This window comes from Colletotrichum phormii, assembly GCF_030913505.1.
Source record: "Colletotrichum phormii strain CBS 102054 chromosome Unknown BDP81scaffold_3, whole genome shotgun sequence".
NCBI classification, from domain to species: Eukaryota; Fungi; Ascomycota; class Sordariomycetes; order Glomerellales; family Glomerellaceae; genus Colletotrichum; species Colletotrichum phormii.
The window spans coordinates 1,726,552-1,792,097 of NW_026851445.1; the positions used below are offsets into that span (position 1 = coordinate 1,726,552).

General features: G+C 51.8%; 18 protein-coding genes across 18 annotated transcripts; 7 read left to right on the plus strand and 11 right to left on the minus strand.

Moving 5' to 3' along the window:
• Positions 1–7,616: 7,616 nt before the first annotated feature.
• Positions 7,617–9,518, plus strand: BDP81DRAFT_446213 (GDP/GTP exchange factor Sec2p; the record flags this gene model as incomplete). The annotated part of the gene is made up of 1 exon (XM_060592040.1): positions 7,617–9,518. One exon carries the CDS (start codon positions 7,617–7,619, stop codon positions 9,516–9,518), a length of 1,902 nt encoding a protein of 633 aa, XP_060449888.1.
• Positions 9,519–10,391: 873 nt separating this feature from the next.
• On the minus strand, positions 10,392–10,943 carry BDP81DRAFT_310013 (uncharacterized protein; the record flags this gene model as incomplete). The annotated part of the gene is made up of 1 exon (XM_060583592.1): positions 10,392–10,943. A coding segment is annotated over one exon (552 nt), but the record flags the coding sequence as incomplete, so codon positions are not given.
• Positions 10,944–11,080: 137 nt separating this feature from the next.
• BDP81DRAFT_311040 (Dolichyl-phosphate-mannose-protein mannosyltransferase-domain-containing protein) lies at positions 11,081–13,387 on the minus strand (the record flags this gene model as incomplete). The annotated part of the gene is made up of 3 exons (XM_060583690.1): positions 11,081–12,891; positions 12,949–13,238; positions 13,305–13,387. 3 exons carry the CDS (start codon positions 13,385–13,387, stop codon positions 11,081–11,083), a joined length of 2,184 nt encoding a protein of 727 aa, XP_060449890.1.
• A 3,002-nt stretch (positions 13,388–16,389) lies between these two features.
• Positions 16,390–18,037, plus strand: BDP81DRAFT_310040 (Pre-mRNA splicing factor PRP21 like protein-domain-containing protein; the record flags this gene model as incomplete). Its single annotated transcript, XM_060583596.1, has 2 exons — positions 16,390–17,668; positions 17,727–18,037. The coding sequence occupies 2 exons, from the start codon at positions 16,390–16,392 to the stop codon at positions 18,035–18,037; spliced, it is 1,590 nt and encodes a 529-aa protein (XP_060449891.1).
• BDP81DRAFT_130760 (uncharacterized protein) lies at positions 17,854–18,752 on the minus strand. Its single transcript, XM_060581738.1, has one exon. The coding sequence runs from the start codon at positions 18,586–18,588 to the stop codon at positions 18,010–18,012; it is 579 nt and encodes a 192-aa protein (XP_060449892.1). The 5' UTR covers positions 18,589–18,752; the 3' UTR covers positions 17,854–18,009.
• An 812-nt stretch (positions 18,753–19,564) lies between these two features.
• Positions 19,565–20,285, plus strand: BDP81DRAFT_309813 (PX domain-containing protein; the record flags this gene model as incomplete). Its single annotated transcript, XM_060583575.1, has 3 exons — positions 19,565–19,642; positions 19,812–20,133; positions 20,257–20,285. The coding sequence occupies 3 exons, from the start codon at positions 19,565–19,567 to the stop codon at positions 20,283–20,285; spliced, it is 429 nt and encodes a 142-aa protein (XP_060449893.1).
• A 1,260-nt stretch (positions 20,286–21,545) lies between these two features.
• On the minus strand, positions 21,546–23,697 carry BDP81DRAFT_418520 (mitochondrial carrier domain-containing protein). Its single transcript, XM_060589702.1, has 3 exons — positions 23,194–23,697; positions 22,278–23,028; positions 21,546–22,187 (listed from the first exon to the last, which is right to left on the minus strand). The coding sequence occupies exons 1-3, from the start codon at positions 23,391–23,393 to the stop codon at positions 21,957–21,959; spliced, it is 1,182 nt and encodes a 393-aa protein (XP_060449894.1). The 5' UTR covers positions 23,394–23,697; the 3' UTR covers positions 21,546–21,956.
• A 317-nt stretch (positions 23,698–24,014) lies between these two features.
• Positions 24,015–27,028, minus strand: BDP81DRAFT_130795 (uncharacterized protein). The gene is made up of 3 exons (XM_060581739.1): positions 26,432–27,028; positions 25,848–25,961; positions 24,015–25,780 (listed from the first exon to the last, which is right to left on the minus strand). Exons 1-3 carry the CDS (start codon positions 26,544–26,546, stop codon positions 24,312–24,314), a joined length of 1,698 nt encoding a protein of 565 aa, XP_060449895.1. The 5' UTR covers positions 26,547–27,028; the 3' UTR covers positions 24,015–24,311.
• A 5,342-nt stretch (positions 27,029–32,370) lies between these two features.
• Positions 32,371–32,881, minus strand: BDP81DRAFT_130839 (uncharacterized protein). The gene has a single exon (XM_060581740.1). The coding sequence runs from the start codon at positions 32,821–32,823 to the stop codon at positions 32,551–32,553; it is 273 nt and encodes a 90-aa protein (XP_060449896.1). The 5' UTR covers positions 32,824–32,881; the 3' UTR covers positions 32,371–32,550.
• Positions 32,882–33,521: 640 nt separating this feature from the next.
• BDP81DRAFT_310187 (uncharacterized protein) lies at positions 33,522–34,168 on the plus strand (the record flags this gene model as incomplete). The annotated part of the gene is made up of 3 exons (XM_060583618.1): positions 33,522–33,741; positions 33,861–33,932; positions 34,038–34,168. The coding sequence occupies 3 exons, from the start codon at positions 33,522–33,524 to the stop codon at positions 34,166–34,168; spliced, it is 423 nt and encodes a 140-aa protein (XP_060449897.1).
• Positions 34,169–34,769: 601 nt separating this feature from the next.
• On the minus strand, positions 34,770–36,894 carry BDP81DRAFT_130889 (uncharacterized protein). The gene is made up of 6 exons (XM_060581741.1): positions 36,877–36,894; positions 36,722–36,823; positions 36,491–36,670; positions 36,295–36,439; positions 36,092–36,244; positions 34,770–36,043 (listed from the first exon to the last, which is right to left on the minus strand). Exons 3-6 carry the CDS (start codon positions 36,614–36,616, stop codon positions 34,974–34,976), a joined length of 1,494 nt encoding a protein of 497 aa, XP_060449898.1. The 5' UTR covers positions 36,617–36,670; positions 36,722–36,823; positions 36,877–36,894; the 3' UTR covers positions 34,770–34,973.
• Positions 36,895–37,565: 671 nt separating this feature from the next.
• On the minus strand, positions 37,566–37,856 carry BDP81DRAFT_310591 (uncharacterized protein; the record flags this gene model as incomplete). The annotated part of the gene is made up of 2 exons (XM_060583650.1): positions 37,566–37,702; positions 37,754–37,856. 2 exons carry the CDS (start codon positions 37,854–37,856, stop codon positions 37,566–37,568), a joined length of 240 nt encoding a protein of 79 aa, XP_060449899.1.
• A 1,593-nt stretch (positions 37,857–39,449) lies between these two features.
• On the plus strand, positions 39,450–41,824 carry BDP81DRAFT_418533 (UBX domain-containing protein). Its single transcript, XM_060589703.1, has 2 exons — positions 39,450–40,063; positions 40,124–41,824. Exons 1-2 carry the CDS (start codon positions 39,926–39,928, stop codon positions 41,546–41,548), a joined length of 1,563 nt encoding a protein of 520 aa, XP_060449900.1. The 5' UTR covers positions 39,450–39,925; the 3' UTR covers positions 41,549–41,824.
• On the minus strand, positions 41,808–42,202 carry BDP81DRAFT_418534 (uncharacterized protein). The gene has a single exon (XM_060589704.1). The coding sequence runs from the start codon at positions 42,150–42,152 to the stop codon at positions 41,814–41,816; it is 339 nt and encodes a 112-aa protein (XP_060449901.1). The 5' UTR covers positions 42,153–42,202; the 3' UTR covers positions 41,808–41,813.
• A 1,813-nt stretch (positions 42,203–44,015) lies between these two features.
• Positions 44,016–45,821, plus strand: BDP81DRAFT_310596 (GAT domain-containing protein; the record flags this gene model as incomplete). Its single annotated transcript, XM_060583652.1, has 5 exons — positions 44,016–44,082; positions 44,171–44,253; positions 44,309–44,344; positions 44,407–44,781; positions 44,841–45,821. The coding sequence occupies 5 exons, from the start codon at positions 44,016–44,018 to the stop codon at positions 45,819–45,821; spliced, it is 1,542 nt and encodes a 513-aa protein (XP_060449902.1).
• Positions 45,822–46,833: 1,012 nt separating this feature from the next.
• Positions 46,834–49,131, minus strand: BDP81DRAFT_403398 (uncharacterized protein; the record flags this gene model as incomplete). The annotated part of the gene is made up of 3 exons (XM_060588876.1): positions 48,832–49,131; positions 47,280–47,809; positions 46,834–47,145 (listed from the first exon to the last, which is right to left on the minus strand). The coding sequence occupies exons 1-3, from the start codon at positions 48,968–48,970 to the stop codon at positions 46,834–46,836; spliced, it is 981 nt and encodes a 326-aa protein (XP_060449903.1). The 5' UTR covers positions 48,971–49,131.
• A 4,604-nt stretch (positions 49,132–53,735) lies between these two features.
• On the plus strand, positions 53,736–57,830 carry BDP81DRAFT_131052 (uncharacterized protein). Its single transcript, XM_060581742.1, has 4 exons — positions 53,736–54,944; positions 55,018–55,852; positions 55,902–56,916; positions 57,412–57,830. Exons 1-4 carry the CDS (start codon positions 53,954–53,956, stop codon positions 57,787–57,789), a joined length of 3,219 nt encoding a protein of 1,072 aa, XP_060449904.1. The 5' UTR covers positions 53,736–53,953; the 3' UTR covers positions 57,790–57,830.
• Positions 57,831–64,529: 6,699 nt separating this feature from the next.
• On the minus strand, positions 64,530–65,360 carry BDP81DRAFT_131076 (uncharacterized protein). The gene has a single exon (XM_060581743.1). The coding sequence runs from the start codon at positions 65,189–65,191 to the stop codon at positions 64,742–64,744; it is 450 nt and encodes a 149-aa protein (XP_060449905.1). The 5' UTR covers positions 65,192–65,360; the 3' UTR covers positions 64,530–64,741.
• Positions 65,361–65,546: the final 186 nt, after the last annotated feature.

Consider the following 65,546-nt stretch of genomic DNA (forward strand, 5'->3'; position numbering starts at 1 on the left):
CCACCCTGCAAAGCAACCAACAAAAACTCTCCGACACGTTTCCCACGTTATTATTCTTTCCCCATCCGTACAAAGTGAGTTTTGCAACATTCAGCATAGAGGGGTAGAGGGCAAAACAAGTTGATTTAGTGTTATGAATGTTTTACCGGGTGTGCTAGAATCCCCCTTGGACCCTCTTGGACCTCGGCAACTAGTTAAACCTAGTACTATTCTTTAGAAGAGACGAGCAAAACAGGCAAACAATGAACAACTGACGGAAACTGACATTCGGCTCCGACTTGGTCGCAAGGCGATTGCGAGAACTGCCTCATCCGCAAGTATGAGCTTCACAAACGTGCCAAGCCACCTAGATACCGAGAAACGAAAGGGAAAAGAAAGCCTCGCAAGAAGCCCTTTCGTGGCGCAGCTCAGGGGTGTCCATCGTAAGCACCTTAACCTTCTCTCTCTTCCAAGTTCAAGGTATTACTACTTGTTTGAGAAGAGAGAGAGAGAGTGGGGTGGAGACAACAGGCCGAGAGGGAACTGGATAGTTGAGACGAACTCTGTTGAGGTCTGCTGTGCATGGGTGCCCTTACCTTCCTTACTTGGCTAGGTGTGGCTTGGGTCTTCTAAGTCGAGGAAACAAATGTTTATCGTGAGCTATTTGGTTCTGGGACACTACTCAACGAAGCGGCAACAGCGGCTCGAAAAGTTTGCTGCATTCCATGATATTCATTTACCGAGATGTGATGGATGAGCTGGTGCGTGATAACTTGCCAAGTAAGGAGGAAAGGGAAATGCGAGACGGGAAAAAGTCATAAGCCGCGGCAGAATTCGACGCGGCTGTCCGTATACAAATCCATTCACCTGTGAAAGGCCACGAATGATCCTACTTCAAGCGCCAAGACAGGCCGCAGAGATTGACTGTATCTAGGACGGGTTGCGAATTGAGTGATGTTTGGTGCCGGCCACAACTTTCCTCACAAAGGCGCCAGCCGCTATCAGACCAAACATTGACAAACCAGGGTAGCGTTGGTAAATCCATACGTCTGCTTACTATAGATGCTCGGCGACCTGCAGAAGCTCCATGGGGGGAGCACCCTATTATTCTCGTCTCTTGAGAGGAAGTTGCTCGTTCTGCTGTGTAAGTGGTACAGGCTCCAGAGCTTGGTCCCAGTCGGGGAGGAATATGTCCTTGGCCGCGCGGGATAAGTCGCCTATATCAAAGGATATAGGAAAACACTCAACGAAGGAAGCCTGCAAGTGAAACAGCCATGCGATGCAGGAGCAAGGCCACGGGAAGGGCGCTGGTTGGCAGCGCAATCCGGATAGGTGCAGAACGAGACGCGAAGAGTCGCGGGAGCTATATATGGTCGCCTGATTTACCCCCCCCCCCCCCCCCCCCCCTTCTCTCGGCGTAAAGTCTGTTTTACGTTTCAAGAAAGAAGATCGGAAATGCGGATGGACGTCGGCGTCCGGTGCTTGACATGGGACGACGTTATGCGTGTGCTGTTTGTCGTCGCGGCCGGAGCACGACTCGTCCCGGCACTCAGCTTCGGGGGTGGGAGGGGGGGTCTCATGTGCGGGGAGGCGGCGAGCGTCTTCTGCAATTCTCGGCCCAAGCTGGTGCGTGCATGTTTACACTACAACTGCGGCCCGATGACGTTTCTCCCATCTGCATTCTTTGTCATTTGATGCACAGTGCCCGCCAAGCCCTGAGGCTATGTTGCAGCGTCGACTGCAGCTCAATCAAAGGCGAAACACATTCTCTACGGGTTTCCGATGGTGCGGATCTATGCACGAGAGACACTGTCAGGAAAGAAAAAGTCGAGACATGCAAAACCCGAGGCAGCTTCCGAAAGTAAAAAAGAAATGTGAATCTCAAAAGTACTAGATGCCGAGCTGAGAGGTTCAGGGAGGCGAGTGCTTATGGGATCAGGTTCAGGGGTTCAGCTTTCAGCGTCGTACTTTCTTGATGTGAGGCTCATCAGACGAGAGCATATGGCTTGCGACGTAGCAAGACAGATCCGACACGTCAGCATCGAGAAGCTCATGGGTAAAGAATAAGCAATGCTACCAGAAGAACATGAAATAAGCTGGGACGGGGGGGCTGCCAGCCCAACTAGGCGTCCGTGTGAAACACACATTCGGGATCCGGGGGAGATGGGACGAAGAGAGGATGGACCTGAACGGACGGACAGACAGGGGTTGGAAAGCACTGATGCTATTGTGTCCAGAACGAGGCGTCGGCCGTTTGGTTCGCGGGGGTTGGGTCGTGAGGTAAATTTGGAAGCAGGCGGGCTGAAGAAGCAAACGACGGCGCGAGGAGGCGCCGCTGGGCGTTCTGAGACCCGGGAGAGCCCACGGACACGGAGGCGTGGGGTGGCCAGGCAGGCTCCGGACGCCAACCGTCAACCGCCATCAGCCAAGCTGGGCTGAATCGGGAGGAGGCGAGTGAGGGCGATTGTTGAGATAGCGGGCGGCGCGACAGTCTTGGCCAAGCCCAGACCGGGATGTTGTTTGTCCTAGGTCACAAAGGGCAGTAGACGATAGTCTGCGAGGCTGGAGAGAATGTAACGCATGGCGGAGATGAAATCGATAGACAAGGCCAACGATGACTAAACGCGGTAGGTCGGTCAAGCCAGGCGGAGAGACACGAGGGCCCAAGCCTTTGGAACGCAACGACGTCCAACTGCCGGTTGTAACTTGTTGGGGCTGTCGGCAAAGCTCAAAGAAACTATGTCTTTGTAGAGCCGCAAACAGTCATATTGGCTTGGCCCAGGTCAACTGCCATGGACTTTCCAACGAGGAGGCAAGCTGGTCTGGAAGCAGGCACAGCAGGGTGGTAATTAGGCGATCAGGCGCGTCAGTGCGGACGAAAATGCAATGCGCCGGGTTTGGAAGAGTGACGGACGGCGGCAATCAAGTTTGCGGAGCGATTGAGATTTCGGCGTGCAGCTGACAATTGAACATTGCCAGGGTCCTGGGGCCGGTCCCCCCCGGTCTGCATAGTCCAGAACATGGCCTTGCCGCCGCAGTGGTGCTGGTAAAGGGTATCCGTACTCCGTACCGGAAGCTTGGATGGATTATGGAACGCCATTTCGTCTGTTGAAGGTAGCAGTCGGATTGGATTGTGCAGAGTTGGATAATGACCAGGCCATTCGGTAGGTGCCGCCGCACAAGCATGAAGATGGGCGCAGGCATTGTGAAGCTGAAGCACACCGCAGTCTTTTCTGCATGCTTCAGACTTGAGAGTTTGGGGGTTGAAGTGGACACGGGGTGACAGGGTGAGGTGGCACCGTGGCAATTGGAACTTGGGCGCAAGGGATTTGAGATGCCAGCCCGGAGCCCGGGCTTGGTGCTGCTGGGGCTCTCATGCCGATGCCGATGCAAATGCAAGTGCAGATATGCGAAAGCGGATGCAATTCGAGCCCCTGATGCGGTCAAGAACCGGGGCGTGGCTGTTGTTGACTCGCCGTTGATTCGAAAGTACGGAGTACGAAGCAGGAAGATCAAATCGATAAAGGGGAACCGTACTTCGTACAGAACTAAGAATAGGACTGGCTGATGACGGGATGTGCAATGGTCTTTGCTGATCGTTCGTGACCTGAAACTAGCTGGGCCAATGTTGCAGCAATTCTTAGGCGACAGAATATGCGAGAGTAGAAAATGTATACGGAATATGGGGAAGATGTTGATCGTGCGATACTCGTATCTATTGCATAGACCATAGTCTTTATCCGTATCCTCGGAGGCTCAACGAAAGATCTAAGGTATCACGTATCAAGAATGCTTACCTAGTGTAGTTAGGGGGAGCCGATGCAAGGGAATAGTGCCATAATGCGACTAATAAGCTTCGAAGAGTGTTGAGACCGGAGTGCCGTAAGGGATGGAGATACGGATAAGATGATATTCGTAAAAATGTGAGTTGAGACTTGAGAGCAGCAGACACGATGTTGGCCAGGGTGACCCGTGTCGTGTTCCAGCAAGGCGTGCGCGTCAGGTTCGGGGTCCGTTTGAACGGGCTGTGCCTAGTGCGGCGTACCGAAGTAATAAAGCGAGGGTTCGGTTCGGTGGAGCCAACGTTTGCATGTGCAGGCGAGCAGCAGGTAAATGCGAAAGGGTACGGAGTAGGGAATTGAGGTCTGGGGGGTGAGGGAGAAGGCGGGAGGATCAGGTTCACCTTTTCTTGGCTCTCGCGATTCTGGAAACTCTGGGTCTCTGCGGTCCGCGGAAACGAAATGGGGAGGAACGTGGGAACCTTACCTTGGTGCCTTGGTACGTATACTTACCTAAGGTACGGAGTATTAGAGGAGAGGATTCTGACGGGACTGACTAAGGCATACCAGATGGACAATCCATGCATAAACACACCCGGAAAGAGCGCCCGTGTAAGCGACAGGCGTTCATAACTTTGACCACTTGAAGATACCTGCCCAGATGAGACCAGCCCGGCGTCCGTGCTCTTGTTCTTTCTTGTCTTTGCCCTTCCCGTCACTGTCATCATTCATGATCCTCTGCAGCCACTCGGCACAGCGGGAAGAGGAAGGAGAGGGGAAGTACCTTACCCTAGGTATGTACGGACGAGGTAGGGTAGGTAATTCGGGAAGAGAGAAACCACGTGCTAAGTACATTTATCGAACCAGCAATTGAAGTCTGAAGGTAAGTAGGCAGCGAGAGAGGGAGCGAAGCGGAATGCGCAGAGGAATTTGGCCGAATTGAAGTAATCCCGAGGCGAATTAAATTGGATTACTTGCGGGAGAAACTTGAGACGTTTTCATCTCATTACCATAACTAACTGCCACCGACTCGCTGATTGGTAGATTTTCTTTCTGTTTTCTCAAATAAGGAATTGTTTTTCTGAGCAATTGGTTAGGAGGAAAAAAACAAAAAAAAGCCAGTCTCGCACTCGCACACAACGCCATTTGAAATCTTCTTCTTTCGATTCATGCGCGCGCGCGAGCCGTAAATCGCTCCTTGACCGTCGCATGCCGTGCCGTCCCTAGATCCAATAGTGTAGTCAGTGACGAGTGTGTGATCCAGCTTCGACTCGCATCGCATCGGTCGGAGTTGGGCGTGTGGTGCGGGCCTGTCGGCAGCAGCGCCGATAGAAATCAGGGACTAGAGGTGTAATGACGGAGCTGAGTTTTTTGATTGAGTTGTGGCTGTGACGGGATTGAGAGCTTGGCCCGTGGGAGAAAGCGCGCAAAGGGGGCGAAAGCGAATCACTAGGTATCCGTACCTAACTACCTACCTTCCTAGGTATGAAAAGGTGGTCGTCATCTCAAGCGGCCAAGGTCATGCCCACTTTGGCAACTGACAACCCCCCCCCCCGGTTCAAGACGTGCCAAAAAGATGCGAGATTCGTGAGCGTGGTGTCCAAGGCTAACGGCCAAAAAAGCAAGGTCCACATTGACAGTTGAAAGTTGAACTTGGCACCTTGGGTAGGTATCCGTAGTCCATACCTACCTGTCGTGGGAGCTGTTGTGACTTGTGAGTCGTGAGTGTGACCAGGTGCTCCCGACCAAACCGATGGCCCCAGTTCCCCACTGCGAGATCATTTGTAGCTTTCTGTCTTGCCTTAGCGTATTCTGTACCGAAAGACCGACCGACCGACCGACGGCCCCGGGGTTGAACACGCGATGGGATGGACTGGAATGGGATGGGACGGGAGACATGTGCAGCTGTACGAACTGTGTGTTGGTATTCCATCGTGTCCATCATGTCAATCATGTCAATCGCTTCTGTCTTATTGTCGTCACGTCGTCACACTCGGCTAGCTCACCTGCCACCAGGCCGCTACCTCATGGCCGACTTCCTAACCCCTGCTCGTGCACAACTTGCTTATGCCTAGTGTGGTGTATCAATGACTGAGGCGTGTGAGGGGGCATCTGTAGCTGAGTAAGATCGATACAATCATTTATCTGTACGGATAAGGTACATGAAGGTGCTTGAGACAAGATGCAGTTTGGGCTGCACGACAACGCAAACACTCCAAGCCTTGAGCACGCTTCTTCTTGGAAATATGACAAAACAAACATGACGGCAACTGAGAAAAGCCGCTGTATAAAGACAGATGAGGTGAGGTGAGGTGAGGAAGTGAGTGAGGAGTGAGGAGTGAGCTGCAGGTACTTTACTCCGTAACCTGGAAGGAACCCTTTCGGGCCCGTCCCAGTCCCAGCGATTGCACCGCCCCCACCCCTGCTCTGGCGGCTTCCATGCCCAGACCCACACCCTCCTTGCTATTCGATGCGTCCACAACCACGATCCCACGCCTGTCCAGTCCGGTCCCGCCCCGCCCGGTCCAGTCCCAAGGAGCCACTGGGAAGGCGCTGGAGGTTCTTTCTCTCCTCCCGTCCTGCCTGCTGTCTCTACACTACGTGACTACCTGGCAGGAGAAGGTAGAGTGCGGCCTCTGGCAGGACCGACTGACTGACGCTGGCTGTCGACATCTGGTCCCTGTCGCGCTCACAAAGTCACCACGCTCGAACCCGTCCAATACCATCCATGCCATCCGCCCAGTTCCAGTCCTGGTCCCTGTCACTGGTCATGGTTCTCTCGGGTCCCCAGTCTTTCGCTGCTCATCCTATTCTCTCGCTGGCTGCTGCTCTTTTCACTTTGCCGCCGCCGCCTCTTTGCTCTGCCACCTGCACTTGCACCTACTTGCACCTGCGTGCTACCTTACCACCTTCCCGCCCGCCTGCTTATTCGGCTCCTGCCAACCACGCCGAAAACACTCAAAGCCCAAGGCTGCTCCGCTGCTCGGCTTCGACCTGTCATCTCGTCTCTTCTCCTCTTCCTTCCTTCCTATTTCTAACTACCTATTCAAACAACCCCCTCACGTCTCCTTCTACCACGGCCTACAGTGACCCGCCTAATCCGCCAGTCTCTCACGATCACGAACTGCCTGACGACTACGCCTAATCCCGACCGATCCTCCAATAAATACTCTCACACACACCAACTTTGCACACTACCAGGGAAAGAGAAACCGAATCTCAACCTTCATAGCTCGCACCGCCATGGTCTCTTGCGATTTCTAAAGGCCCCAACGCCCCATTCCGGCCCTTACAGTTCGGCCCCCAGTTTGATTGCTAGCAACAATCAATCGGCATTTGCTCCCGTGCATTCCGCCTGCCAGTCGCCTGCTGCTTGTCATACCTCACGCCTCGCGCCTGCTGTTAGACCCATCTCATCTAAGGTGGTGCCAGCTCTTGCCAACGCATTGTCTCACCATCCAACAACCCCAATTACCCAAGTCCATACTTGGTAGCTTCTGTCTCTCGTCCTAAGCGGGCTGACAGATTCAGAGGGAATGGATTCGTATGTCTCTCATCCTTCAATAACCAGCCCGTGCCTCTCGTGATCTTTCTCTTGTCTCTGCCTGTTCAGCTCGAGAAAGTCACGATCAGCACCGGCTTGCACTTTGCACTCATCGCCGTCAAATGGCTGTAACTAACCTTGTGTGGCACAGCTTTATCGCCGTCGCTGGCTGGGCACAGCATACCAGTCCTCAACCCGGTGGAAGACCATTTGGCCATTTTCGATCTCTCTCTTCAATAGCTCGATCTCCGTCACCAAGTCCCCGAGCCACGAAAACGTCGAGTAAAGCACCTTCCGTTGTTGACATGCCCATCATGTCTTCCTCCGTAGCATCTTCGCCGTCACTACGACCCACGACAACAGTGACACCTCCAGATGACGACGGCGAACTGAGCACCTTACCTGACCCACGCAGCCGGGCTATGAGTCCCGCAAGCGAAGCCGATAATGCTCAACACCCCGAGCTGAATGACGAAGTCGCAACCCTGAGCGCCAAATTAATTAACGCCATCAACCACCAGACAACCCTCGACGACACATTATCCGCCACAAGACAAGAGTTGGAAAGAGCACGCGAGAAAATCAAGCATTTAGAAGAACAGAATGAATCCCAGAGAGAGATGCTCGCAGGCGATATTTGGATTCGTCGCAAGACCGCCGAGGAAGAAAAGAAGACAATTATGCTCCGTGTTACACAGGAGAAGAAACTCCGCGAGGATGCTGAGAAGGAGCAGAAGAGGATCGAAACAGAGCTGGAGAGCTTGTCCACCGCTTTGTTCGAGGAGGCCAACAACATGGTTATTACCGCGAAAGAGGAGGCGAGATTGGAGCAGGAGGTTATCCAAAGAAAGAACGACAATCTGAGATCCCAGCTTGGCGATATGGAGGCCTTGCTGACCTCACAACAACAGCAACTAGCCGATCTCAAGCACGTCATGGAGCAGATGATGCTCGAAAGAGACGATGCTACGACCGGCACAGCTCCTTCGTCTCCCGGCTTTAGTAAACCCGACACCACGAAGGACGATGAACGCTCAGAAGGCCTAGTCGCTTCACCTCTCATGGATCCCACTTCGCCAACGTACCCTACTAGCTTGACACATCTCATCCAGCCAGTTCTCAGGACTGATCTTGGAGCTTACGAGGATTTCCTTAACCTTACAAAGCTGTCCAGGAATCGCGCTGGTAGCCGTGTTTCATCTGGCTCATTCAACGGTCTAAGTGGGCTGGGTCTTGGTATGGGCGGCAGCACCTCAAGCGCTCACCCTTCCAATGCCTCGACTGCTTCCCTATCCATGACGGGGACTCCAGCGACGTCATCGCCGCAGACGCCGAATACCCCGGCCTCCGTGTCAAGCACGGCCTCAGCAAACTTGGGCCCACCCCCGCCGGCTCTAAAGGAAACCAAGTTTTTCAAGCGTGTCCTGGCAGAAGATGTCGAGCCGACACTCCGACTGGACATTGCCCCGGGCCTGTCCTGGCTTGCGCGTCGCAGCGTTTTGAATGCCATGAGCGATGGCTCAATCGTGGTGGAGCCAATTCCTGCCAATGCGCCCTTTGCGTCAATTGTCAAGCCGCAGTTCTACCCCTGTTCCTTGTGTGGCGACGCACGGAAGGATGAAGAGCACCTTCGAACATATCGCTTCCGAACCAGCGAGTCCGAATCAGCCCAGAGATACCCCCTCTGCAAATATTGCCTAGGTCGTGTGAGATCCACCTGCGATTTCCTCAACTTCTTGCGCATCGTCAAAGACGGCCACTGGCGAGCGGAGGACGAAGATGCGGAGAAGGCTGCCTGGGAGGAAAGCGTCCGCCTGCGGGAACAGATGTTCTGGTCCCGAATCGGTGGTGGCGTCATCCCGGCCAGTCATCATCATTCACTACCCTTGGAGAAGAGCCCTCGAACTAGCCATGAGAGCGAGTCTAGAGACACAGAGCCAGAGGTAGCAGTGACACCTTCGGAGAATATCGATGATGCTACTCCCTTTGCCACTCCTCTCGAGGAGACAGCTAGCCAGCTGGACGCTGAGGAGTCACTAGCAAGACCAGAGACGCCTTGCCCGAGTAATCGAAACTCAACACGGTCGTCTTCGCCAGAGAAAAGCTCCATTGCAGAGAAGGACGGAGAGAAGCGACTGTCAATCAACATTCCCATCAAAGAGGAGCAACAAATTATTGTTGCGACAACCGAGGAAAAGGTCGAAGCTACAGCATAATCATGGGCGACTTGTCATTAGCGATCAACCTTCGATTTCCGATACACACCACATACACTTAATCTTCGATACTGTATTAATTACGCTCCCCACCGTAGCAAGAATGCCGGGGCTCATAATGAAGATCAAACGGGAGGACAACACGGGGAAGTCAGGGAAGGGGCAGAGCAAATTCACGGAAACGTGACTAGGATGGACAGAGGGGCACAAACAACCCTTTTCTCTTTTTTTTTTGGTCGTTATTCTGGGCATTTTTGGAAGGGGGCATTGGCGTTTTGGAGAGCAAAAAACTGTGTCCCATTTCAAAAGGGGGGACAAGCAAACAGTTGCCATCATAGGAGCAGGAGGGGGAGGCTGAATCAAGCAAGGCACAGTTGCTAGACGAACAACAGGAACAAACAGGATAGGGGATCACAGAGACAAAAGGTTACTGCATCGTAATGCCTTCTTATTAATGCCAAAGATGACGATGCCTCGAGCATTGGATGAACCCTCAATACCTGTCCATTTTGCGCCAACTGAAATTATGAAACCTTGTCCTCCTATGTTCAAGCCTATGACGACTACTGCTGATCATGACGGAGAATGGGTTCACAAATCACAAATTACACAGGAACAGTGTTTTAGTGTACATGTCATTTCTTTTTTGAATCTTACAACAAATGAAAAGTTTTGGGCCTTGTTGGCCCCCATCCCGGCCTGCTCATTCCACCCCCCCCCTTAGTCATGGCTTGGTATACAATGGGCGAATTCGACGCGGAGAGAAAATGGTGAGATCAAAGATGATTTGATCAACTTTCCCCCATCGGGTTGCACATACTCCAGGGCATGCCATTACAATCCAGCCCAGATTTTCATCCCCTATTCGACATTTTAGAGCTCTTCCTGAGCAGTAGCCTCCTTGCCGCCATCGCTTGCGGGCTTGGCCTTCTTCTGCTCGGCCTCTCTCTGGCCCTCGACGCTCTCGGCGACCTTAGGGGCGGCGGCTGAGTCGTCGGCCTTGGACTTGGTCTCTTGATCGACGCCCTGAACATCAGGATGAGGAGGGGCGACGTTCTGCTCTTGAGGCCAGCCACCCTCAGGCATCTGAACCTCGTTTCCACTGGCGTCGACGACGCGTGTCCGCGTCTCGTATTTCGTCTTGAACTCAACCTTGCCCTCCAAGGCCTTCACCTGCTCCTCGTCGAGGAGGTTGCCGTCCTGGTCCCGGTACTCAACCTTCTCTTCGCGGGACAGAACCTTCTGGCCTGCGGCTCCCGAGACGGCCGGCTCCGCCTGCTCCTTCTGGGCCTCGCCATTGGGGATCTGACCGACTTGCCCGCCTGCAGGAGCGGCAGGAACCTCAGACTTGATAGGTGTCGGAGTGGCTCCAACAGCGGCGGAAGTACGAGTGAGGAGCTCAGTGTATTGAGAGTACTGTAACGCCAGAGAGTAATGTCAGCCTCGTTCCATCAAATTCACAAGCCCTGCCGAAGGTGATTTGCCGAATCTCGTTTCAATTGGCTATCAACCAGTTCTCAACACCGATTCCGCCTGACCCAAGATAACCCTCACCACAGGCATTACAGTCCTCTATCTGGCACCCCTCTACTCGGAATAAAAGCAGTAGTATTACTTACGTCATCGAAGAAGTTGTTGCAGTCGAAATCCCATGTGCCGACGACCTTGAGCCGGCTGCACTCTGCCTTGGTCCAGGCGTTACCATAGGCCAAAGGAGAGAAGAGAATGAAGGCGACGATCGTGAGCGCTAAGAAGGCAACGGCGCTGACGCGGTTGATGGCAGGGTTCTTGCGGATACCAGCGAGCGAGACCCGAGCAGTAGCGAAGTCGAAAATCGAGCAGAACGCCATGACTGCGAAGTAGAGAGCGGGGAAGTAGTGGTGCAGGAACAGCTGACGGTCCATCAGGTAGAAGGGGAAGTAGTGGAACGCCCAACCCAGAACCGCAGTGCCGATTTCGTAGTCGAATCGCTTGAACGTGGTGTTGGAGTAATCGTTGCAGCTGCGCTGCCAACGGAGAGTTGCAATGCCCTTGAAGAGAACGTAAACAACGACAGCAAGAGTAGAGCTCCACCACACGATGGGGTTGCCCATGAGGTAAATCTGGCGGTGATCCTTGCCCCAGAAGTTGATGCCGCGCTTGAGGAAGGGCCACGAGTCAGGACGAGAATCCCAGGCGTGAGATTCGACCAAGCCAGCATTGGTCTTCCACATGACCTTTTGAAGCTCCCAGAACTTGCCAAAGAAGCCGGGGTGACGGTAGTTGACCTTCTCGACGTTGTCGCCGATCAGTTGAGGGTGCTCATTGTACTCGATATACCACAAACTATTGGGAAGGGTACCTCCCTTCGCGCAAGTGACCTCCTGTTGCTCAGAGGCCCACTCAGGGAGCTTCACCTTGTGCGAAAAGAGGACACAGCCAGTCATGATGTGGACCAATCTGAACTTGGTCTCGATCGTGCGAAGACGCTCTCTGGAAGCGGAGCTGAGGGACTGCTTCTTGATAATCTCAATCTTGAACAAGTCGTTGGCGTCGCCCTCGAAGCCCTCGTAGCCGTAAGCGGACACCTCGTTCTGCCAATCAGCCTCCGTCACAGGGGGTCTGACGTCGTGGGAATGAAGGCGACGGAACGTGGGAGTGTGGTAAAGGCGAACGACATCGCCATCCTTGATAAAGACAGGCTCAGGGAGGTTGTCCCAGGCCTGAGTTCCGTTGATCTGCTCGCCGTTGATTCCAAGAGGCTGGGTCTGGTTCTCGAGGAGCCAGAGGTTGTTCTCATCCTTGTGGGGGTAGAGAGTGATCTGCTGCTGCTTGCTACCGGTGGGGTACATGAGGGGGTGAGAGTGCAGGTAACCGCCCTGTGTGTTGGCGTGTCTGATGCTGACACGGCTACCAAAGGCGACGTCGGCGGCCACATCTTGCATACCCTTGGAGTTGAGAGTAGACTGGAACTCGGAGCTCATGAAGCCGTCGCCGTCGCCAGGGTTGACCAAGCAAAGGAAGTGGATGGCAAACATGGCCATGTAGAAGACGACAGGGATGATGACGAGGGCGAAGGCGCGAGCCATGAAGTGCTTGGCCCAGATGCGCGGCGTGACGTTCTTGGTGTCTCCAAGGAGAACCCAGAGCTGGACGAGGGTCAAGCTTCCAACCCAGGCAATGGTGAACAAACCAACCCATTTGATGCTGACAGTCGTACCCAGACCAAGGCCAGTCATCAAAAGCCAGAACCACCAGCTCAACTGGAAGGCCTTCTCGGGTCCTTGTTCATGCTGGTTCGTGAAGGACTGGAAGGAGAGGGCGGTGAAGGCGGTTGCAACCATAAGAGGAGAGTCGAGGAGAATGAGGCGAGCTTGGGTAAGAAGACCGTTCTCTGTAGAGAGTGTTAGTTAGTGATTCGTAGGTGATTGGTGAGGCACTTTGCTCTTACCGAAGATGATCAGACTAGAGCCCATCAGAGCTGTGGTGGTGCGGCATCCGGTGGTCTTGAGAGTCAGGAACATAAGAGGGGCGAGCAGGATACCGCAAATGGCCGGGAACATGCGCATGGCGACGTAGGGAACACCGGGCTCGAGGTAGTCCTTGCCGATATCCTTGAAGTCGAAGTCGCCGTTGAAACCAGCCAACCAACCGGTGAGAGCGATGAGCATCTTGGCCAGAGGAGGGTGAACATCCATGAAGAATTTGCCCTTGATGTATTTCGAAGCGAAGCCACCGAAACTGTAGGCGAGGGCGTCAGCGATAATTCGCATGGGAGCTAAGGCAAGGGGGATTCTATGTGCTTACTGGACCTCGTCAAATACGACACTGGTGGGCTGGTAGATTCGGAACAGGCGAACGATGGCGGAAAGGATGGTCAAGCCGAGCATGATCTGGTAATCGGAAACAGGCAGGAGAAAGACATCGTTGTCTTCAACACCGTCGGACTTGTAGCTCGGTTCGCGCTGGACAGGGAGTTTGCTATAGCCATTGCCATTGCCATTGATGCCGTTGACACCGTTGACCTGCTTCTCGAGCTTGGGGCTCGGAGAGCGGACTGGCTTGGTGGCAGCCATGGTCGCAGAAAGGGTATCGATTCGGGGGAGACAGTCGGGATGTTCGAGGCGGGCGCAAATGTCGTCCACTCAACGTCGAGGGCGGCTTCGACTTGGTAGCGGGCGACGTGGACGACGAGGGCGGAGAGCGGTCGTCAGCACCTAGGAAGGTGAGAATGGTACGCGAGGTTTTCTCGCGTCGGTCGAGTGGCAGAGAGGTGGGAAAAGGGATCAACGAAAGTCGAGAAGGGAAGAGGTCGATTAAAAGGCCGTCATTTAGCAAAGGTGAATGACGGGCTCAGTAGAAGAATGCCCTCAATGGAACAAGAAGAAAAACAAGGAGGATGCTTTCTCTTCCCGGCTGGAGTAGATGGCAGAAAAAGGGAGCAGGGGCAGGTATCCGTAGAGAGTAAGGCAGAGTGCTGTTAAGGTAGAATCTGGGTTTGCTGCCTGGCGGAAAGTTTAGACCGCGGAAGCTGATGACAGCTGGGGGGAGGCCAGGCTGGAAGGGAGGATAAGGGGGCCAGGGTCGGAGTTGTAGCTTAAGTGGCCTCATCCCATGTGGTTTGACAGCCAGCAATTGGTTGAAGCTAGGGCCTGCCTGGGACCTGCCTGGGACCTGCCTGGCTCCATCCAGTGATCCCCCTCCCCCCTTGAGTCTATCCACGCCCCCTTCCCACGATTTCCCATGGTCGGGTCGTCCCCCTAGACAGTAGACAGTAGACAGTGCCTTCCTCAGTAAAGATGCAGACATGCAGTGCAGACTCTCCTCCTTCTGTCCTTCAATGCCCGCCTTATACTACTGCATGACCTTGTCAAGCCATAGAACTACGAAGGTCGGCAAGGCAGTCTACAACATATTCCCCAAGGCGCTACTCAAATGTGAATATGGTCCCTAAAAAGCTCGGGTAAGGGGGGACCCGTGGACGCGTATATTTGGACCATCTCACACCCCACCGATGTGCCAGGGGGTACCTTTGGATGTTTGCCAGTCTGAGGCAAGAAGCACCTTACGCGCTTCACGGTGGTACCGAGTGATTGTCAACCAGCATGTGAGGTGGTAGCATAGCCCCGGACCCGAACTACTTATATATCACATTGTCTAGATGTTCCTCCCACACAACTGATAGATCTCAACACTCCATTGATCTTGTCCTCGACCCAATGTACAAGAAGTCATCGTTGTGACTGGACAAGTGTCCTCAACACGAGCTACACGTACCTTACAGATAAATAATTTTTTAGCCCGTCCAATGTGTTGGAGTACCTGCCTTGGAGCTGCGTTATCTTAGCTCCGGCCGCGTACCCGTGCTCCTCTAGCGCCAAAGGTAGACGGCGGGAGACGTGCTGTGGCTGCCTATTGTTCTCTCTGAGGTGCGCCCGGCCACAATACCTACTACCCCAACGGACAGAGCTCAGCTTCTCATCCGCCCAGGCGCACTGGCGCGTTGGACCCCATCCATGCCCTCCATGTCCACTATTGATGGACGCTGGCCTGTGCACCGGTACAATGCGGCTGAAAAAGAGACAGCGTACGTAAGGCAACTTAAGGCAACTCTACCTCACACAACATCACCTGGGCCTATCCTTCTCAACTGCACCAACTGGCTCCACAGTCTATTTCCATCTTAGTGGTGCTATGCATCGAATATGGGTTTCATACATCGAATTGGCCCCCATTTAGGGTACGGACTCAATGGAAACATCACCACGTCCACGGACGCCTTCCTGCCTCTGGTGAGCACCCGGCCAGCCTCGTGGCAACTCCACCAAAGCCATCTTGCTCGAGCCTCAAAGGGCTGGGCAGTGAGCGACACGCGTTGAGTGGCTGTTCCATGCCTCGCCAAGGCATGTGGACAGGTGGAAGTTGGGTATCGGAATGTAGCCACAACGGCCTCCCTCCATTCTTAGACATCCGCCTCTGATCTCAATCCCTTACTTCCCGCTTTGAGACAGCCGCCGGAACCAGCAATAATGATTGGCCCAGGACCTACTCAAGATAATCGAATTCGGTTCGTGAAAAAGGAATCAATCAACTTTTGAATGGTTGGAACTTCGGAAAAAAAATGAAGAAATGCACCAATGTGGTGTAAGTGAGGGAAGGCTCGTCGGCGCTCAAAAGACCAACTGACTTACTTACACAGACATCTCTCTATCAGTTAGGTTGTGCAGCTTGACCCCCAGTGTCATTGAGAAACTACGATAAGTAACTAATCTGCGTAGAAATATTGCAATCGTTATGCTTACTTAATTCAAGGTTCAAACTAAAAAGAAGAAGAGAAAAAAGACATAATAATCATCATCACTTGGAGAAAGTGCAAAAGCTCGGCCCCCCTCACGGGGGGCCTACGAAAATCACTAGACGGCATTTCCATCATATTCCTCAGATGTAACGATACTAGTGATTTTTCACGAGACTCGAACTCGTGACCCATGGGAGCGGGGCAATTCAAACGAGGACATTCCCCGCCAAGCCATGGGCCTCGGTGACAATATCGAGCAAAATTGTTGACTATGTAGGTAAGGTAGGTAGGTATCAAGGTAAACCACCTTCCACCTGAGGTTATTCGCGAGACTGAAGATCACCAGATACTACGAATACGCGCATCTGGAAACCCTTATGGCCCGTGCACTACTTCCTCCCAAAAACCGGCTGACTAAGATACGTGCCAGCCGGTCCGGGTCTAGGTTGCCTGGGAACCTCCGAAAAAAGTTAACGAACGCGGCTTGTGAGCTTTACCTTCGTCTCGACTTCTATCCAGCTCCACGCGCCGCATCCTGACGACATCAACCCGATCTGCGCGCGCCCTCCCCCACACAACATGGCCTCGACTGACATGGCCTCGACTGCGACCAACGGCGACGCCGCCGCCGTATTAGACGAACTCAAGCCTCCTACCGGTGTTGTTCTGCCGCCTCGCGAGATTCGCAATGTTCTCGAAAAGACGGCAGGTTACGTCGCGCGAAACGGTCTCATCTTCGAAGACAGAATTCGCGAAAAGGAGCGCTCCAATCCGAAGTTCAGTTTCCTCAACAATACCGACGCATATCATGCATTCTACCAGTGGCGCCTTGATGAGATCAAGGCCGGCCGCGGCACTGCCATCGCCGCTGGACGCGCCAACGAAGCAGCAGCACCCGTCGAGGAGAAGCCCCAAGGCCCGCCCAAGCCTCCCGATTTCCAGTTTTCGGCCCGTATGCCGCGCATCAACCAGAAAGATCTCGAGGTCATCCGATTGACCGCCCTATTCGTTGCGAAGAACGGTCGACAGTTCATGACCCAGCTTGCCCAACGCGAAGCCGGAAACCCGCAGTTCCAGTTCCTTATTCCAAACCACACGTTCCACAACTTTTTCCAGCATCAGGTCGACCAGTACACAGCGTTATTGAGGGCCAGCGGCTTGGGTGGTGAAGGCGGCAAGATTGAGCAAGAGCGGATTAGCCATATTCAGCAAAACATCGACGACAAGTACCATGTCCTGAGCCGCGCGAAGCAACGTGCCGAATACTCAAAGTTCCAAGAGGTTGAGAAGGTGAAGAAAGAGGAGGAAGACGAGAAAAAGAAGCTCGAGTTTGCTCGGATCGACTGGAACGACTTTGTGGTTGTCGAGACTATTGTCTTCACTGATGCCGACGAGTCTGCGAACCTGCCGCCTCCGACAAATCTTTCCGAATTGCAATACGCTTCCCTTGAAGAGCGAAACAAGGCATCATTAACCAACCTTCGCATTGAGGAGGCCATGCCCGACGAGGATACGTCGTACAATGCCTACCCTCAGACCTCCCAGACATTGCCAGTCCACACTGGCTATGCGCCTCAGCAGCAGTTCCAGGTGCAAGCACCAGCAGGCTTCCAAGGCTATGCGGACGGCATGCCGCGACGATCGGCAGAAGAGGAGGAGGAAGAGCGGAAAATCCAGGAGAGGACAGAGGCACGTGCCAGGGAACAACAGGCACGTGCTGAAGCACGTGGTGGAACTGCTCCGATGAAGATCAAAGAGAACTACGTGCCCCGAGCACTCCAACGAGCGGCCAACAAGCAGAGCGTCCAGATGGCGCTGTGCCCGAATTGCAAGCAGCAAATTCCCATGGATGAGCTGCAGGATCATATGAGGAGTGAGCTTGATACCCGCCTTCCCAAATGAATGTTGAATATTGCTAACAATTTCTGTAGTTGAGCTGCTGGACCCTCAATGGAAAGACCAAAAGGCAAAGGCAGAGGCGAGATACTCCACGACCAACCTGTCCACGGCGGATGTCGCAAACAACTTGAAGCGTCTAGCAAGTCAGAGAAGCGACGTCTTCGACGGCGTCACCGGTCAACCCCTGTCAGAAGAAGAGGCTGCCCGGCGCAAGAAGGCTACGATTCACAGCTTCGATGGTAACCCCGAGGGCAAGAGTCAGGCTCACATTAACCACCTACATAACCTGAACGTCGAGGAGCAGATCCGCGCTATTCACCAGAGATTTGCGGACAAGAAGTAGGCGGTTACGCGCCAACAATGGCCGGATTGATCGGCCAAGATGCACGTATCAGATGCCGACGTCCGGGGTCTTGAGCATTCGGGCATGACATGGCGCCGCACACAGCTTCGGCTGGAGTAGGAAGCTGAAGCAGAAGTCTTCAGAGTCGGGCTCTGGGATATTGGTAGAGCCTGTGTATAGACACGAATAGAGGATTGGCTTGGAGGTGAGAACTCGGCGTTTACTGGTTGCTTGTTTTCAGAGGACTCATGGCGCCCCAGCATCGTTCTATCACTTTTCAACCGGTCTATGGCGTCTGCTGCGGCGAGTAGTTTGACCCAGACGCTGGGATTCTGGAGTGGTCGAGGTCCACTAGCCGCGAGACGTGAGCATGGTGCCTCAGAAGTGGTCCAGCATGCGCACTGCACCTGCTGGTGGTCAATGATTGTATTTATATGCCAGCATCCAGGAGTTGAGGCAGAAGGGACATGAGGCCAAGATACAACGAAGGCGATCTGCAGGACAAAGGTAGTTCCAAAAAGTTGGGGTTCTGCTAAATGGGGTAAAGACATCCTTTTTAGCAACACAAATCCAACCTTAATTCCAACAGCAGCTCAAGATCTGGTTGGAACTGACGCAGTCTTATGTATAATGCGAGGAAGGAAATGCTGAAGTCCAATTACCCAACAGCCCAGTTCTACGTACATTGCCTTGATACCAAGACCCGGTTAGCCAAACTGAAAGTGGTTTACAACTAGTTACTTGGGAACGGCTCCAGAAATGCCTCCCGGTCCACAAAGTGCCCCCCCCCCACCTGCTCAATTGGGTAGCGCTGCCGGTCACAGTTACGAGGAAGTGCCCCCCCCCCCCCACCCCACCTCGTACCCTCAGACGGCGCATCGGCTCAGCCTCCTCCCAATAATCAAGCGATCCGGTCTGTTGCGGCAGCGGCCGGGACTGGCGTTCGTCATATTGCTCCCCCGCAATTCACCGGGCAGCTACAGTAACAGGCACCCAAGTAAACCACACTGCACTACTTGCTTGCTGCCACCCTTTTTTTTTATCGTAATCGGCCGCACTTCGCACCCGATTTGATTCCCCCACCTCGACATTTTTTCCCATAACGAACAACTAACCTCACATCGCCTCGGCCCAGAACCAAGGACTCAGTCACGCAACACCAAAGAACGAGTCTCATCGATTCGTAGCAGACAACCGCCAAAGAGAAAGAGAGGGACCGAGGGATCCCGAACAGCAGTCAGCACAGAAGAACAATCGTTCCCACCGAACCCGATATCGCGCCCGCACATACCTCGACGACAGACTCCACGCCCTTCCCCCGCCCATCCCTCGCGCGAACAACGTGAGAAACAGCCACCGCTTCGCCGACCATCACTTTATCCCTCTTCCCGCCGAGGACAAGTCGCCAAAACGGATTCCGGAAGCCAGAACGCCGCTCGCGCTCCCAGCGCTGAGCCCACCTCTCCCACCTCCCCGACCGGATCACAAGCAGGCAGCCAGGCCTCGCCGCCCTTCCACCGGCCCATCATGCAGGCAATGCCGGATAACCGACAACAGTCCTTTGACGAAATCTACGGCCCGCCGGAGAATTTCCTCGAAATCGAGGTGAGAATGTCCAGCAAGCTTCCACAGCAGCAGCGCAACCCCGTCCTTTCTAGCCTGTCACGATAGTCCCGCATGCCCTTCGTTCCCCCTCAACAGCCCGCCTGTCCGCCCATTCTCTCATGCGCCCGAAGTAAGGGATTAAGATCACAATCTAACAACCTCCCTCTAGGTCCGCAACCCCCGAACCCACGGCATGGGCCGCAGTATGTACACCGACTACGAGATCGTCTGCCGCACCAACATCCCCGCCTTCAAGCTCCGCGCCTCGAGCGTGCGCCGTCGCTACTCCGACTTTGAGTACTTCCGCGACATCCTCGAGCGCGAGAGCGCCCGCGTCACCATCCCTCCCCTTCCCGGGAAGGTGTTCACGAACCGCTTCAGCGACGACGTAATCGAGGGCCGCCGCGCGGGTCTCGAGAAGTTCTTGCGCATCGTTGTCGGACACCCGCTTCTGCAGACGGGCAGCAAGGTCCTGGCGGCCTTTGTTCAAGGTGAGGGGTGATTTCTTACTCGTCGTTTTTGAGCACCATACTTGGTGCTGCGCTTGGCTACCGGGGGCGAGGATTGCTACGATACCCGAGGCATGGAGAACGTGGACTGACGCAATTTCATAGACCCTAACTGGGACCGTAATGCGTGGTGACTGAAGCTCCGCATCAGCTTCTCCTCGTCTGTTTCGCGAGCACCGAATAAACTGCGCAAAAGGCCACCCAAGCACCATCGAATCGACACGCAGCTCGAAGAAGGGCTGACTGCAAAGAGCTCCATCTCTTATGAATGAACCCCTTTGAACGCCTGGGTTGTTTGGAAGCCCGAGGTGGTTTGGACAAATTGGAGGGTGGCATAAAAGCAATAGGGGGATCCCAGTGTCTACGGCCATTGGGTGTGCGGGCTTCTACTTCTTCTTCCAGTTCTTCCTCGTAGTGTTTATTTTCGACTTGCCCCAAAACATTTTTTTCCAGTCCCTTTCTGCTAGTTTGATTTTTAACACCCTGTTTTTTGTTTTTTTGCGCCGAGCACGACAACCCCGCCGAGGCGGACAGCATCAGCGTTGCTTATCTCCTCGACATGGGAAGAGGAGGGGGATGATGAGGGTGAGGGTGAGGAAGCAGGAGGAAGGAAGAGGCTGGCGTTAACAAAAAAAATATTTTTTGAAGAAAAATTGAGAACCACGACTATCAAAATACTCTCCAATAAATGTGATTGATTATGTATGTGTTCAAGGCGCACACACGGGAAAAATGTCTGGTTCCCTTTCTAGGGTACATGTGAATGGAGAAGATTCCAGATCTTTTTTTGAAGCTGGTAAAAGTTGGCAAGCAGTGTTCTAGGGTACTTGCTTGCCCGGGCGAATATGAACTGGGGCCAAGTTTTCCATGACCCTAACCTACCTTCCTGTTGAGGTCTGAGAGATCCAACTTAACAAGGTTGGTAAGTAAGTAGACCTGTGCGAGTACACGTAGACGTCTTTTCCCTTTGAAGAGAACTCGAATTGAGTGATGGTTTTTTGTTCCCATCATGATTATTTCAGATGCGCATAATACATCACACCACTGCTCATACCACTCACGTATCTGTAGTCTTCATGGGTTGTGACTTCTCTTTTTCTTTTGTACATTATGATACACAGATGGTAGTCTTCTCTGTGAAGACGTTTCCCCCCCCCTCTGTTCAAAGGGGGTGGGCCTACTTTGGTTGCAGGTATAAGTTTTTCTTTACTCTTTTTATACAATTGTTCCGCCAATCCTGTTCCTACAAAACGCCTTCTTATGCCCCCTCGCCCCCCCCTTATTCTCCCCAAAAGAGTAGTGTTAATCAGTGAGGTGAATTCTGCGAGGCCCAATCACGCCTCCCGTGAAAGAGCTTGCCTCCCCTCCGCCGGTTTGTGGGGGGGGGGGGGGGGGGGGGGGTAAGAGGAGGTCCTGTCCTTTTAACCCAAGAAAGTCTAGAGATCGGTTTCGCCTTCAGCTCATATCGTATATGAAGAAACACCCCCTGAGCTTTCGTGAACGGCTGTCAAAGAGGGAGTTGAGAAGAGAATCCTCAAAGTAAACAGCTCTTCCCTCCCCTGATCCGTTGAGTCCGATCCGTCCGTTTTTCCCATCTCCCAGAGCTGCGATGGTTTGCGTCGATCGTTTTAGTCGTGAGGGTGTTGTTGTTTTGTAAATGTATTATGGTACAGTTGAATTGTTACATCCAAAGAGGAGTCCCGGCCGGTCATCGCCGTTTGCTGGGACCCCTCGTTGGTGGTGTTGATGGTAAGTAGTCGAAGAAACCATCATGTAGGATGTTCTTCTCTTAGCAGAGCGTTTGTTTACAAGCTCGCATTGGCCTTGCTAGAGGCGCCAAAGAGACGCAGAATACCCTCGTACATGCCAAACATGATGGCCGCGCTGGGGACGGTGCGCATGAGATGCGGCGTCAGACCGCCGTACAGGCCCATGAAGCCCTCCTCGATCCAGACGACGCGGAAGCACTGCCAGAGGCCAGTGTACTTGAGTTGTCCGTTGGCCAGGGGCGCCTGTCGTAGCCTCGTTCGCGCAACCTGTTTTTGAAGTGTCAGCAAGTACATCCCGTGTAGTCCGGCGAGTGGAAATCCACCGGAGCGAGTATCGTAGGGGGCGTGCAATCATACCTCGTGGGGGTAAGCAAGAATGGCAGCGACCAACTTGGCGCCGCCAGCAGCACCAGCATTCCCCATCCAATCCACCGTCTGGTCCCAAAAGGTCTTTTCCCTTCCGCTCGCGACGATGCGCTCCTCGCGCGCCGCCAACCGGTTCTTGAGGTTCTCGTACAGCACCCACTGCAGCGTGCTCTCCGCCACGCCCAGGTAACTCGCGCTCATGCCCTTGTACATGCCCCGGACACCCTCGGTCCGCAGCACCTGCTTGATGCAGTCCCAGCTGTTGCGGTACTGCCTCTGTTGGATCCCGCCGCTCTTCTCCGCCACGTTCTTGTCGAGCTGCAGGCGGGTCTTTACGAGCCAGATGGGGTTCGTCGCCGTGCTCGTCGTCACGCCGGCCAGCACGCCCGCCGCGAGGTGGACGCCCGCCCCTTCCTCGCCGCCGTTGCCGTATTCTGCAATGAGGCGCTTGCCGTTGCCGTAGGTGTAGAAGTTTATGCTCCTCGCGGGGATGACGCCGATGAGGTTCGGGCCGAGGCCCTTGAAGAGCGCGCGGGGGCCCTCAATCTTGTAGACGGAGCCCAGGATCTGGAAGGTCTCGCGGAGGTGGAAGAGGGCGGCGCGGTAGGGGGAGAGGGTGCCGACGGCTTGGGCGCGGGCGGCGTGGGAGGCGCGGAGCTGAGCTTGGTAAAAGTCGGATTGGAGGCGGGTTTTGAGGACGTCGAGGGGTGCTGTGAGTGTTGCGGCCGTCATGCCTCCGATACTATAATGGTAGAAGTCTTGTTAGTTTTCTCTTGTGTTGCCCCCTTTGCAAAATTTCGTTCCTGTCCAAAGACCCCCTTTCAACCTTTCCTTCCAACCAGTGAGGAAAATGGATGGGAGCGTAAGAACGAAGGGAGGAGAAGAATAGGCTTGTTTTCAGACGTACCCTCCAGCAACGAAATGTACCCATGACTTTGCGAATGGTGATTCCTTCTCGCCCCCCACAGCCGGGTTCTGTTTTGCGTCGGGGATGATGTCGCCCGTCTCGCGGGACGTCGGGAACGAAGTCGTATCCGGGGCGCGGCGCGCTGCCGGCCGGTCGCCTGTTGCAGACATGAATTCGGTGGATGCGGCAGAGTGAGCCATTCAGGCGGAGGAGAGGAGGAGGAAGAAGTGTGGCGATAGGGCGATTCCAGCTGCTGTAGCAGGACAGCTTCAGCTAGCAGAAAGACGAAAGTCGATTATAAGATGTAAGAGAGGTTCACTATTCCATGCGACGAACTTTGGATGGCGAGATGGTAAAAGAGAGTGGTGGCGGTTGTTGATATCGAAGGGGAGACCGTTACGTCGAATTCATGTCGCAGGAGTTAGGTTGGAGGTGAGGGAGCGGCTCGTCATGGATGGATGGGAATCTAAGGTAGGATAGGAGCTGGACAACTTTTTTTTTTTTCCCTTATCCCCGTCCATCTGCGTAGCGTGCTTGGATACCTTGGAACGACGCGCCACGCTCAGATTTCAATCTTTGCGATCCACTTTACCCGGCGTGCCGGCTGTGACAGACTGTCTTCTTTTGGCCCGCGCTTCCTATGGCTTTCCAGTCGTTGTCATTCGTCAAAGAAGCTGTCCCCTGCTACCTTACTCTGGACCTTACCATGCTGACCTAATGTGTAGATATCCGAACACCAACTACGAACATGTGTAAGCCAGCCAGACCCTCTGACTGAGGATGCAGACAGGCCCAACATCACAGTCAAGTAATTTGACATGGCGCCAACTTGAAAGTGAGCTTACTTTATATCATTATGAATTTATCTGAATTTTTGCTTTTGTTTCCTAGGCCGCACCTCGCAATGCACTCGCACATACGCACTATACGCACTACACACATTGCACACACAAACACACACACACACACACACACACACACACACACACTCGATACGCTCTTTTCGAATTCCTGTTGCCCCTCCTATTCCCTCTTTAATAAGAGTATGGTGTTGTTGCTAAGGCGGGCCGTTCCATGGGTAAATAAGTCTTCTGCCGCAAATGGTGTCGTCTGCTGGCTCATCGCCCAACCATGCTGCTTGCGGGCGTCGAGGTAGCATCCCGCGCATCGGCTGCTGCAGTCGCAGCCGATGCCATGTGGCTGAGCAGCATATGGTCGTTCTTCAGGCTGGGCAATTGGTTTGGATGCTTCTGCTGCTCCCCGCGGTGCGGGTGTGGCTCCGGCATCCACGGCTTGTGGTTCATCGGAGGGGGTGGTTCATGCTCCACGTCCATGAAGCTGCTCGTCCTGCTTCGAGATCCAGGGTCTAAAGGTGACCGTTGGCGATGGTCCTGCTGGCCTCTGCTAGCCGGCCGAGATAAGTCTCCTCCTGGCATAAGATTCGCGGACGATGACGTTGGCGGGTGCGTCTGCGGCGGCGGCGGCTCATGGGACCGGCCGTCACGGGATCGACCGTCGTCCTGTGTCGGGTCATATTGTAATCTCCTCACCGGTGCCGGTTGGACCGGGCTCGGTTCCACGTGCGGCGCTTCGTCGGCGCTGCTGCTGGCCTCGCGATTCAGCCAGACTATCTCTTCTTCGGTAATCGTTCTCCACCCGCACTTGGCGTGCTTCTTCGTGCAGCCCTGGCAGGCCGTCAGGTGCTTGATGCACGGCGACTTGAGCCTGCGGCAGCGGTCGCACGGCGGCCAGATGTGGTCTCCTTTGTTCAACTTTTCTATCCTTGCGGTGATGATAGCCCGGTGCGGCGACGACGGGTCATACGACGGATCTCTCTGTGGCATGACGGGCGGCGCATGCACGACGACTGGGCGCCCCTGTAGGGGTAGTGAGTGCGGGTGAGGATTTGTCGCGGGCGGTGTGTGTTGGCCCGTCGAATGAGCCTGCTCGAGGCCGGCGCTGGAGGGCACCCGAGGGGGGTAGGATTGGGAAGATGACAGAAACTGCTGGAGCAGGTCTGCGTGCAGGTCGTATCCGGCTCCGTGGGCAACGTGGCCTCTGGAGTGGTTGACTGACTGAAAAGCCGAGCTGCTTCCTTGCTGCCCGCCGTGGCGCGAGTTGATTCCGGCTCTGCGGCCGCTCAAGTGGTAGTTGAGCTGTCGTGCCCTTTTAGCGATCTCATCGGCCTTTTTGATGAGAACCTGTAGTCGCTGCTCCACGATTTCCAGTGTCGCAACCTCAGCCGTCTCATCCTCTTCGAGGGGAGCCGTGGACACGACTGAGAACCTGTCCAAGGCACCGTTGATGATGAGCCGCCAGTCATCTTCCAGGATCTGGGTCTGGATGCCGTTCAAGTAGAACTGGCATGTGCGCTCGCCGTCATGTCCGGTGGTCAGAACGAACTTCTCGGGATTTGTCTTGGCAAATGTGACAATATCAAGCCAGCTGACGGGTGCCGCGCCATATTGAGGCGGTGGGTTGGTGATGATGGGGCCCTCGAAAGCTCCCTCCATGGCTTTTAGAAGACGGGGCCCGGTGAGCTTGGCGCCCAAGTTGGCCGCGAGACTCTCATGTCTATTGAGGACTCCTAGTTGTTGACCGTTGAGCATGAAGTCTCATGATATACACACAAGTTCAGAGGGGGGAAACCGTACCTTCGTACTGATTTAATAAACCAAGCACGTCCGAGAAAGTGTCAGGCTCTCCCTGAATGAGCTGGAGTCTGCCAGTACTGGCTTTGGATAGGTAATTGATGATGGATGCATTGCCTTTTTGAGTTGACAATTAGTACTAGTTCATGGGACGAGATGAGATGCAGCGCAAGCGGGTATGGCCGATGGGGTAAGATTCCATGGCACAGGACAATTAAGCATTGCCAAGGGGCTTGGAACAAGCGCGATGCAGATGGAGAGGAAGCCTGAGCTGGAGTAGAGACGGAGATGGAGACGGGATAGATGAAGTTGGGGAAACAATGAAGAGGTAGAAAACAAGGTGCGGGCGGCGCTGGCAGGCAGGCCGGGGCGAGGGATCAATGGCGAGTCTAACCTCGATTGCCTCCGGGCGCGACGACGACAACGACGAGATGCAGTTGATGGATGAGATCGACGGCTCATGTTCCTTCAGCGCATCGCGACATGTTTGCTTCTCTTGCTCTCTTTTTTTTTTTTTGTTTGGATTTGGTTTTCTTGCTGGAAACTTCGACTCTTGGATCACACACACACTGGCGCACCACACATACCTGACTGAGGCGGAGGAGGCTGGGGAATGCGATCAGAGTGAGCTGGCTGAGCGCCTCCGTCGTCTGCGTCCCGTTTCCGTTTATGGGGCTCTTGGGAATCCTGGGCATGCGCCATGGTGAAATTGTCACCGGGCAACAGACGGGAGGATCCCGTGAGGGCAAGGTGTCTTTTTTCTCTCTCTCTCTCTCTCTCTCTTTCCACCCTTCCTCGTTGCGGCCTTTGTTTCTTCTCTCTCTAAAGAGTAAGATTAACTGTAAAACAAAAAGTCGGGTGCGTGTGTGAGACGAGTTGTGATTTGGGTGGAGTGGTGTAAAGTGTATGTGAAGGCCAAAGGGCCCCGGGGCGTAATAAGAGGAATCCTGAAATCTAGGAGTTGGTTAGTTCATGGCGAAGCAGCACCTTTTGAGGTGGTGGCAACCCAGCAGACAGGGCCCCAGTGAAGTGAGGGAGGAATGCCTGAGGTAACAGAAGGGACGAGAGAGTTGGGGCTTGGGATGGAGCAAGCAAGCTTTCGAACGAAAGAGGGACGAGAGATTTCGTTGATCGAAGGGGGGGAGAGCGAACGAGGCCGGAGAGCCAAGAAAAGACGGGGGGAGAGGAGGAGGGTTGGAATCGGGGTTTCGCTCAGGATTTGTACGGGGGGGAAACGGGGGACGTGGTCGGGGCCACAGGACGGGGGCTGGCTGGGAACTGGGGCGGAACTCGGGAGGAGGAGTACTCGTAGGAAACAGGCGTAAGGTAGGTGTACGGAGTACCTCAGGTGGGAGAGAGGCAAAGTAAGGCGAGACAAGGGAACTCGGGTACCTTAACGTACCTTAAGTTAAGGTAAGGTAGGTAGGTTACTTACAAGCACAAGTAGGTAGGTAGAGGGCGGATGGACAGGGTGACGGGATGAGAGAAAGAGAGACCGTCCAGGCAAGTATGTGCTTGCGCCGTGCGCGTGAGAGGGAATATGAAGACCCAGAGAGTAAGGCAAGGCAAGGGTAAGGTAGGTAAGGTAGGTAAGGTAGGTAAGGTACGTGAGAGTGATGGAGTTGGGACGGCTTGGAGGACGGGACGGGGAGAGAGGAGGAGAGGAGAGAGAAAGAAGAGCGGACGGCGGGTACAGCTGCAGAGGCGAGTTTACGGGCCAATTGCCCAATGACAAGGGGCAAGCAGGTGCCGAGTTCCCACCGCAAAGCCGCAAAATCCCAAATTGGTTATGTCGTGTGTCGGCATGAAAGTGAGGTGAGTGAAATAGAGAGTGAGAAAGAGTAGGTACCGTACCTCTGGATGTGAGACCCCCGGTTGAGGAACTAGGAGAGACACGTCGGAACGGGAGTTTTGAAGAGTGGGCTTCCCTTTTTCGCAACGGGGGGGAGAGGGGCGGCACCCGTATGAGTCGGGCCGGCGAGTGTGTGTATGAGAGTGACTAGGCAATGGAAGTGAGTGAGTGAGAAAGAGAGGCGAGAGGCGGGATGCTAAGGCAGAGTGAGCGGTAGCCCAGGCGCGAGGTGAGGTGTGTGTAAGGTAAGGTCAAGTAAGGTATGTGTGTGTGTGTGTGTGTGTGTGTGTGTGTGTGTGACGGTGGACGGCTGGGAAAATGCAGTGCAGGACCGCAATGGAAGGCAAAGATGCGGTGCAGCAAGGGCGGAGGGGAGTTCCACTAAACGGATGGGGCCGGGGGTGGGAGAGGGGACCCGGCGTCCTTCTTTTTTCGTTCGTCGGGAAGGGAGGGAGCCTAAAAAGCTTGGACTGACGGAACCCGTGGACACCTCAGTTTTCCCATGTACGGAGAGTCTAAAAAGGACTGGACACTCAACTCAGTAGTGCTGTGTACGCCGGTACGGATAGAGGGTGGGTGAGCTAGTGAGTGTGTGAGTGAGTGAGAGAGAGAGAGGGAAAGAAGTGGAGGGCCAGGGCAGGGCAGGGTCCCCCTCTTGGGCGTAAAGTGTGAGGTGTGAGAGGCGTGAGGCGTGAGGCGTGAGGCGTGAGGCGTGTGTAAGTGAGATTGAGATGAGGAGGATTGGTGGAACTTGAGCGGGAAGCAGCGCAGCGCAGAGGCAACGGCTGCCGGGAGTAGGTTGGGAGCTACAACAGCTCCTAGCGTGGCATGAAAGGTGCGAGACAAGATGAGGTAGGCAGGCGATGGATGAACCGAGAGATACCCGACTGGTAAGATGTATCCGTATGGGCTGTGGTTACCTTGAGGCAGGTGAGATAGAGTGAGTTGAGGTTACGTGAAATACGCCAAGCCAAGGCAGCGGAACGTGGTGATGATGCGTGTGTGGACTAGGGTGCCAGCTCTCAGAAACGCAGCCCGCCCCGGTTCCCAAACACGCACGAAAAGCACCACCCCAAAGCCCCAAAAGAGCAATTAAATTGACAACCAAGCATTCTGGTGGGGGTCACACCACCGGGCTGGTTTGGACTGGACTGGATCCGGGGCTGTGTGCAGAGGCAGGCCGTCTGTCTCTGTCCGTTGAAGAAGAAGCTATCCTGTGCTTGTGCAGTGGTTCAGTGGTTCAGTGGTTCGGCCCATATAAGACGGCGTAATAGGGAGTTCCCGGCGATGAGTTTTTTTTTTTTCCTGGTGAGCCTTTTTTGCAATCTTTTTTCTTCTTTCTTCTCCCCGCCGTTCCTTTGGTTGCCTCTTGAGTTTCCTTGGATCTTGACCCGTCCATAAACGCAGCTTGTCCTATACGAGCAAAGTGGGAAATTTCAAAACGGATGACAGCGAACTGTGTACGGGGGTGGCGCTGGGACCCGGCGCAGACATGTCGTATAAAGCAATTGAGCGACTAATATGAGGATAATGAGGTAAGATTGAACAAAAGAGCAGGCCGTTTCCCGCTTGTCGTCCGTCTCCTTATGTAAGACCGGCAGCCCTATGAAGGCTTGGAAGCTGAGCAGTCCGGCTCAGTGAACCGAAAAGGTCGGGTTCGGGGAGAATGCGCAAGCAAATAATAGTTCCAAGGGATCGGCAAAGCGGCAAGGTTTGATCGCAAAATTTAAGCAAAAAAGGGAACCTGACTTTTTGAGACCGAGGTGCCCACCCGCGACATAGAGTTAGAAGAACGTCTTGATGCCGGGACATAGTTGATGCAGGATATTGGACGCCGAACACAATCAATACGAGCGGGGAACAAGCTGCCAGGCTTTTTCAATCAAGGCCCATGGCCCATGGGCCCCAAAAGAGCCGGCTCCAGCCTGGTGCAGTGCACAGCCTGGAAACTGGGGAAATGGAGGAGCCAACCGGCCAGTCGGCATTGAGTGTTTCGAGAGGAGAGGAGTAGCGGGCGGGAAGAAGGGGGGCCCATCTGTGTGAGACTGTGAGTCTGTGACTGTGAGACAGTGATTGATGAATGACAAAGTGAGTTGTCCAAGGAGGAATGGAATGGATAGATGAACAGACGACTAACAAGCTTGAGACACCGCCCACGCTGAACATGAGACTCGGTCGGAAAAATGGGCTGCCGGGTGGGAATCTCGGAGGGAGGAGCGCACCGTAGATCCTCACTTGCCCAACTACCTTGCCGGGACACCGAGACTCGAGAGTACTTCGTACACCACCTACCTTTCTTTTGGTGTACAGAGACAGACACCCGGCGCAGACAAGGCACAGAAACGAGAGCGACACCTCAAGAAACAAGAAACAGAAACAAGACAAGAGAGAGAAGACACGCCGCACCACTGAGTCCTGACAACCACCCACCCCTTTCTTTTCCGTTGCATCGCATCTGTGATCTGACCCTGACCTCGAGCCTAGTATCCAATACCTCCCACCCCCCGGCGAACCGGCACGTCGCGTTAGAGCATCCCATCTTTCTGGGTTGCCGTCTTACCCTGGCGTGTCCCGACTTACACGGCGTGACGGCGCACGCACAGCACTTGACAGACAAACGGCAAGCGACTCGCTACCTCGCCTGGCAAGCCTAGCTCTCCTGGGATTTGTTTGACGGCGGACGGGGTGGAGGGGCGGAGCAAGGCCCTCTTGGTCCTTAGTAAGGTACGACGTTACCAAAGATGAACTAGACGGAGGGAACCCGCGCGCCCGCTGGTCGATTCGCGCGCCCTGGGCCATGGCACCGCGGGCGTCCACCCTCTACGCAGTGCGCAGTACCTGGTACAGGTAGCCCATCCGTTGATGGAACTTTTCTAGAACGAAAATGCTAATGCTAAACAGAAATCCAGACAAGGGACGACGGTGGGTGGGAGAGAGAAAACACGGAGACCCGACGTTTGGGAAGCTTTGATCTCTTTCGGACGGAGCGGAACGCGAGGAACGCACTACCTACTCCAGAAACCTACGCCTTTCCCTGCTGGTTTCTCTGTACTCCGTACGGAATAAGGTACCGGCGTTAAAAGCGAGACTTGAGGTCGGGGACCCAAAGTATCGCCAATCTATAAACTCCTCTTCATCCTCACCCGGGATGCCTGTCAACAAACCAAACCCCGTCTTGTTTCGGGGCGACTCAAGCGGCCCCTCAGCATCGCAGAAACATGACTTTCGCCCCCCCGCCCAAGTACCTTGCATACACAGCAAGTATCCATAAAGTCCTGGACTAGGTGCGAATATGCATCGCTCGCAGGCCGGCACTCAAAGGCCCGCGCAAACCAACTCTAAAAGGCCAATGAATGAGATCATCTTCAACCGCAGTCTCATCTGCCCACGACGCTTCTAATTATGTCTAATCGCACATGGTCGATCGCATCCCCTCACCCTCAAACATCACTTCGAGTCGTTATAAAACCAAACCAAGCCAAACGTTTCCCGACTTAGCAGCCCCCATCCCTCCCATGTGGCATGAACCACTTACCGCGCTCCCCCCTCCTTCCCACGCGACGCACGTGCAGAAATTCCAGGGACGGACGACCGGCTGGGATGTAACTCGCTCCGACAACTGATGGGCAAAACAACTACCTTATTTTTGGGCCTGTCAATGTTTTGGAATAAAAATTGAGCAGCAGTTGCCACTAGCCAGCAGCCAGCGGCCCCTCTCCGCTCGCTCGCTTTCGCAGATCGGTTTGGTTTCCCTTTCGTCCTTGGAGGGTGGGAAGGGGGGACCGCATCTTGAATGTCACACACGCACACATCACTACGCAGTACCCCGGTACCCAATACTCCTCCCAAGTTGATTCGACATGGAAACGGTCCTCGCAGCCCGTCGCCTCCGAGATTCTCTCACTTTGGCATTGCTCAACTGCATCTACTTCACAGGGACTTTGCAGGGAGGCAGAGTGGTCAGTAGGGCGGACAGGCTTCGTAACCGCGGTACGTGGCCCCCATCTGCAGAAGAGAACGCCGACCAAATGTCGGAGGAGGAAGACGAATGGGATAGTAGGGGCGTAATTTCAACAACCTCGGGAATTTGCCAACCAACTCTGGACTCCCCGATTCCCACTTTATGGCCCTGAACCAAAGATCTAATGTAGCGGCGTAATGATGCGTTGTTTCCCGCTCCGTTGGGGGTGCTCTGGTTGCCCATCAGTATCATCGGGGGTGGCGCAGAGGGCAGTGCCAAGACATTTTGGAAATCACCAACGGAACACGCGCCAGGATTACTTCTCTTACAGGAACTTACACCACAGTATGAAGTAAATCGCTCACTTACCCAACCTCCCTCCCCCTTCCACCCCCGGTTCGATGATTCCATCTCTTTCCTGGGGTTCGTCCAACTTAGACAAAAGGGAAGAGAAGCTGCACAGCCTGCCTGGTTGATCGGTTCGATTGGCCTTGGTATACCTACGGATACCGGTTCACAAATCATGGCCCCCATGGTGTGTCGTCACTTACACGGGCTGGAGCTAAGCCCGCAGTCGTATTTCAACGACGACGCGCGCTGCGAACGTATCAGCGCCAAGGCGTTTCGACTCGAGCGTTGCGCGTCGTTTGCTGCAAAGTCATCGGTCTTTTCGCCGATCCCAGAAGGAACCCCAAGAAAGAACGGAAATTAGATTTTCTGGAATCTTCACTGGTTCATAGTGATGGTTATTGGGTCCTTTTTTTTCTTCCTTGCGGTGTAAGTATGGATGCGGATAGGCAGCAGTATTTTCCTCCCCGTTACCGAAACTTAATTTTTCTCGGTAACGCGGCTACGCGGCTTTGAATCGAATGATCTATGTTTATTCTTTGTCATTATTCGGACTCGATATGTCTCTTTTCGGTACGGATACTGAGATGCCTGACACTTGACATGGTCTTCTTGACGTTGTCTTGAGACGGCGCGACGGCAAGACCAGCTTCCCGCACAAAAGGAAGGGTTTCATTGGGGCTCTCTGGTGAGTGCCGAGAAAGTATTGGTGAATGGTAGGCAAAATGCGTCGCGTGACCATCGATGGGATGCCCCGAATCGCCAAAAAAAAAAAAAAAAAAAAAAAAAAAAAAAAAAGGCGAATGAGAAGAATTCATGTTTCGAGGAAATAGTGATCATGTGCAACGTTGAAGCAATGTTGTCGCCCAAACCAACAAGGACTTGCAAAGATACCTCAAATTGCTATTTGAGCACCATTCTCAGTTGGAAACTATGTACTTGTATGCAAAAGCACCAAAGAAGTAAAGAAATCTCTGTTCTCATCCTCCCCGCGACATATGCAAACCGCTATTTGCAGTTTTCTTGAGTTCCTTTCTTTGCCTTTTCTACAGATAGGAACCGCACACTTGTCCCGTCCCGTCCTCCACGGGCAGGTCGAACGAAAAACCCGCGCCCCACCAATCACGGAGCCCGGGCCTCTCAACGGCGGGGAGGGGGAGAGAGGAAGGATGGAAAGACGCAGGCCCGCCCCACCATGGAAGAAGCCCGGACCAAGCTCAAGCTCATTTTCCTAATCCACCGAACCGACCGACGACCTCACCCTAGCCTTTTCGGCCAGCAATCCCAGCCCCAAAAAACCCAACGATCTCGACGACGTCACCCCCGCGAACAGAAGAAACCTCGTCGAAGAAGAAGGCGAATTCCCATAACCGACTCATCGAAGAGCTATTATCGAGTTTGACGGCGCATTACTACACATCCCCCTCCCGATACCGGCAAGGCCTCATCACCGCGCTTACCCCCCTTCCAAACAAACGCACGACACGACACGACACGACATAACCCGGCGCGCGCAATGGCGGATAGAGGCTCACACAGAGGCGGCGGCCGAGGAGGAGGAGGAGGAGGAAACTACCGCGGAAGGGGAGGAGGTCGCGGCGGCGGCGGTGGTGGTGATCGAGGCGGTGCCCAGGGCTCGGGCGGCGAACGCGAGAGGCCCAAGAAGGAGAATATCCTCGACTTGTCAAAGTATATGGACAAGCAGATTACTGTCAAGTTCAACGGCGGACGCGAAGGTTCGTTTACCTCTCCCTGTCTTGCTTTCTCAAGATCTATTCCTTGGTGCTTTTGCACGAGGACCTTTGTGGTAATTATATCGTACCGATTGCTAAAAACTTTTTGGGAACATCTACAGTCACTGGAACGTTGAAGGGATACGATGCGCTGATGAACCTGGTGCTGGATGAGGTCCAGGAAGTCATGAGAGGTACGTGTATCTTCCGCCCAGTGCAAACCAGAAGGGAAAGAGGGGAAGGGGGGGAAACCCGAAGTAGTTTTCACGGCTAACAAGAAGAAAACACACAACGGATAGACGAAGAAGGAAACGAAACAACCAGGTCCCTAGGCCTCATCGTCGCCCGCGGAACCCTGCTCGTCCTCGTCAGCCCCGTCGACGGAAGCGAGCCCATAGCGAACCCGTTTGCGCAGCCCGAGGAGGAATAATTTGGGTGTTATGGAGAGGAGTAGTTCAGGGGGTTAGATTTTTCTGTTTGGAAAATTCCCAACTCCATGTTTGTGAGAGGAGGGGGGAGGACTCGCGCCCCCGCCCCCCCACGGAACGCTCTATCAACGAGGCATCAGAGCTGGACGGTTAACGCGCGACCTGGCTGCGGGGATGTATGGGCAACGCGAGATCGCAGCCCTTTCTTGCAGCTTGTATGCATACATCGGCAGGAGGACATGAATTGATGATGGCATATCACAAATTCCCAGATAGAAAACCCGGAAAAAAGAGGGGTGGGAAGGTATGGCGCAGATACCATGACGACAGCGGGAACGGCAGGGCTCATTGCACCTCGGATACCTTGCCTCACCTCATCGTGCACGAACAAAATGAATGAAAAAAGAGATTTATTTCGTTACTGTTCTTGCCCGCATTCGTACCCCATCTAACTGAGTCCCTACAGTCAGCGAGACCACTCACTCTCCTTTCTCTATTCCTCCCCCCCCGCTGTTCCGCTCACTTCGAAGGCTCCTATACGCTCCTCTTATACCTTCGGACCTGGCAGGCAAGCGATGATCATCTCGCATCCACTCATCATCTCACGCGCCGTTCCAACCGTGCATCCGTAGTCCAACGTCTTAAACCAGCGCGGTTCGTTCTTCACACTCCGTAATAGTTTCTCGCGTCGTCTGAAGCGCAGCCCCGTACATTGTAATCCAAGTACGCTGAAGCCTCGTTCCCCGTCCTTTCATGATTGTGATTTCGATCCTTGTCGTACCCGTGGTAGTCGCAACCCTCCCCGCTCTAGTGGGAGGTACCTTGGAACCCTCGGTTCGATGTCTGTTTCCCTGCCTTGAGGAGCTCCCCGAAAGCGTTGCCGAGCTGCTTCTTCAGCTCCTTATAGCTGATGACAAAGCTCGTCTGCTCGTCTCGGCTCGTAAGACAGATTCGGTCGTCACTACCGGCGTCCAGTCTGTTCAGGCATCGAATAATGTGGCCCATGTCCACCACAGGATTCCCGTTCGCGTCGACCTGGTGAAAGACGTAGTCCCGGAATAGTCTGAGCATGTATCGCTCGCCATTTTCTGACCAATTCCTGTCGCCGTCGAATTCCTGCCGTTCGTTGACGGCCCCAAGCTTGGCCATCAAACGCACGATGCGGCCGTTTTCTAGTTCGCGGAACAGATCCGACTTCAGGGCGTCCGCTTCCTGTAAGCTGGCATCTAGCGTGGCAACCATGTGGACTGCGATGCCCCGGACAAACTCTTCTATACCCTTCGGCGCGGCACCAGCAGGAGCGGGGGTCAGAAGCCACAAGACGGTATCGGTGATTTCTTTTGAGTAAACCCTGCTCATCTGTTCCATGGACCCTTTGAGATTTGTGAGCTGATTCGGCGGCGTGTTAGTGGCCAGTGATAAAATGAGTTTGCCGAATTGAATCAAGTCCTCCTGTTGCAGCTCCTGAACCGGGCGACGATTGTCGAACTGAACAACATCCAGGATGGAGCAAGCACTAAGCCGGATGCGATTCTTGTCCGTCACGATGACCTTGCTCATATCGAGGCATCTGGCAGCCAGATTTAGTGTGTGGATAGCCTTCAACGCATTGGCTATTTGGGAAATGTAGCCCCACAGAACGCTTTCGGTTATGGGATTCTTTGCGCTGAAGCGGGTGCCATGGGTGGAGGCCGGTTGGGAAAAGTGAAGTTCGGCAAGTGTCTTAGAGAGGGGATGGTAGTCTTGTACGAAGAATAGGGAACTGTCGCCAAAGGCTCGAGTGGTGAAGGCGTCGTGAATGCCCACCACGTTGCCGTTGTTGAGCCTTCGCCATTCCTTGACAGAGCGAATGGCTTGTTCGTTGGTTAGTCGGTAACCTATTCTGCGTTAGTAATGTCCAGGAAAGGCTTCGCTGCATAGCATACCCTCAAGCCGTCTGAGGCAGTATGTTTTGCCATTCTTCGAGGATGTAGCCTTGTACACCCATGTGGTGAAGCCAAAGACGCTAGAGCTCTTCCTATGACTGGTGTCAAGAGGAACAAGGGAGTAGTAGTTGTCTAACGGAGGTAGTGTCGAGTCTATCGCAGTATTAGATATTTGTACACCTGTGGTTCATTTCATAGCTTACTTGGCATAACCTGCTGCAAAGCCTCGGACTTGCGTTGCATTTCCTCACGCAATTTCTCAGGTAAGAAGAAGTCGTGAATTTGCCTTTGGAACGGCATCAAGTCATCTCTATACGGCCCAACGGGTGCGTACAAATGGTATTGCAGCTACAGAGCGTCAGTTTTGGCACGCACAGCTTCTACAACGCGTTCTCTTACGGGTTGAAGGGGGGCTGTGTAAGCATTTTGATGTTGGAAGTAGGCCCCTGAGCCAGCGAGTCCGGTAGGATCGTCGGCATAAGGGTTGAAAGGTGTGGCCGGTAATGTCTGGCCAACGTTGGGCATAGTAAAGGGGTCAAAAGAGAGCCCTGTCTCGGAGGCTGAGCCATTGGCAGTGATCTAACTCAAGGTCAGCCTTGTATCTTGTATGAGGTACAGTCGTTCTTACACCAGTACTCAACTCAAAGTTTGATGGGGTGAATTCTCGAAACGTGGCGGGGTTAAATACTGTGGACGCAGCTTCTCCATCTGGAGCGGCGGCTGGCGTCGCAGCTGTGAAGAAATTAGATGAGACAGCCCGCGATACAACGTGGCTCTTAACATACAGCCTGCCCCTCTAGGAGTAAAGACGGCTGCACTAGCAGCCTGAGAGGAAAACGTTGATTTCTTCGAAGAGTTGCCTATCGCATTTGAATTCGGGGATGCCACCGAGGGTAAACCGGCGGGTGTGAATGAAGGTGAGTCGACATTGAGGGCCTTTCTCGCGCTACAAAGTCCAAATGTTAGCTCTCTACGAACATGGCCTGCGGTGTGAGTTTGATGGTTTTCCGGAATCGTCAATGCTCCTCGGGTTCGTGGTCTACGTCTCATCCTCCATGGCGCTCTCCAATTCCATGTCACATTTCTGCGACCACAGCCTCGGTCCACACCGACCATAAGATAACTAATCCAAGTGCCACGGAAGCTTTGCTGCCTATCACGATGCGGATCCGAGCCGCTCGGCGTGACTTCATCCTTGATTGGGGTTCAAACGGTCCAACTCCTCTTTCTACGCGACGCAAGCCTCAGTGTCGAGACGTTCGGTCTGCCACTAGGCTCGCTTGATACACGTGTCGCCGGAGTCTGATTGCGCTTTTGGTCCTGTGCCATGGCCTCTACAACCATGGCGCTTTCTTTACCTCCAGCAGAAAAGCATCAGGCTTCGATAGGGAACATTGGCAGCTCTCGAGCACTTTGAACAGGTTGTTCGACCACGGGTGTCGATCATGATAGCGGAACGGATCTGGACGGTGACCTACAAATCAGACTGGTTGCTCTGTCCCCCGGGACTGTTCTGGACCGAGTTGGATCGATTCTGGTCGTGGTTGAAGGCGCAACCGGTGTTCTCGTATCGGCAGTGTCCGTATATCATTACGTTTCGGCATAATGTCTCTTTGTTTTCTAAGCCAATTGACAAGACGTCAGCTATCCTGTGACGGCAACGTGGTTGGAAAAGCGGCATGCGCGTTGACTCGCCTCGGATCTTGGGTTTCGGCGACCCAACTTGTCGACGGAGGTCGGACTGGGGGTATCGCGAGGTGGCCATGATCAGTAGTTTCGGTGGAAGAAAGTTTCGCCCCCTTGGTCGACGTTACGACGTCTGCACAGAGTCAGCCAAATCCAAAGCCCATGATCGAGTAGTCGTCGAGGTCGTTCTCATGGTTTGGACGCGCGCGCGCTGGGTGTGGACGGGGGGGAATTCAGGACTTGCGCTGTCTGAGCGGGGTGGAGAGAAGACAAAGGCGGGCAAAGAAGAAGGACTGGAGCTCGCGTGGGGCCTGGCGCGAAGCCGGACTGGGGGGGAGGACATTTTTGGGCAGACGCACTTGATCCTTGCAGACCTTTGCCATGGCTCGAACACGTTTGGTGGGGTAGGTGTCTCGATCATGGACACGATGCCGTGCACCAGGCGAGGGTCGAGGTTTCGAGGACGACGGCAGATCAAATTGGCGGATGATGCAAGGCGACGGGATGCAGTCGGAATAAGGTCCAGTTGAGATAGTACCTTAGGTAAGGCGAGGTGAGGTAGAATTCAAGTATGCGCGCGCCGTATCTGTACTTAACGGGGAGGATGCGTACGGATATGCAAGCCCAGCGCAGGAAAGGCGGGAGGGACCAGGAAGGAAAGAGGGAAGGAAAAAAAAAACAGGGACCGGCGACAATGGCGGCGACGGGCGGCGGAGCCAAAGTGGTGTATGTAGGTGGGAGACAGAGAGGTCAGATTTGCTACCGCGCGGCCAGGAAATGAACCTGGCAGGCTGGCACAGAACACAGGAGCGGGAGTTGGCGGTGCGAGCGGAGGTTAGGCCTGAAGCCGGAGAATCGGTGGGTGGGAATGGAACCAACCAAGTCAAACCAACTTGGGTCCAAATACTGGGAGGGGGGACGATGACACACCCTCGCGACATTCAAACCGCTAAAAGTCAATGCTCTAGCTCTACTAATCGACATTCGTGGTGGGTAGGTGAACGCGTTGGATTTGGCCGTGGAAGTATGTCATTTCCACAATATCCGAGCGATAATAACATCAAGGTTAGACTGGCCTTCATTAAGTGCATTAGGTATGTCACTCCATCCAGTCCAACGTTCTTTCACATTACCTTACCTCATTACAACAAATTTCAGGCTGTCGTAAGGTTGGCATCACTCGCTCACAAGCTCATAATACCGGTATGCATTGCAGGAATTCGGGCCTGCTGTAAGCATCATGAAGTGAAGTACTCACGGAAATGTATCAACATTTGATGTGGGAATGAGAGGAGACTGGTCAGCTCATTCCCATTCCGCTGACCACTTTACATCAAGAAAATTTAGAAAAAATGGTATGGAAAACAATCTCGCCTATTGGATATTTTGAAGATTTCGAGAACTCCAGCACTGCTTCACGGTGTTTGTAGCTCGGGGACGATCCTGTAGGTGTCCGAACACCACTTGCAGGCGTACTTCACATCACGGCGGGGCTATGCACCTATCCGACAGCCTCCCCTCACTGGGTAGATGCAATTGCCATGTGTCCTGATAAGCGGTAAGGTATACTCTTTGTGGCGTCGCGGTCGCGATTCGTCGCGCAGACGCCGGCAGTAAGGCACAGTACGGAGTACCTCATGTACCTTGCCAAGCCCTTGCACATCCGACCTCCGTCCACAGACAAGTGTCGTCACCAGGCAAGACACTCGACAATCAGCTGCGACTAGCGGAGCATCTCAGACACTCGGTCACTTGCTTCTAACGCATCCAGCCTCTCGTCAATGAGCTGCACCAAAGCCCAAATCCGCGCCTTTGATTCTTGAACTTGTCCCTCCATTCCCTCAGTAGAAACAACTCTGGTGTTTTCCATTCTAATGTCAAAGCATTCGACCTCTGGCTTTTTATCACGACATTGGCAGGCTCCTACAACTACCACGGAAGTGTCGTTCTCCGCTACCTTGCTTAGCCACGTTGCTCTTAGCTATAACCAAACCAGCCCACCTCCGCCTTGGGTTGGACTCCTTCCACAACGTCAACCTGCTCAACCAACTACTCCATGGACCACTGAGTCTGCACTTGGACTTTCTCCACATCGTCACTTCGACATACTCGGCAATCTTGACTTTGCGTGCAGCACCAACCGACAGCATGGCGGAGAGCGGAGACGTAGACTTGGGACAGCTGTCTGCAAGTCAGCAAGAGTCCCTCCAGCAATACACAAGTGTCACAAATCAGGAGCTCAAGGATGCGATACCGCTGTTGCAGCGATCGCAATGGAACGTCCAGGTAAACTTCGCATCACAGTATTAGCCGGCTTACGAACCATACTGACTGCTTTGGCTACAGATCGCCATCGCCAAGTTCTTCGACGGCGAAGGCCCTGATCCTGTCGCGGAGGCAATGGCACAGGACATTCCTCGGACAGAAGCGCGGCACGAGAACCTTCAGGAGAGTCTGCTTGCCTCTGCGGGTCGTCCACCCGCTCCTCGGAGAGATCGACCCGACCCCGCGCCGCGAATCGTTCCTCAACCGAATACAGTCCACCGTCCGCCATTCCTCATCGGGCTGCTTCTGGCGCCTTTTAGCATCGGTTACAGCATCGCATCCAAGGTGTTCCGGACCATCTTCTACCTACTCAGCTTTCTTCCCCGACAGATCCGGCCACGAGCCATCACAAGCGGACCGGGAAATGGACTGCGGAGTACCAACGGGCGCCGAATGCTTATGCCTCGGGACACGGCTGCGCGTTTCAAGCGCGAGTTCGAGGAAGAGTATGGAAGCACCGAATTGCCCTGGTTCGAGGGCGGGATCGCTCAGGCACAAGATCTGGCCAAGAAGGAACTCAAATTCCTACTGGTCGTTCTCATGTCACCCGAACACGACGACACCGAATCATTCACGAGGGAAACTCTGTTGAACCCGGATGTGGTCAGCTTCATCACCGACCCGGCGAACAATGTCATTCTGTGGGGCGGTAATATCCTGGACTCGGAAGCGTACCAGGTTGCCCAGGAATACAACTGCACGAAGTACCCATTTTCAGCAATCGTCTGCCTCACGCCAAAGGAAGGAAGCACTAGAATGAGCATCATCAAGCGACTTGCTGGCCCGATGCCGGCTACTGCGTACCTTTCAGAAGCACAGACCGCTATCAACAAATACGCACCGGATCTCGCAGGTGTCCGAGCAGAGAGGACTGCACAAGAGGTGGCGCGCAGCTTACGAACCGAACAAGATACTGCTTACGAACGATCGCTGGCTAAGGACAGGGAGAGAGCGCGACAGCGGCGCGAGGCGGAGAAGGCTGCGGCAGAAGCTGCACGCAAAGCCGAGGAAGAGGCCGAGGCTGCGGCAAGGCGCGAGGAGCTCGGCGACAAGTGGAAGCGCTGGCGGGCGACGACGATGGAAGACGAACCACCAGCGAGCAACAAGGATGTGGTACGGATTGCGCTGAAGATGCCAGAGTCGTCCGGCGCCGGAAGGATTGTGCGCCGATTCCGCAACGACACCACGATGGAAACACTATACGCTTTCGTGGAGTGTTACAATGTGTTGACGGCATCAGAAGAAACACCAGAAAAGGCCGCTGTCAAGCCCGATGGCTACGAGCACGAGTATCAGTTCCGCATTGCGTCTGTCATGCCCCGGGTTGTGTACGAGCCCAGCAAGGAGGAGACGATGGGACAGAAGATTGGACGGTCAGGAAACCTGATCGTGGAGGAAGTGTCGGCCGACGGCGAGTCAGACGACGGTGAAGAATACTCGTCGTAGATGGAGCAAGTACGACCAAGGGCATCTGATCAAGCAAGTGTAGGATGGCACAAGATAGACAAACATTAGTAGAAAACCGCGCCATCTTGTACGCGCAGTGACCGGGCAGCCAATAACAACTATCATGTTGCGTGTATTGAGGAAATGTTGTCAGCAAGCTGCAGGATATAATAGCCTCTTATCGCCGAAAGCTAGCCGCGGGAGCCGTCTGTCCATCCTGGGTAAGGCGAGGTAAGGTAGCCATCAGCACGAGGCCGTGAAGAGCTCAAAATGGGCAACGACGTTGGCGCGGGAGGCAACCTGATGATGTACATATCATCGCCAGGTATCCCCACAGGTCGACGGGAGGCCGACAGACAAAAGAGTGTGTACGGAGTACACCGCGCGCGATGCAGTAGGTCCCGTGGCGCTGTTTGGCCTTACACGTACGTGTTGAGGGTGTTGCTGCTTGCGTGGATGAGTGAGGCTGTGCAGGGACGACAGTGCAGACCAACACTTGGCTTGCCGGGCCGTGGGTTTGGCAGTTGAAGTATCTGGAGCTTGGCTGTAAAGAGGTCAGGGGCACAGGTGAAGAGGTTGATTGTTGTCGGTTTTCCATAATCATAATAAACAAAAAGATCAAAGACACACAGTTTGTTTAGCTTGGTGTTTATGTTGATACGAGATGCCATTATTGAAGGAACAAATTGCCGTCCGATCATCTGCGGGAAAAAGACCCTGAATTATGGCATGAATGTAGAATAGACTGTCGTACCCGCCCGCATACGCCAAAATGGGGGGATGTCTCTAGTTAATGCGACCCCCAATTTTTGACGTGGTCCTCTCCAAATAAAGTAGAACCCGAACCAAAGAATGGAGGTAAACATTCCAGTAACATTGTGATGCGTACTATGGATCTGGGGCACATCTGGCAGCTAGCTACCTTGAGCCGAGAATGCTAGAGTCTTGCGAGTCATCTCGAGTAAGGCAAGGTCTGAATAACATCAGTTACAAAACCTAAGTCTGAAGCGAGAGACTCGGATGATTAGGATTTGACGAGGAGGATTACTCCCGTCTGGACGGATTCGCGAGGAAAGGGCCAAGGGAATGTTTGGTTGGCTTAGATGGTTTCGAGGTCCCCATCTCCAAGCTGCGAGATACGTACCGGGGCGGTGATCGGTGCAAGGTCTCCCCAGGCACTGCCGTCTTCTCTGGGGCCTCTGGGCCTCTTGCGCATCACTTTTTGCCATCCAAGTCGTCGTCATGCCTGCTCCAGACTCGACGCCGCGACACCGTACCTGGTCTGAACAACTCGCCGCAGCAAAAGATGCGACGAGCATACCTTCATCGGCTCAAGCCAAAGCGAAAACCTTTCCTTCCATTGCCCTTCTCTCTCTTCGTTCGCATACGTTCGTCCTGATCTGACGCATCCAATACACATTGCTCGCTCCAACCAACAACGACAAGATTACAAGGGTCTCTAACAGCGTGCTGGAAACACTGATATCTTCCTGTGCGCCCATTGTCGTTTCTCGTTAACACCGGACACCAATACACGACAGGACAGACCCCTTGGTCTTCCCCCTCTTACCAAACGAAGCGTCTGCCCAGGCCCGAAAACAAACCGACCATCAGCCACACTCATTTGCGCCATCCTCCACGAGATAGATCCCAAGAACCGCTATCTACTGAGTATCAAGGTTATTCAAAGCCACCGGCAGGCAACGTCCGGCATTCGCAAGACCAAAGACTACCGCCGCCGCCGCTACGTGACCTCTACCCCGAGCCGCGGTCAGTCACTCTTCTCGCACCACGCACTCGGAGAGGCGCAGACAAGCCCACTCGACCCGAACCCTTGCCAGGCGCCGCCGTCTCCCTCTTCTCACACGCCGAGACGCTCGACACTTGCGGCGTTCCAATCACCCCGCCAAAACTTCTCCAACGGTCCAAGAGACCAGATACCGCACTACGCACCATTACAACACACGCTTAAAAAGGACCCCGTGGACGGTGGACCAACGCGGGACGGCGGGCTGAGGTTTAATTTAAAATAACCCCCCAGTTCGTCTGGCCCATTCGACCTTGCCTTACCCTTCCCCTCCGAGCGTCACTTCCAGGCTGCAGCTCAACTAGGCCCTGCGTATCCGTACCTATTTCTTCCAAACTCCCGCCGATTGCCTGCAACCCACGCCCCCAAAACATACGCGCACAGCTTCCCGCATTGCTGTCATTCCATTCACCGAACCTTAACCCCTTCCCACAGACAATCCGCCCATCGTCCATTTACTTCAGTTTGTTCACGGCCGCCTTTGCGATACCTTCCGACGGTTATATCAACGTCTCTCTCGAACATCCGACCACTCCGCTCCGACTCGGACGCTCTTCCCCTTTGTCCGCTCTAGGACCCCCGGATCCGTGCTCCCGACGCAAGTCTCCTGTTCCCTCGCGGCTCAGCGCTCCCCCGCCCGCCGGTTCCACGACCGCAAAGATGAAGGCCATGAAGGGGCTTAGTGTGAACCGGATGATGAGTACGCTCAAGAAGCGAACGACGAACAGTGAGTAGAACCCGCCGCGCAACCAATCCCCTCGACCATCTGCGGGTTGATCGCGAATGAAGTGCTGATCGTGGTCTCTCTCCACCAGACTTCGGTGGATCTAGCCAAGTGTCGGCGTCGGCAGCAGACCCGCAGAACGAGACGCCTGAAGCTACAGCTGCCCGTAGCGTGGTATGCAAGATCCAGCCTTCTCTACGCCGACGATCATAGCTGACGTAGTGTTCAGAAACAATTCTGCGAATCTGGAGGCCCCAATGCTCAGGTATATACTTAGTCGGGACAATTTCGTGATCGCACGGAGCTGCCTGCTAACAGAATGTCTAGGGCGATGAAGTCCTCTACCTCCCGCCCATTGTCGATGCCGCTGAGTCTTCTCCGGCCGCCGCCGCCGAGTGCGCGCGCATTATTCGGAAATACCTGGCCAAGGACAACCACGCCAAAGCCTCGTGGCAGTACAATGCCATCATGCTGATTCGCATTCTTACCGACAATCCCGGTCCCACGTTCACGCGCAATATGGACAAGAAGTTCGCCGATACCGTCAAGGAATTATACCGTACTACGCACGATCCCAGTGTCAGACAGATGCTGTCTGAGACGTTGGATACCTTTGAGGCTACCAAGTTTGACGACCAGGGTCTGGGCGAGTTGATCTCCATGTGGAAGAAGGAGAAGGAACGAAGCTACAAGCAATATGGCGTAAGGGCTCCTGATAAAGTAGTTGCTTCCGTCCTTGCCGAACTGACAAATCTCGATAGAACCCCAGACAGTCCATGGCGGGTCCCGATCCTCGAACCATGAATGCGGCACCGTTCAATCCCCATTCGCAGAATTATTTTGCCAGGAATCACACCAACCGAAGCTTGCCCACCCCGGCGGAGCTTGCGAGCAGGTTAGAAGAGGCGAGGACATCTGCCAAACTACTGTCCCAAGTTGTCGTCAACACTCCTCCTCAGGAGGTCATCAACAATGACCTTATCAAGGAGTTCGCCGACAGATGCCAGAGCGCCTCGAGAAGTATACAACTGTACATGACTGCCGAAAACCCGTCTCCCGACAACGAGACTATGGAGCACTTGATTGATACAAACGAGCAACTTCAGTCTGCACTCAATCAGCACCAGAGAGCTGTTCTCGGCGCTCGAAAGCAGCTTGGGATTGACCCGCGGTCAGACAATGCCAGCCCCGTGAGCCCCCAAACGGCCGAGTCTCAGCAAGCGAGCCGGACCCAAGAATGGGCGCAGACACAGGCGCAGTCATCATCTTCTAGCTCAACTCCTCCTCTGCCGACAAGGCCATCCGAAGGAAGCGGGAAGGGGAAGGCATCAGAATCCTTCGCCCCGCCCCCGGGACCGCCTCCGAAAGCCCAACCGCAATATGGGGCCGAGGATCCATTTAGGGACCCCCAACCGGAGAACCACTACTCTTCATCGAGCAGACCCGGAGGATCCGGTGGTGCGGTGGAATTGCCGGGTAAGGAGCCGCGTCTGGGTCATGAGCCATTCCACCCAGGCTTCAACCCCACACCAAGCTACCTTGGAAGACAGGACAGCGCTCTTGGCAAAATCACGATGCACGGCGCCGACGATGCCGCTACGCCTGGACCCCTCAGCGGCAACCCGATTCATACTGTTGACCTCAGGAACCGGCAAGAGACGCTGCATGAGGACTCGGATGATGACCTTTACGAATCAACCCCGAAGAGTTCCAAGAAGAAGGAACCGGTGTACAGGTACTAAATTTGGTAGCGGAAGCTCGATTCAGTAAGGAGATGATGTATCCTGCCATGTTTTGTTGATCAGCAAAAGGTGGGTTTCTCTGCGCATATTGCTTTACAGATTCGAATGGAAGAAATTGGGTATCTTGTGGTGGTTCACATCTCACGCAAGGCAGAAGTTTGCGCTCTTGAGGAGCGAACAAAGTTATCGATTATAGGCATCAGCAAAGCACGGCGTCTGGCTTACGAGTTTATCTCTATAAAATCAGACCATTTATCCTCAGGGAAGTGATACTGCTCATATGTCGTTGCCATCAACCAAAGAAGGTGACAATGCAAAGTCACAGAAGGAACTGCTTCTAGTGCTGCCGAGAGGGAAAGGGGATCTGCAATCGTATTCCACCATCAAGCCTCTACCAGCACCCCATCTTTAGTCTTTCTTATCCCGGTCCATGTTCTCGAACGGATAATTTTCGTGGAACTTGAATACCACACAGTCCGGAAGCGCTCGTCTTCAGTTGGCTCCTCTGTGGACGAACAGTGACTTACCTTGGGGGATAGGGCACGTTTGAACCTGCACCAAAACCCGCGGTCACGCGAGCTTGGGATAAGATTGCGCCCCGGCATCACCGCTACGGCGCAGATATTGCGCAGAGCTCCGTGATGAGTTCGGGTAGGATACAGTGTCATGGCGACGAGATTTGCCGGCTGGTGCCCGCGGCGGCGGCCGTTAGGCCTCTCTCGCTGCGGCAGGTTGTTAACGAACATGCGTGTCGAGCGAGTTGAATGAGGTCTTGAGCGAGGTTATGTACAGGATTCATGATGGTCGCTTTCGAGAAGTCAGTAACATTCGTTAGTCTAAACACGACCCTCAATAACATCGTCAGCTAATACCTGAACTAGTAGTAAGGGCTGTACATGGTGAGTCTTGTTTGAACTGGGGTACACGTCTCCAAAAGTATTACCACCGGCCATCACCTCTGTCATCCCAGTAACTATCACCGTTCCCTCGGCAATTCTTCCCCTTGACACAGTTAGAACTCGCCGTGGTTATTACCGGTCATGGGAGCTTTGAGGTCATACGTCCTCTGATTCGAAACCATGCCGCATCTCAATCTTTTTTCCTCAACGCTGTATCCCTGATATTGATGCCAGTACCACATGCAAAACCTATCCTTTGTCCCCCCAGTACAAGTTGACGTTGTCTCGGAAGTCCAAGAGACCGACATTTCGAGGCTCGCCGCAAAGATTTCGAATCCTGGTGCAATGGAGGCCGATACTGTGGTGCTGATGGCGCCACTCTTACCTACGCCACATTCTCCCAGGTTCTCGCAGTTGATTGTGTCCTGCGACCCTGGGTTAGCCATGAGAGTTTGGGAACTTCCAGTGCGCGGACGCTGAACACGTTGGGAGGTGCCGGAGAGAGCGGGATGAGAGTATGGAAAGGGTTATCGGAAGTAGCCACCACCTCTTTACTTACCGTAACCTGCTCCGCGAGATGCCATTTGTGGTCGGGCCCTACTTTACGTCGATCGGTGTAAGGCGGGCACACATCGACCTGTCTTCCTGATACTCCAGAATCACGCTCTACATGTGAGCCCGTCGCGTCGTCGGTGGTGACTGGACTGGTAGCGAACATCGAAAGCCGCAGCATGCGATTGGCATGTTCAAAGGAAGAACTGCAGCCCCGTATCATGTCGCTCGGGTCCGACAGCGGCTTCAAGTCAACCGCCGAGCCCAACGGAACCTCGCACTCGACTGTGACGTCCGCATCGTTGTACATGCGGGAGCAGGTCGCGCCACCAGAAACCTCGATACCGCTGGAAATTTGGAACGTATTCGTGCCTAAAACGACGACGCCGGATCCAGTGTCGTCTGCCTCGACTCGAACCTTCATGTCCGCTAGAGTTGCTTCACTTCCACAGGCTGTGGCGTGAAGGACTTGGCCTGTAGAATCCCAAGCTGAAATCGCTGAGATTCCTCTGGCAATGTCCTTGTTCCAGTTGACACCTATAAGAACATTATGTCAGTCATGTTTGGGAACGGGAGCTAGATACGGGCGTGACATCATGTGTCAGTTGCCGCAGCCTGGCGACCTACGAATGAACTCGTTAGAAGGCCAGTGTGAGCGAGACAGAAGCGAGGGAGCCGCCGCAGCGACCGAGGCCACTGTCAGGAAGAAATGAAGGCCTTACATATTGTTGCCAATGCTGTATAGCTCGGGACTGGTCTAATGAGGGCAGTGTTATATGATAACTTAGCAGCTTTTGAGCAGAAAACGTAGGCACAGTATTGAACATTTATAGAGATCGTGAGATGAGACTCCCACTTCACAATGTGAACTCGGCTTTTTTGAATTGGACAGTCGCTGCTATGTCAGACGTGTACGCCGTTGCGATTCTGAACCGGCGGTGATGACAGGCCTGTCCGCTGCCAACTAAGCCTCACGTAAGGCCTGTAGCACGCCGTTCATAGACATGTATACATACATATCACGCCGCTTACACAACATAGACGCATGACGATTTGCTTACATTTAATATCAGAGACTTTGGATGGGGCCAATGGACAGTCGGCCTATTACAGCTCATAAAACTTGGCTACGTCGGACCGATGCCATAGAAGTTGCGACTCACCGCGGTAAGACATGCCACCATGTGCCCAGGATGATGATTGTAAAACATGGTCAAGGTAACAGAAACTACTGTGTTCTACATCCTTGGTAGGTTCAGCTAACACGGAAAGTTCATTGTGGTAGTCAGCCCAAGGGCACCTCTCACACTGAGTGTCAATCACTGATGTTTCTCGGGCTAAGATGGTGCTAGTCGGACCAAATCCAGCTTGTACAACTTGAGACACTCGCCCAAGGTAGGGCTGTCATGAAGTTCTACAAGATCTCACAGGATCACGAGCATCATTATGGCGCCTCATGCTATGCTTGGCCGTGAGAAGCCAGCGACTCAAACCCACCCCGTACGCGCAGATCGATCCGTGCTGACGCCATCGACAAGCGCCAGCCAGACTTGCCGGACCTGGTGATTGAGCAGCTCTCTGAGCATCCGGCCGTTCTAGCGACCCCTTTTCACAATGCTCCAGCTGGACAAGAATCGTCACGGCGGCTACTGCCAAGCCTGTGTCGTGGACCAAATCTTTCGGCAGGATGGCTCTCATCTTCGGCAGACACAAACCGCGCTCCCAGTGCTCCGTTAGAAAGCCGGAGACCGGAGACCGGGTTGGAATTCTTGCTTGGGAGAAGGGTGGAATCGACAGAATGATGGCAAGGTTCCAGACACCATCATTTGCCAGCAACGGTCTGCAGTGCTGGCCTTAAGGGAAATTTCGACGCCCTCGAGGACCACAACACCTGGTTAGTCCCGTCTAGTATGGCTCGTCTCGGGGAAGCTCTCGAGCGAGACCTATCCACACCAGAGACAGAGCAAGCTCGGACCCAGCAGATCGTATCAATATTTGACGTGAATCGACCATGCCTCGTTGCCACCGTCTTCAACTCAGATTGGGAAGTACTGCCTCATTATGAGACCAGAACTATGAGTATCTGTTGGGTAGTTGAGCCAGTGGAGAAGCCGTCGTCGGAGAGCCCCGAGGAGCAGAAGCGGCGCTGTCGACGAGGAGCAACCTATAGTCAGCGGTAAAGGAAAGGAACCTAAACGGCTACCTCCTCACCTGACACTGGTGATCTGGGAATAGCCTCAGATACGGAACCTACCGCCCCAACCCCTCTATACAGAGTGTTAGATAAGGTGAAAGGGATGTGGCAGATAATGGACCTACCCATGCAGGAATACGCTTTCATCTAGTTTCATGGTAAGCCAAGACATACAACAAAACGACGTCTGCGAGCGATGAGCAGCCGTGCGACATCACGTGTCTAAGGGAAGAAATCGGAGCCAAAAAGCTAGGATGATACCCATAGTCAATCAATACGGCAAAAAAAAGTCAAAAACATATAACACCAGGTATTCGCTGGTCGTTACCGATCTAATTATTAATCCGGCCCTTATTAAGCTTAACGTGGTTCATCAGTCAGCCGGACGTTTTTATCTAAACACACTTATGTCCAAACCACTTAAACTGTTGGAACAGCAAAGGCTGATAAGGAGTAATAGGCAGGTACCATGGGCTGGCTGGCACCTGCCCTGGGCGAAGTGGGACAACTGGCTTAGTCATCACGGCCGGATAAAGGTGGGGCAACCACCCAGGCCGTCACTACCTACTTCGACCGACTCCTGCCTACAATGTAAGATAGAACAACAACAAGAAGAACAAGCAATAGGATCACCAACAGACGAGTGATAATTGCTACCACTATTTGTCGTATACGACCCCGTGAACCAACATAAACCTTTGACGCGTAAAATCTCAATAACCATAATGCCAATCTACACCCAAGAAGACAAAGTCATTCTTGCGACTGAAGCGATCCGATCGATACGTGCTGCAGGTAATAACTTGAGCATTTCGTATGCCGCAAAGACCTACAGTATCCCAAAGAGTACCTTAGCCGATAGAATAAATAACCGACCGCAATACAAACAAACTTGTCACAGACCCGCTGTCCTAGCCCCCAACCTTGAGGTTGGTGTTGAGTAATCCGGTGGCCGGGTTACGTAAGCCTGAGGCTGGATAAAACTCTGCATCCTGTATTCTGTCGCGCATGTCCAGAAACGTAGCTCCTTGAGCTACGTCTTGTCAACAGAGCCTGTACCTGCTTATGATAGAGCCTGCCCGTAGCAATAGATTGTCTGATCCGCCTGCCCAGCATCCACCTGCCAAACAACCTGCCTGCTACCGTGACAGAAAGGGCTATTTAGATTATAATATACCGTTATATATTAATAAAGATTATTAGTACCTCTAGTATACCTAAAATTTATAGAAAATAGAGGTACTGGGGCCTTATTGGTTAACTTAATAGATTTGCAAGCCCTTATTAGCTCTACCCCGCCCTTAGCGAAAGTGCTGTCTATCCGCACTCTGTGGGATACGGGCTGCTCTTCGGTTTCGACTGATTAGTCATCGGTAGCGTCCTTCTAATAGGCCAGCCCTCATATAGGGCTTATCTATGGGCACTCGGCATCATGAAGCTGGTGTAGGTTTCCGTCACAGGGTGACGAAGAATAGCCCAGAATACGGAACAAGGATTGTGCGTTCCTAAACGGTCAGGTACCGTTTTAGCCTGAGCAGCTCCGTCGTCCGACGGTCAGCACTAATTGAACACCTAGATACCCTAAGCGAGGCACACCACCACCACAAGTACCCAGCCCGTCCGCAACCTGCTTCCAAGTTCCAACTTTCAAGAAGCACCTTTCGAGCTCTCCAATGAGGGTGAGATTTAAGCGACCCTCCTTTGTGGGCTCCTAGGCTAGGCCATGAGGACCCGTTCTGCAGCTATAACCGCCAACCCTCTGTAATATAAGCATGATTGGCTAAGTTTTCGGACTCAACTTGTCCTGAAGATTCCGATGCCCGGCGGCGTTTATTAACAAGATGTGTGTTTCTAGGCTCTCGGTAAATTATCATAAACAATTCCAGGTCCCCCCCCCCGTTCATAATTCCTGCATCAACTACTAAAATGCTCTAGGTACTATCAGGAGGCACCTGCCATATCAGCCTATTAGGGAACTGTTAGGGGCTCCCTCTCCTAGAGCAGCATAGCAGCGCAATACAACAAGACCAATAGTGCCTATACAACCCATTTGACAAGATGCAGGCACCATTTGTGGCAGGTGCGAGTGGAAAACGTGAGGCAGTTCCTTCACATCTCAGAGCTGCCCCACCTACACCTTGCCCAGATATCCAGCCCAGCCAGCCGTCAGCTTTTCCCATCTTCATCATCAGATCCAATACAGTAGTATTACCTCCACACCACTCGAAGCATCGTCAAATCGCGCATCCCGGCCAAGCCAATTAAGACCAAGAATAACCAATAAGCAGTAACGTGCATGATAAGCGAGCGGATCGGACAAGCGAGCGGATCGCTCGACAGCAACCACTCCACGTATGTAAATCTTGATCAACATCAACAAAGTTTAATTAATTGAAACTACCCATAATCCTCTTCTCTAGACATTTCTCTCTGAAATGGACATGTGCGCGCATTGTGTCCAGTGTTCCCGCAGACGCCATATCGCCGTTGACCTGTTTCCGTCCTCGGCCGACGGCCACTACTCCGGCGCGTTTCCTCCTCAATCTGAGCTGTAGCCTCTCTCTGTGATTAAAGGTCATCTGCCTCAGCTATAGTAAGGCTCCCTCCTTGCCTGAGACGAGTTTTCTTAGATCTCCGCCGTCGGCTAAGTAGATTATTCTCCTCCCGAAGGGTTTTGTTCTCAGCCTTTAGAAGAGCATTACGATACATCATAGCTAGTGTCCCTTTGAGGATATAGTCAACTACGTTACTAGCTGGTGTTGGCGAGCTATTTAGATAATTTAAGATTCGATCTTTAATCAAAGTTAACTGAGAATTTGCCTCTGTTGGGTTGTTTAGTATCTGAGAAGTCCACGCTGGGGGTGTTGCTGGGAGAGACCCTGGGGGCGTTAGAGTATGTAACTTCACATCTAGCTTCGAAAGCACACTTTCAGCACTTAACGGAACAAGCCCAGCCCCTCTAAGACCTCCCTGGATGTTTTTTACCATTAGGGCTTGCGTGAAAGCGTTACGAAATGCAGGGAAGAAGTCCTCCTTCGTAATATACGTATTACCCCGGCGCATCTTATCCTCAATTTATCGACCATAAGCCGTCTTTAGTGGCCCAAAACACCCAACGTCTAAGGGCTGAAGTAGATGAGACGAATGGGCCGGCATGCAGAGTGTGATGATATTGTTTTCCTTATAATATATCTCAAAGTCCGCAGAGTAGTGACTTTCATGCCTATCAACGACGAGGAGGCGATATCTACCAGTTGTACGCGGTTTTGTATGCCGATCAAAGTACTGGAGCCAGTCTAGGCCTCTTTTATTTGTTGTCCATCCGTTTTCAGACGTTGCAATGACCCAGTCGCGTGGGAGACCTGTTTCTATGTACCAGGTGGAGAGGTGATATTGGCCTGCGACGATGATGTACGGCGGAACGCTATAGCCTGACGAACTGATGGCTTGAATAACTGTAACCCATTCACGATTGCCAGGCTACGTCATTTTCGTGTTTGAACGCCTTTCAGCACTCGTGACAACCATTCCGGATGCAATCTGGCCCATCATAAACCCAGTCTCATCAAAGTTATAGATATCGGAGTCCACGATGCCGTACTTCGCGATTATGTTCGCTATAAGGCGAAACCACGCATTTATCGCGTCTAGATCTTCGCATTAGGCCCTCTTATAGTCATACTTACGAAAAAAGCGCGTCCGGAGCTGTGGGTATCGCTTAACGAAGTTCGAAGCCCAGCGCTTCCCAACTGGGGGCGCGTCGCGGTCGGCGAGCAGTCGATTAGCCATTTCTTCTACACCACTGATCCGAGGAGGGAATAATCGGGAATCCAGGTCGAGAATATACTCAACTAGCATATCCTCTTCGAGCAACGTCAAATTCCGTAAGTTTGGTACGGTTTCAAGTCGCGAAGTTCTTCCATTAATACGGGCGCGTAAGGTTGAAAATGGCACTAAGTAGATCCGAGCTGCATCTTTAATACTCAAATTTGGTGTTTTTTCGATAGCTTAAACTACTAGAATTATACCAGCTTCTTTGTTTAATGACTGTATCATTGTGGTGGATGGATATGTGTTGGAAAGAAAAAGATGTGGCGGTCGCTGTTGAGCGATCCGCTCGCTTGTCCGATCCGCTCGCTTATCATGCACGTTAGTTGAATTATTCGCTTTATAATGCTTATGCAGAGGTTACTCCACAACTTGATATACGCTCATTGGTAGCTCGCTCACCGAAGGACGAAAAGACCCATCTATATCGCCCGGCAAGTCATGCAAGCCCAGAGCGAATCTGCCTTGCTGCCTCGACGCCTCTGCGACCAGCAGCTGTCCGCAGGGCGGCTTTTTCGGCGGCATCTATTCCGAACTACAGCATAGGTCAAACGGTTGCCTCTTCCGCGCGATACATATCCTTTATAATAGTCCCTCGAGCAGTACACTTTCTACGCAACAAGGCTCCCACTAGTAGCCACCTTATTCACCTCACAAGCATGTCGGACCCTCAGAACTATACTGTTGGCTGGATTTGCGCCATCACCACCGAGTTTGTCGCTGCACAGGCCTTTCTTGACGAGAGACACGAAAGACCTAGGGAAGTTTCGCAGAATGATAGCAACAACTACGCATTGGGCAAGCTTGGCGATCACAACGTCGTTATCGCCGTCTTGCCCAATGGAGAGTACGGCATAGCCTCGGCCGCGGTCGTCGCCGGGGACATGCTGCACAGCTTTCCCAACATCCGGCTCGGATTGATGGTCGGCATCGGGGGCGGCGCGCCGAGTCAGAAGCACGACATCCGCCTCGGCGATATCGTGGTGAGCAGTCCCCATGACGGCAAAGGCGGGGTTTTCCAGTATGACTTTGGCAAGACGATACAGAATCAGACGTTTCTGGAAACGGGGTTTCTGAACCAATCGCCGAAAGTACTGCGAGCGGCTGTAAGTGGACTCAAGGCTATGTACGAGGCGGATGGCCACCAGCTTGACGACTATGTTAAGATGGTTATCGAGAAGAAGCCTCGGCTCCGAAAAAAGTACTCGCGGCCACATCCGAGCAGCGACAGGCTATATAAATCAGACATCGTACTTACGCCGGACTCGGAGGAAGGCTGCATCGAACCATGCAGATACGACTCAACCCACCTCGTGCCGCGCCGCGAACGAGACGAAGACGAAGACAGCCCTACTGTTCACTACGGACTAATCGCCTCCGCAAATCAGCTGATGAAAGACGCACTGATCCGGGATCGACTAGCGGCCGAGAAGGACGTGTTGTGCTTTGAGATGGAGGCGGCCGGCCTAATGAACCACTTCCCGTGTCTGGTCATCCGGGGTATATGCGACTATTCCGACTCACACAAGAACAAGGACTGGCAAGGTTTTGCAGCTATGGTGGCTGCAGCGTACGCTAGAGACGTTCTTCGCCAGATTCCACCTAACAAGATCGAGGCTGAAAGGAGGGTCGTAGAAGTCCTGGGATCTAGTTAGTGTTTTATTTATTTCAATTGTTTTATGGCTTTGCGATTACAAAATTATACTAATTAAAAACTTTGCAGTACATGAAGGCGTGTCTCAAATCCGCTTGGCCACGAAAAGCCTGCAACAGAGCCAGCATTTTCAGGAACTCATAAAGTGGCTCTCTCCGCCGGATCCATCAACAAATTACAACAAGGCCTCCCGGCAACGTCATGAACGTACAGGGCAGTGGTTTCTCGAAAGCAAGGAATACTCTAAGTGGAAAAAATCGCCGAAGTCCTCGTTATGGCTCCACGGCATCCCGGGCTGCGGAAAGACAATCCTGAGTTCAACGGTTATTAAGGACCTCAGAAACACCGAATCTTATGCCAAAAGTCTCCTCTATTTTTACTTCGACTTTACCGATACTAATAAACAATCGCTCGAGAAAGCCATTCGGTCGCTGATTACTCAGCTGTACTCCAAAAGCCAGGACGTCCATACGCATCTAGATTCACTCTACTCCTCTTGCAAATATGCTTCACGGCAGCCGAGTATTGACTTGCTAATCTCAACATTCGAGGCTATGGCTCAGCAGATCGGCGAAGTATGGATCGTCTTGGATGCACTCGACGAATGCCAGAAGAGAACAGGTCTAAGCAACGAGGGGTTGCTAGACTGGATTGAGGGTATTCTAAACTTACCGCAAGTAAATGTCCACCTTCTTGTCACGAGTCGCCCTGAACACGACATCAAGTCAGCATTGGAAAGACATATAGACAACCAGATCCCTCTCCAGAGCGAGCTTGTCACTGAAGACATACGTGCGTATGTTCATGGAACAGTAAGACAACACGAGGGATTTAAGAGGTGGCGAACACGAGAAGAAATTCTGGATGAGATCGAAGGCCATCTGATGGAGAAAGCTAACGGAATGTGAGAAAAGATTAACCCTCTTGAATACTGCTGCTAAGTCAGGAAATAGGTTTCGCTGGGTCTCATGCCAACTTGATGCTCTTGGAAAATGCCCTGATCCTAACAGTCTTCGCCAAACGCTACAATCTTTGCCAAGGACGCTAGACGAGACATACGCCCAAGTCCTACGCAGAATTCCGCCTGAGTTTGAGCAGAACGCCAAGCGGATACTGCAATTTCTAACCTTTTCTGAACGACCTTTACGCATCGAAGAAGCTGTTGATGTAATTACTGTGGTCACCAAAAACAAGCCCAGGTTTGATGCCAAGAACCGAATGCCACAACCAGACGAGATATCTATCTACTGTTCTAGTTTAGTGGTTGTTGTCACTCGGGGCGGTAACGATGAACAGTACGAGGTGAGAGAGCTACAGCTCGCGCATTTCTCGGTAAAGGAATACCTGGTATCCGACCGACTAGAACGGAACATGTTTGAAGCCTTCGCAGAGCCACTGGCCAGAGCTTCTATTGTGGAAGTATGCCTTGCGTACCTATTGGAATTAGACCATAGCCTTTCTCTTTTAGAGGTCAGACAGTCATACCCGCTTGCGCAGTATTCTGCACGTTATTGGATGGACCATGCCGTCGGATTTGAGACCAGCATGGCCTGTAAGCTCATCAAAGAGTTTTGCCTACATAAAGATTCTCCTAAGGTGTGCTACGGACTCTATAACGCAGATAGGCCATGGGAAGTGGAACCAGAAAGATTTGAAATAGAGAAGACTCCTGTATTGTACCATATAGCACGTGGAGGGATTGTGTTTGCGGTGGAGGAATTATTGAAACATGGGGCAGACATCCAAGCCCAGGGAGGCATGTACGGAAACGCTCTTCAAGCTACTTCACTTGAAGGCCACAAGGAGGTCATCCAGATGCTCCTCGACAAGGGAGCAGATGTCAACGCCCAGGGCGGCAAGTACGGCAACGCTCTTCAAGCTGCTTCACTTGAAGGCCATAAGGAGGTTGTTCAGATGCTCCTCGACAAGGGAGCAGATATCAACGCCCAGGGCGGCGAGTATGGCAACGCTCTTCAAGCTGCTTCACTTGAAGGCCACAAGGAGGTCATCCAGATACTCCTCGACAAGGGAGCAGATGTCAACGCCCAGGGTGGCGAGTATGGCAACGCTCTTCAAGCTGCTTCACTTGAAGGCCACAAGGAGGTCATCCAGATGCTCCTCGACAAGGGAGCAGATGTCAACGCCCAGGTTGGCCACTTTGGCAACGCTCTTCAAGCTGCTTCATATAACGGACATAAGGAGGTCATCCAGATACTCCTCGACAAGGGAGCAGATGTCAACGCCCAGGGCGGCCAGTTTGGCAACGCTCTTCAAGCTGCTTCACTTGAAGGCCACAAGGAGGTCATCCAGATGCTCCTCGACAAGGGAGCAGATGTCAACGCCCAGGTTGGCCACTTTGGCAACGCTCTTCAAGCTGCTTCATATAACGGACATAAGGAGGTCATCCAGATACTCCTCGACAAGGGAGCAGATGTCAACGTCCAGGGTGGCCACTTTGGCAAGGCTCTTCAAGCTGCTTCATTCAATGGACATAAGGAGGTTGTTCAGATACTCATCGACAAGGGAGCAGATGTCAACGCCCAGGGCGGCGAGTACGGCAACGCTCTTCAAGCTGCTTCACTTGAAGGCCATAAGGAGGTTGTTCAGATGCTCCTCGACAAGGGAGCAGATGTCAACGCCCAGGGCAGCGAGTACGGCAACGCTCTTCAAGCTGCTTCACTTGAAGGCCACAAGGAGGTTGTTCAGATGCTCCTCGACAAGGGAGCAGATGTCAACGCCCAGGGCGGCAAGTACGGCAACGCTCTTCAAGTTGCTTCATTCAATGGACATAAGGAGGTCATCCAGATACTCCTCGATAAGGGAGCAGATATCAAGTCTTAATACACCACATGTGATCTTAATCCTCTATGGACTTGAGGACATTTAAAACAAAAACCCAAAACATACAACACCAGGTATTCGCTAGTCGTCACCGACCCAAGTACTACTAGTCCAGCCCTCCAAAGAGGGTGAGATGTAAGCGACCCTTCTGGGTGAGACTGGCATACCTGGGCTCCTTGGTGGTAAGACCTGTTCTCTGGCTATCCTATCTGTCGCGGCATGACGTCGGTACATAGAGATACGGTGAGGTAGCCAATCGGGGCCATTCGGGGCCATTCGGGCCCGCTTTGCCAACCAACGACATTAATCAACAATTAGTACTTATTTTAACTATAGATTCTGCGTATAGAATTGGTACTAGTAACCTTTACTAGTAAATATTGCCACGTTAGATTCAAGGCAGCCCTTCCTCGAGTACTACCGCTGCGTACGTTGGGTGCGACTATTCCCACTTAGGCCCCAACACACCACTATCTTTCATTTGCGACTGCCGGCTGCAAGCCATGCAGGGCGAGCAAATATTTCTGCTGCCTCGTATGTGTATTTGCCATGGAATCTTTTCGTTCCTTCGGTCTGTCGCCCTCCCCGGGCGTGCTCGACGACGAACAGTAACGAATGGTCCAAACCTCTAAATTAGCTGGGTAGAGAGCAGTCTACGCCATTCGAACAGGGTCTCAACTCGGGGTCAGCTAGGGTTCCCCCATATCTGTGGAAAAAACGTGTTGGCTGCCCTCCGTATAGATGTCTACTTGTTACGGCCAGCTAGTCGTAGTGAGGTATGTTTGCAGAAGTTGAGGCTGCGGAACTGAAAACAGTATTCGTAGTCGGGGATAGCTTTAGGGAAGCTATGTCTGTCAATCGTAAGGGTAGGTAAGGCTTCGGTGATCAATCGTAGTCTTGTCAAGGTAGTAGCTGAAAGCGGATGTTAATCCTGATACGAAGTTAATTGCTGAAGAAGCTATGGGAAGTCTGTCCTAGAGTCCGGCTCAAGTCCATCCTTATATACAAGTCCTGATTCTGAACATGTCCTTTGTGCTGGACAGTGTCCTTGTTTGGATATGTTGGATAGCTCATATCCTGGTTATCCAAGGATCGCTTGGATAACTCATATCCAACATATCCTTATCCTTATCTCTTATCTCTTATCATCACGTGACTTGTCCATAGTTCTTCCGTTCCGTGAGAGGGTGCCTAGTGTTCCTTGTCCTCTGCATACATGGTGCGCTGTAGCCGCCGCGAACCTGCGGGGCAGAGCCTGCGGGGCAGACCTTGTTCTTGGTCATGCATGTTGGGTCGTAACAAAAGGTCTCATATCGATTTAGTAAGGGGTCTTCCCGTTATCGGACCTATATCGAGGCAAAGAAGCCTTATAACGGGGTTTTAATAGCTTCGACCCGTGAGTTCGTTTTTCTTTTTTATTGTTTTTCTCGCTAATAATTATAGTTTAAAAACTTAATACCTAATAGAGAGAATAGGATAAGAAGGAAGAGAAGGCGGGTGAGGAGCTTTTAAAGCTCTACGAGGAGCTAGCTCGTCTTTGATTATTAATGGCTACCGCTACTATGTTACGACCCAACATGAAGACCAGGGCGTGCCCCGCTGACGCCTAGCGGCTACGGCGCATCATATATGCAGGACGGGACGGAACATTGGGGAAACCCCAGGAACGGAAGAACTATGGTACAAGTCACGTGATGATAAGAGATATGATAAGGTATAAGGATATGTTGGATATGCGACATATCCAACCGAGTCAAGGATATGTTGGATATTCGGCATATCCAACATATCCAGACAAAGTGGACTGTTCAGCACTGTTCAGTTAGGATCGGACTTGTATATAAGGATGGACTCGAGCTGGGCTCTAGGACAGACTTTCCATAGCTTCTTCAGCAATTAACTTCGTATCAGGATTAACATCCGCTTTCAGCTACTACCTTGACAAGACTACGATTGATCACCGAAGCCTTACCTACCCTTACGATTGACAGACATAGCTTCCCTGAAGCTATCCCCGACTACGATTACTGTTACCAGTTCCGCAGCCTCAACTTCTGCAAACTACCCCTACGACTAGCTGGCCGTAACATACTAGTCGTTTATCCCATATTTAAAAAACCCGAAAGTTAATATACGAGCGTTAGACTAAACCCTTTTATTAAGGGATATAAGAAGTAAACGAATCCGACACTCTAGAGTTTATATTAAATGCTTATAAGTATAGGATAGTGAAAGAATTATAGTTTATATAGGTTTCTAACAATATAGACTAGTCTACTTTTAAAATTAGCGATGAGTTTATATCCTTAGGGCCGTTAGTCCTATCCTCCGGTAATCCTTAAGGAGTTGTCGGGAGTTCTAAAGGTTCGTAATAGGTTCCTATATATTTTTCCTTATATCTATAGTTTTTCTATTTAATTAGGAATTCTCATGTTTCGTTCCTAACTCTATAATCGATAATTCGTTTGACTTTATACTCTAGTTAGTTTAATTTTATAACGATATAATCGTTCGTATATAAGCCTCGTAGTACTAGCTTAAATAATAAAATATAGAATATTGGGTAATATTTTATTATATCTAGAAGTCTTAGTTCGTAATTAATTAGTGAGACTCTTTTAATAATCTCGAAAGGTCTAAATTTTTTATAATCTAACTTATTACTTAGTCGTTTCGTTCTAATATTTCTATGAAGGAGATAGGCGCTATCCCCCTCTTTTAAAGTTAGTCCTTTAACCTTTATTTTATCGGTATTCTTTTTTATATATTATCGTATAAACTCGAGGTCCTAAGAGGCTTTCTTTTAGAATTCTTTAAATTTAGTTATATTGGCTATGGCTTTTACGGCCTATAGTCCCTATCGTACTTTTTTATACGCTATTAGTTAGAATTCGTAGTTTAGGTAGAACGGGGATTCTTTTATATTTTTGTTAACTATGCTATTATATATAAACTAGGCCATTAGTAATAATAAAACTTAATTATTCTAGTTGTAGTTTATATAATAATAAAGGTATATTTCGAGGATTTAATTAATCATTTCCATTTATCTATCGGTCTACGGGTAGAAAGAAGTTAATAGTTTATAGTCTATACCGAGTTACGAGATTAGAGATCTCTAAAACTTAGTAGTAAACAGCTTATCTCTATTAGAAATAATTTCCTTAAGTAGACCGTAATTAATAATAATAGTTTTAAAGAAGATATATATGTTAGAAAGGTAAATCTTTTACCTTAGTATTTGCCTTATTATTCATATTACGTAAGCATATTATATATCATATTAATCTATAAGAGCTATAGATTAATATAGATATTGATTACGTAAGCAAGATTGGTTATTTAAGCTTACGTGAGCGAAAGAAGGCACTGGAAGGTAATAGAATGCACTGGAATTTACTTGAAAGGTATTACGTATCACGATTACGCATTCACTTACGTATATGCTTATTAATTATGATATAATTAATAAGCAATGGAATATTCTAGTCGGAGGATCTTATGCCTATATAAAGGCATCTTTTTACCTACTTAGACCTTTCGTTAAGCAAGCAACTTCTCATATAGTAATCTAACTATATACTCTCTTTACATTTATCAACCTCTTTTATATACGCTTAACTACCCCTATATTTATATATTTTTGCTTCTATATGAATATTCACCATTTAATACTCTTGTATAAGAGTCTTATCACTTACCTCTTAAAGCTATGGTGCCAAAATATATTAATTCCTTTATATTACTTACTTCTTTATAAGGTACGAAGTAGGCGAACTTAATAAGTCGATCGATAATAATTAATATGCTATTATATAATTTATTCGTAAGTAGTTTTTTAGACTTTAGTAGTTTAATAATAAAGTTCCATAAGATTAAGTACTATACTTTAGGTGGTATTAAGAGTGGCTATAGCTCTCTATAGGGCTTATAAGGGCTGTTCTTACTCTTTTTATAGATATTATAATTCTTAATTACTTTAGTAATTTCTATTTGTGTGGCGGATTTATTATAATATTATCGAATTCGTTTTTATATTTTTATAATACCTTAGTGACCGTATGCCTTAATATTATAAATTTTTATAATAAGCTTAGGTGTCACAGACCCGCTGTCCTAGACCCCAACCTTGAGGTTGGTGTTGAGTAACCCGGTGGCCGGGTTACGTAAGCCTGAGGCTGGATAAAACTCTGCATCCTGTATTCTGTCGCGCATGTCCAGAAACGTAGCTCCTTGAGCTACGTCTTGTCAACAGAGCCTGTACCTGCTTAGGATAGAGCCTGCCCGTAGCAATAGATTGTCTGATCCGCCTGCCCAGCATCCACCTGCCAAACAACCTGCCTGCTACCGTGACATTAGGGGTTATTCTTTTAATCGGGCTAGTATTAACCTTCCCAGCTATTATAAGGAGTTTTGTAGTAAGTATAAGATTATTATTATTATTATATTTAAGGATAACTTATATTTCTTTAGAGACTTTAACTTTATAGTTAGGTCTTTTACTAAGAGCTTCGGCTCTACTATTTTCTAAATTCTTTTTATAAATAATTTAAAAGTTAAATTTAAAGAGGAATTTATTATATCTAACTTATTATTTATTTAGGTTTTTATTTATTATAAAGTTCGTAAGATTTTTATAATCTATATAGACCGTAATTATATATTTAGTTTTTAAAAATTATAGCTTTTATTTTTAAAAGGCTTTAATTATAGCACTAAGAGGTTAGAGGTAGGCAAAAAGGGAAAAGGTAAATAAGTTGAGGTACGAGTTGAGATAATCAGAGAATCGATTGTATTGATGGTTATTCTATGATATGGTAGGAAAGTGTAGTCTATATATAATACAAATATCACATGTAATCACATGTGGTGCTTAAGTCCGAGCATTTATTATTAAGTTTATACGGGCATATGTGCCTGCCGGCGCTTTATCATGTATATGTAAAGCGTATTTACGTTCGGGCTGTACGCGCGTACAAAGCGTTGTATCTGAGTAGATACGTACTTTGGTTGAGTGTTACGAGCAGGTCAAGGCAACCAACTGTGGCACAAAGCAAAAGCTTTGATAATGATGACTCCGTATCATTTTCCCTTGTTCTGCGTTATGTGGCTACGCGCTCACAGTGACAAGTTGCGGCGGGCGTAACATTGAGCCTCTTACTACCATGTAACTTCTTAAGTACGTAGCTCTTATAGTACTAATCAAGTATAAGTTTTAGAATTTTTAGTAAATATTTTAGTTAAGTCATAGTATAATAATAATATTAGCGGCGCCTTAGAGCGTTTTAACTCTCTTGCTAAGATAGTCTACTTCCTAGGTTTTATTCTCGAGGTATTTAATAATATTATTAAGTATTTATTATATTATAATAATATCGGAGTCGTTCTTTTTAATCTTTCTCTATAGGCCCTTATAGACCTTATAAGTAAAGCTAAGTTCTTCTTTCGAGTCTTCGGCGTTCTTTATTTCTTTATCTAGGGTTTTAATAAGCATAGGGGCCTTACCCTTAAAGTTGTTAAAAGAGGTGGACGGGGTTACTTTAAAAGACATCGTCGTTCTTACTATTAGTAGTTTCGTAAAGTTAACTTATTAAATAAGAGCAATTAAAGTATTATAGCCAGCTAGTTATAATGAGGTATATTTATATAACTTAAGGCTATAGAACTAATAATAGTATTCGTAGTCGGGAATAGCTTTAAAGAAGCTATATTTATAAGTTATAAGGTAAGGGAAGACTTCGGTAATTAATTATAATCTTATTAAGAGATTCTTAAGGAAGATAGCTAAAAGCGATTATAAGATCTAATACGAAGTTAATTACTAAAGAAGCTATGGAAAGTCTATCCTAAAGTCCAGCTCAAGTCCATCCTATATATATAAGTCCTGTTTCTAAGTATATCCTTTGCTTAATTACCATGCCTATTAGTAATCACTAAGTAGATACTAGTAAGCGCTCACTTTGCATAATCATAGTAATTACCTTATCGTATGCTTACTTTCCTTATCGTCACGTAACTTATTCTATAATTCTTCCGTTCCGTAAGGAGTCGCCTAAGTTCCTAGGTTCCATATATATCTAGTAGATAGCCGCCGTAGGCCTACGGGGCGGGCCCCTGGCTTCGTTATACATATTGGGTCGTAACACCTTGATTCTCATGGCATTATACTGTCCTAGCCGCTGTGAGCCTGTGGGGCGGGCCCTAGTCTAGTTATGCACGTTAGATTGTAATATCAAGCTCAGGTTATATTATATATATGTCCAAATAGTGCCCTTTGTAATTGTCTTGTTACTGCTCTTATTCTTGACGTAGTCCGTCGTTTATTCATACGGCACCCGTATGTGTCGAACAAGGCAGAGGATATTTAGCCTCCCGGCCAGATAGCTGGCCTCTCGGGCTGGGAACAAGAAAAACGGAGGTGGCCCTGTTACTGAACGGCGCGCCCGAACGGAGGAGAATTTGGGCCCGCACTTCCGCTTTTACGGATGAGTCAACGTCCCAGCCTTCTTCTGATAGGCCGGCCCTCATTGGCTTATCTATGGGAGAGCGGACGGGATCCCGAGTTTTCCAATGGGTATAGTCGTATGTGCTAGACGGGCACAAGCAGGCAGACCAAGTAAGTCTGTGATGAGAAGCATCGTTAGTCCAGCTTGAAGCTGTTGATCGGTCCAACTACCCATATCCAAATCTCAAAAGACCATCGAGAAGTCTCGAACGGTAGGAAGGCCCCACCCAACCCTGTCAACGGCGAAAACGGAGGAAGAAACGGTCTCGGAGGGGAACACCCAAATCCTGACTCCGTTGGTTGACGACCGGCCGGCACACACACATATACACTTCACCGGATTTATCGGCTCTCGCTCCTCGCCCCCCGGGGTTGGATAATTGTGCCAACCAGAGGAACGTCCTCCAAGGATACTGGCCTTCCGCCTGACAAATCGTATGCCAACCCTTAGAGCCGGGGAAAAGGGCTGCCACCTCCGCCACCACCACACACACCACCATCTTCGGAACCCAAGCGGCGGTTGGTTGATGGTGGTATCCGGTTGTCTCGGTGCCCTGCCCGGAGCAAAAGCATCGGGCGAATCGGATAGGCTACATGCCAAATATCGCGAGATCTTGCATCTTCTTTGACAGCCACTGCCCCAACCAACCACATGAGCGATGTGGGAAAGGAAAGCGTAGCATTTGGGATTCTGCTTGTCTCCATCAAAAAGGTAGGCGAGGCCGCGAGAGAGGGAGAGGTGGCAGGGGAGGAACCACACGAAGAATCTGCTCTGTTTCCCACCAGCTCTGCTGGCCCCGGGTTGGACGGCAACAACCGAACGAGTGACCGGTACCCTTGTCGTAGGTATGGAACACCACAGAATAACTTTCCTCTCCAACCCTTCAAAGGCGTCATCTTTGGACGGAACGGTCTATCAGACTGCAACGTTGACGAGGGGAACTGTCAGAATCCCCTCCTTCTGCGGCGCCCGGTCAATCGAAGAAGGGGGGCGTATCAGATGACAGTCTCGCAATTTGAAAATAGAAAAAACATAGGTGATTCGAAAGCCCTGGATGTGTGCCACAGCATCACGCTGAGCTGAGCGTCTTACTTTGCTGGCTCGGGCTCGAGCTGTTCGAGGTCGGTCTCCTGCATGAGGAATGCCTGGCCCATCCCAGAGTGAGCGACGCGGCCTGTTCTTAGAACGAAGCATGAAGTGGATGGCGAATATAGGGATTACGGCCGTTCGTACCCTCATATCCCCAATACC

What these genes read in the sequence shown, in the direction of transcription:
- BDP81DRAFT_130760 (XM_060581738.1), bottom strand. Translation starts at nt 18,588, where the DNA reads ATGTCTTTACCCCATTTAGCAGAACCCCAACTTTTTGGAACTACCTTT.
- BDP81DRAFT_131076 (XM_060581743.1), bottom strand. Translation starts at nt 65,191, where the DNA reads ATGACGCCTTTGAAGGGTTGGAGAGGAAAGTTATTCTGTGGTGTTCCA.
- BDP81DRAFT_130889 (XM_060581741.1), bottom strand. Translation starts at nt 36,616, where the DNA reads ATGCCCAACGTTGGCCAGACATTACCGGCCACACCTTTCAACCCTTAT. An exon ending in TTTGCAGCAGGTTATGCCAA is followed by an intron (nt 36,245 to 36,294) that starts GTAAGCTATGAA and finishes ATACTGCGATAG; the next exon opens with ACTCGACACTACCTCCGTTA. An exon ending in CTGCCTCAGACGGCTTGAGG is followed by an intron (nt 36,044 to 36,091) that starts GTATGCTATGCA and finishes AACGCAGAATAG; the next exon opens with GTTACCGACTAACCAACGAA.
- BDP81DRAFT_418520 (XM_060589702.1), bottom strand. Translation starts at nt 23,393, where the DNA reads ATGGCTCACTCTGCCGCATCCACCGAATTCATGTCTGCAACAGGCGAC. An exon ending in GTACATTTCGTTGCTGGAGG is followed by an intron (nt 23,029 to 23,193) that starts GTACGTCTGAAA and finishes CTACCATTATAG; the next exon opens with TATCGGAGGCATGACGGCCG. An exon ending in TTCTTGCTTACCCCCACGAG is followed by an intron (nt 22,188 to 22,277) that starts GTATGATTGCAC and finishes CTTCAAAAACAG; the next exon opens with GTTGCGCGAACGAGGCTACG.
- BDP81DRAFT_130839 (XM_060581740.1), bottom strand. Translation starts at nt 32,823, where the DNA reads ATGAATTCTTCTCATTCGCCTTTTTTTTTTTTTTTTTTTTTTTTTTTT.
- BDP81DRAFT_418534 (XM_060589704.1), bottom strand. Translation starts at nt 42,152, where the DNA reads ATGATTATGGAAAACCGACAACAATCAACCTCTTCACCTGTGCCCCTG.
- BDP81DRAFT_131052 (XM_060581742.1), top strand. Translation starts at nt 53,954, where the DNA reads ATGTCGGACCCTCAGAACTATACTGTTGGCTGGATTTGCGCCATCACC. An exon ending in CGTAGAAGTCCTGGGATCTA is followed by an intron (nt 54,945 to 55,017) that starts GTTAGTGTTTTA and finishes AAAACTTTGCAG; the next exon opens with TACATGAAGGCGTGTCTCAA. An exon ending in AGGGCGGCGAGTATGGCAAC is followed by an intron (nt 56,917 to 57,411) that starts GCTCTTCAAGCT and finishes CACTTTGGCAAG; the next exon opens with GCTCTTCAAGCTGCTTCATT.
- BDP81DRAFT_130795 (XM_060581739.1), bottom strand. Translation starts at nt 26,546, where the DNA reads ATGGCGCATGCCCAGGATTCCCAAGAGCCCCATAAACGGAAACGGGAC. An exon ending in GCCTCCTCCGCCTCAGTCAG is followed by an intron (nt 25,962 to 26,431) that starts GTATGTGTGGTG and finishes CAACTCAAAAAG; the next exon opens with GCAATGCATCCATCATCAAT. An exon ending in TTTATTAAATCAGTACGAAG is followed by an intron (nt 25,781 to 25,847) that starts GTACGGTTTCCC and finishes GTCAACAACTAG; the next exon opens with GAGTCCTCAATAGACATGAG.
- BDP81DRAFT_418533 (XM_060589703.1), top strand. Translation starts at nt 39,926, where the DNA reads ATGGCGGAGAGCGGAGACGTAGACTTGGGACAGCTGTCTGCAAGTCAG. An exon ending in GATCGCAATGGAACGTCCAG is followed by an intron (nt 40,064 to 40,123) that starts GTAAACTTCGCA and finishes CTTTGGCTACAG; the next exon opens with ATCGCCATCGCCAAGTTCTT.